At 37.7% G+C, this 71,261-nt stretch overlaps 2 protein-coding genes and 1 pseudogene across 2 annotated transcripts; 1 reads left to right on the top strand and 2 right to left on the bottom strand.

Annotated features, from left to right (window-relative positions):
* Positions 1-10,678: 10,678 nt before the first annotated feature.
* LOC116889920 (olfactory receptor 6C68-like) lies at positions 10,679-11,630 on the top strand. The gene is given in 2 exon segments (XM_032890737.1): positions 10,679-11,002; positions 11,004-11,630. Coding segments are annotated over 2 exon segments (951 nt in total).
* A 12,588-nt stretch (positions 11,631-24,218) lies between these two features.
* On the bottom strand, positions 24,219-25,160 carry LOC116889919 (olfactory receptor 6C6-like). Its single transcript, XM_032890736.1, has one exon. The coding sequence runs from the start codon at positions 25,155-25,157 to the stop codon at positions 24,219-24,221; it is 939 nt and encodes a 312-aa protein (XP_032746627.1). The 5' UTR covers positions 25,158-25,160.
* Positions 25,161-56,855: 31,695 nt separating this feature from the next.
* Positions 56,856-57,795, bottom strand: LOC116889918 (annotated as a pseudogene).
* Between the last annotated feature and the right edge of the window lie 13,466 nt (positions 57,796-71,261).

Genomic DNA, 71,261 nt, shown 5'->3' with positions numbered 1-71,261 from the left:
GGCTCTGATGGTGCCATGTAGTCTTGGTTTCTGTTGTTCCTGCGCTTGCCTCTCATCAGATTATCTCTAGTGTTACTGTTTGCTGCTTCTAGACAGTGGCTAAACTGTCCTATAAGCTCAAAAATGAGCAGACCTGTTTTCCTCTTCTTTCAGCCAGTTATGGAGACAGATTGTTCTGCTTTGGTGATGTAGTTTTCCTCTCTACAGGTCTTCAGCTGTTCCTGTGGACCTGTGTCTTGAGTTCACCAGGCAGGTCACTTGCAGAAAAGTGTTGGTCTTACCTGTGGTCCCGTGGCTCAAGCCGCTCGCATGGGTGCTGCCCACAGGCTCTCCATGAGCGGCAAAAACTAGGAAGATCTGCACCACCCTTCCGGGAGCCTCCTGCACCAGGGTTCCAGATGGAGTTTGGTGTTTTCCTCTGTGGTCCTGAGGCTCAAGTTTGCTCCCGAGGTGCTGCCCACGGGCTCTCAGGTGGCAGCAACCAGGAAGATTCAAGCCGCCCCTTCGGAGCCTCCAGGCACCAGGGTTCCAGATGGAGTTTGTTTTCCTCTGGAATCAGTAATGTGTGCAGAGCAGTCTCTTCTGGTTTCCCAGGCGTGTCTGCCTCTCTGAAGGTTTAGCTCTCCCTCCCACGGGATTTGGGTGCAGAGAACTGTTTATCCGGTCTGTTTCCTTCAGGTTCCGGCGGTGTCTCAGGTAGGGGTCCTGGCGCTCCTGGGCCCTCCCCCACAGGAATCCAGAGGCCTTATACAGTTTCCTCTTGGGCCAGGGATGTGGGCAGGGGTGGGCAGTGTTGGTGGTCTCTTCCGCTCTGCAGCCTCAGGAGTGCCCACCTGACTAGGCGGTGAGGTCTCTCTCCCACGGGGTCTGGGAGCAGAGAGCTGCTGTGGGCCTTTTCTATACCTTTTATCCTTAGGTTTGATCTTCTCATTGTGTCCTGAATTTCCTGGATGTTTTGGGCTAGGAGTTCTTTGTTGTTTTTTTTTTTTGTTTTGTTTTTGTTTTTCTTTTGTTTGTTTGCTTTTTTGTTTTTGTTTGTTTGTTTGTTTTTGCATTTAACATTATCTTTAATGCTTGTGTCTATGTTTTCGATGGTATGTTCTCTCCGTGGGATCTCTCTTCTTTCTCTTGCATTCTGTTGGCGATCTTAGCATCTATGACTCCTGATCTCTTCCCTAGATTTTCTATCTCGAGGGTTGTCTGCCTTCGTGAGTTTTTTTTTTTTTTATTGATTCTATTTCCATTTTAAATCCTTAATGGTTTTGTTTAATTCCTTCATCTATTTCATTGTGTTTTTCTGTACTTTTTAAGGGATTATTCTGTTCCCTCTTTCAGGACTTCTAATTGTTTACTTGAGTTATCCTGCATTTCTTTAAGGGAGTTATCTATGTCCTTCTTAAAGTCCTCCATGGTCATCATAAAATGTGATTTTAAAACTAAATCTTGCATTTTCAGTGTGTTTGGATACCCAGCATTTGCTTTGGTGGGAGAACTGGGTACTGATGATACCAAGTAATCTTTGTTTCTGTTGCTTATGTTCCTGAACTTGCCTCTTCTCATCATGTTGCATCTTGTGTTATCGTGTCTTGCTGTCTTAGATAGTGTCTAGACCCTCCTGTAGGCATGTGTGACAGCACTCCTATAGACCTGTTTACTTTCAGGTGGATCTGGGAACAGAGAGCTCTGCTCGTATGTGTGTAGGTGCTCCAGGCAACTGATTTTCAGCTTACTGTGCAGGCAGAAATCCAAAGGGTCCTGCCCCTGATTGCTTTTAAATCCCTGTGCCAAGGAGAAATTTCCTCTTGGGTCAGGAATATGGGCAGAAATTAGTTGCTTCTTCTGAGTTCAGGAGGGTCCACATTTCTGAGGGTCCAGTTCTCTCCCATGTGGGATTGGGTGCAGGGAGTTGTGAGACTGGTTCAGTTCAGATCCTTGAACATTCAGAAACCAGCATGTCTTTCTGCCGACTGCTCTTATATTCCTGTATGCAGAGGCACTATGTAGTTTTCTCTTGGGCCAGGGGTGTGAGTAGATGTGGGCAGAAGTGGCGGTCTGTCCTGAGGTCTTGGCATTATCCACACTTCTGGGAGTTCAGCTCACTCCTCCACAGGATTTGGGTGCAGGGAGCTGAGGGATTTGATCCGTTCAGTTTTGGGCATATCCAGAAACAGCAAGCCCTGTCCCAGAGGACTTCTGACTTTGTGTGTCCTAAGTCCAACAGGCAGGTCACTTGTATCAGAAATGTTGATGTTACTTCTGCTCTCCAGAGTGTAGGTTCTCCTGGCACCTGGCTTTCATCTCTCAGAGCAGGCAGAAACCTAAAGTGTCCTGCGCTGACTGCTCCTAGATCCTTCTGCCCAGAGGGCACAGCTGGCTACTTCCTCTTAGCCCAGGAATGTGGGCAGAAAGTAGTTGTCTCCTCTGAGTTCTCAGGAGTATCCACCCTTCTGAGGGTCCAGTTCTCTCCCCCATGGAATTTGCGTTGAAGATTTTTTTCTATCCTCTGCTATCTTCCTCAATTTCTTTCTTCAGTGACTCGAAGTTCTTGTCTTTCAATTCCTTGGTTAGAGTTACATCAGGTTATTTTAAATTATTTGTGTCTATTGTAAAAAGTGTTGTTTCCTGAAGTTCTTTCTTAGTCTATTTATCCTTTGTATAAAGGAGTGCTATAGATTTTAGTTGAGTTCATTTTGTATTCAGTTGCTTTCCTGATGGTGTTTTTCAGTCGTAGGAGTTTCCTAGTAGAATTTTTAAGGTCAATTATGTATGCAACCATATCATCTACATTAGCAGTATTTGACTTCCTCCTTCCCACTTTGAATCCCTTTGATCTCCTAAAGTTGTCTTATTGTTCTAGCTAGAACTTCAAGAGCTATATTGAATAGGTAGGGAAAGAGTGAGCAGCCTTGACCCTAATTTTAATGGAACTACTTTATCTTTCCATTTAAGTTGATGTTGGCTATTGACTTGCTGTAAATTGGCTTTATTATGTTTAGCTCTGCAGCTGGTATCCCTGATCACCCCAAGACTTTTGGCCTGAAGCAGTGTTGAATTTTGCCAAATATTTTTTTTCAGCTTCTCATGAGATGACCATGAGAAGGGGAATCTTTGGGAAGTCAATTGTATTTGATGGTGTTTTACCTTGTAAACATGTGAAGGAGTGTTTTCCTGAAATAGACCTAGGTAAAAGATTAAGGCAGACTTGTGAAGTAATGTTTCACTGAAGCAGTCATAGGAGAGAGGATATTCTGCTAAAGCAAATACATAAAAGAACATGTGATGAAGGATCTTTGCTAACAACACATATGTATTGCTCTGACTTACATTAAATAGTTGAGCTCCATTTATTTGGATTCTGTACACTCGGGCTAATTGGATGCACATGATAAGGCAAGACTCCTGCTGAGGCAAGGCACTTGGTGGACACATGATGTTTGAGGGTATAAATAGGACTCATTGAGTGATAGATACAGAGCTTGGCTTGTTGATACAGCTAGCTGTGTAACACTTGTGGGTCTTGCATCTTTGCTGATCTTTGCTTCCCTTAAAGAGGCACAACTGAGTACTTCTCCTGGTATCCCTGATAAGTCATGTCACCACTGTTGCTATCTGAACACGACCCAACTAGACTACTGAGGTATCTACAAAGTGTTTGTGAGTAGATTGAGCTGCCATTGCCTGCTAACCCATAAACTGAACTGCCGATTTCAAGATAACACACACTGGAGTTGCTACAAGGAACCGTTTACATGGGTCCACTTCCCCTATCTGTTCTTCACCACTACCTCTGGTGTGTGGTGGGCTACAAAAGAGTATTGAATGTTTAAGAACCATTACTAAAAATAAGGCTTGGAAGAATTAAGGTTACAATCATTTTTTTTCTTTTAGTTTGTTTATATGGTGTATTTCATTGATGAATTTTTGTATGTTGAACCCTCCCTGTATCCATGTGATGAGACTAACTTGATCATTGTGGATGATGTTTTTGATGTGTTCTTGGATTTAATTGGTGTGTATTTTATTATTTTTTGCCTCAGTATTCATGAGGGATATTTTTTCTGAATTTTTCTTCCTTTGTTGAGTGTTTGTGTGATTTAGGTATCAAGGTGACATTGGCCTATAAAGTAAGTTTGGAAATGTTCCTTCTGTTTCTATTTTGTAGAGTAATTTGAGGACTATTGGTATTAGTTCTTCTTTGAAAGTCTGGTAGAATGCTGCACTAAAACCATCTGACTCTGAGTATTTTTTTTTTTTTTTGGTTAGGAAACGTTTAAAATCATTTACATTCCCTGAAAGGTTATATGACAGTTTCATTTACCTAATTTTGATTTAATTTGGGTAAGTGGTATCTGTCTAGAAAATCATCCATTTTATTTAGATTTTACAGTTCTGTAGAGTATCTTCTATTCCTGGGATTCTTTCTTCCACTCTCTCTTCCATGCCTTGTATTCAGTTGCTGATGCTTGTGTCTGTAGTTCCTGTCTTTTACCTAGGTTTTCCATACCCATTATTTCCTTAGTTTGTGTTTTCTTTATTGCTTTTATTTTCATTTTCAGGCCTTGAACTGTTTTACTCCTTTCCTTTGCTTCTTTCATTGGATTTTTCCTCAATATTTTTAAAGGACTTTTACATTTTCTTTTTAAAGGTCTATCATTTTTATAAAGTTGGGTTTACAGTCATCTTCTTGTGTTTCAGCTGTGTTAGACTATCCATGGCTTGTTGTAATAGAATAGCTGGGCTCCAATGATACCATACTGCACTAGCTCTTGTTGATCTTGTTCTTATGCTGTCCTTTAGCCATCTCTGAGCTTTGACAATGAAGTTCAGGGAACAGCATGCTGCTTACCTCTGATGGTCGTGCCCTAGCTGTACCCAGAAGGCACAGATTTCGTTGGTGAGGATTCTTACCTGAATGCTTCGATAGCTCCACAGGCCTCCTCTGTGAGGCCGGCAGAGCAATGGGCCAGAGGATGGAGGTCAGGGAATAGTACACATTTTCTTTGTTTCTATCTTCCTAAAATTAAAAAATAATGCCTACTCTAGTGTGTACTGTAGTGTGTACTACATTTTCTCCATGCATTCCTCTGTTGAAGGATATCTGGGTTGTTTCCAGTTTCTGGCTATTATAAACAAGGCTGCTATAAACATAGTGGAGCATGTGTCCTTGTTAAAGGTGGGAACATCTTCTGGGTATATGCCCAGGAGTCTAATATCTGTTTACTCAGGTAGTACTATGTCCAATTTTCTGAGGAACCAACAGACTGATTTCCAGAGTGGTTTTACCAGTGTGCAATCCCATCAACAACGAAAGAGTGTTCTTCTTTCTCCACATCCTCGCCATCATCTGCTATCACCTGAGTTTTGGTCTTAGCCTTTTACACTGGTATGAGGTGGAATCTCAGGGTTGTTTTGATTTGCATTTTCTTGATGGCTAAGGATGTTGAATATTTCTTTAGGTATTGTATGGCCATTTTTGGATGATAATTCTTTGTTTAGCTGTATACCCCATTTTTAACAGAATTATTGGTTTCTCTGGAGTCTAACTTCTTGCATGCATGCTAGACAGGAGACTGAAATAGCTGTCTCCTGAAAGGCTCTGCCAGAGCCTGACAAATACGGATGCAGATGCAGGCAGTCAACTATTGGACTGAGAATGGGGTCCCCAATTGAGGATATAGAGAAAGGACTGAAAGAACTAAAGGTGCTTGCATGCACAAAGAAACAACAGCAATATCAAGTAATCAGACACCCCGGAGCTCCCAGGGACTAAACCACCAACCAAAGGTTACACATGGAGAGACTCTTGGCTCCAGCTGCATATGTAGCAGATGATGGTCTTTTTGGCATCAATGGGAGGAGAGGACCTTGGTCCTGGAAAGACTTGATGTCGCAGTGTAGGAGAATGCCAGGCCGAGGACGTGGGAAGGAGTTGATGGGTGCGTATGTGGGGGAGCACCCTCACAGAGGCAGGAGAAGGGGAATGGAATAGGGAGTTTATGGAGGGGAAATGAGTAAAGGGTATAATATTTGAAATGTAAATAAAGAAAATATTCAATATAAAAAGAAACAATGAAAGAAGAGAAAAGAATGCCTAGCCATGACTTTTGTCTGCTTTGTTGACTGCAATAAGATAACTACTTTGAAATATTCCTGAAGTACATGAAAAGTTCTTAGTAAATATTTGTTGAATAAATAAGGGCTTGTATTTTAAAGAATGGGAGAAATTGATGATGGATGGATTATACAAAAGAAGGCAGAACTTCATCCATTAGAATACAGTGCACACATATCTATTCCAAACTCTCCACAGATATCTAAGAATCCCTCTTGCTGCTCTTGTTTTGTTCATCCTCATCTTTTTCTCAGTTTCAGTGATGACTCTTTTGAAGATTTGTTCACACATGAGCATCGGAGATCTACTTATTTTTCCTTCCCAGGACCCAACAGAGATGTCATTTAGACTAAAAAGAACCACATGTACTTTACACCACTGTCTTCTCACTTAGAGCATTTTTAAATAAAGCTTTCTAGTACAATAAAAATGGTGTCTTTCCTCAGGCCAACATACTAAGGTTATCCCCAGTTCTTCATATTCACACTAATTCCTTTTTTTCACGTAGAGGCCTCGCAAATTTTTAACGTATATAATAGGATATGGTAAAACAACTACACAAACATGACCTTTTCCTATCTGAAGAACATTTTTGTGAATCATATGTACAGCAGTGATCACATGTACCAAGATGGTCACCAGTGAGCCCATGTGCCAAGATAGTCACATGAAACCTTGAGGCAATGTGTTTTGCAGAGAAGCAATGCTAACAAGTATCAAAACTGACAGCCATCATTACAAATGTGAAAATAAAACATAAATTCTGTCATACAGAATGGCATCCTACAGATTATTAGTGTTTCCTCACTTAATTGTTGAGTGTTATCTCTAGTTTTGGTGGTGGGTTTTTTTCTTTCCTTTTATTATAAAATTTTCATAATGTCCACAAGTTATTTTGTAAGGATACAGTGATCTTAAACCAGTTTTCTAACTGTGGACAATACAGGAATCCTTTATATAGTATTTTTTGAGTTCTTCTGTTCAGAACCAACAGTGTGCCTAATGTTATCTCATCCCCTGGGCTTTCCCCTATTATTGCCTGTGAGGAGTTGATTGCCAAAAAATTATATTGATTCCTTAGTGACTTTTAAACATGAGACTCCAAGGATTCTTTTGTTTCTTGTCTCTATTCTATAATAGTTGGAATATATAAAAATAGTAACAGTCTTTAGTGTTAAATACATCCAGAAACTCAACTCTTCTTAATTACTGACTGTCCATGACAAAACTAACAATCTATGCTGTGCGTTACTGTACTATAGCTTGTAAGAAAGCAGAAATACATCTGTGTTTTAAATGTCAGATGCTCTATCATGGATAATTTGTGTGCCAGGGACTCAGATACTTCAGGGCCTTTTCAGAATCAGTGTGTATTCCTGAGAAAACTTGGAGTTTACATCTCTGATGCAGTATCACTCTTCAGTTGGACCTTTCTGTTAGCAACTACAGAGAAACTGCCAAATAGATACCATGTAATAATTTCCAGCACAAAAAGGGTAAGTGTGAACACATTTTACTCCACTTGAGTTCACATGTATAATTGTATGTATTACATAGACACTTGTGCAGTGGTGATTGGGAACTATAGTGACATGTTTTTTGCTTTAATAGTCAACAGTTGTTTAATAAACAATCAACATTGAATACATGTGCTAGCATTACATAGAAATATTCTACCATTATTTATGAATTTTTGGTGGAATGATGATGCTAGAAATTATGAGCATGCCTGATTTAGAAAAAATCAATAATAAAATTTCTCACAAACATATATCCATATATTGAAAGATTTTTTAATTAAATATATTATCTGTGTGGTGGTGGTGCATGCCTTTAATCTTAAGTATCAGGAAGCAGGGTCAATCAGTTTTCTAAATTTGAGGCCAATCTCAACTGCAAAGCAAGTTCCAGGACGCCCAAGGCTACACAAAGTAACCCTGCCTCAAAATACAAAAAAAAAAATACATAAAATATCAGTAAAATGACTTTTTCTGAGATTTTATTATTCATTTTTGTTCATTGAAAATTAAACACTCAAAATATCACTTAATCAAGATATATATTATGGTATTATTAACTTTTCTACTTTTGTTCAAGTGTGAATTTAAAAAAAGCCATATATGTATGATAAAAAATTAAAGGTAATATCAATACCTAAGTAAAGTTGAGTTAAATACCAAAGAAGCTAGTGGGTAATGAGTTGAGACTGTGAAAGAGGAAGATATAGCCTGATGTAAGGGACTGTAATTTCCATAACTTAGGATGCAGTGGCAATAGGATAGTAAACTTGACTTAACACAGACTGGAGAGGGAACACCTATACCACATTATATGAGATATAAATAAATGGATGGACAGATTCATAGAGAATAGATAGATAGATAGATAGATAGATAGATAGATAGATAGATAGATAGATACATAGATACATAGATACACAGATACATAGATACATAGATACATAGATACATAGATACATAGGTAGACAGAGAGATAGATATTGGGGAAGCCAGCTCTCAGAGTGTGAGCTGCAGTCACCTAATACAATGAACTTAAGTAGGTTTAAGCTGCCACATCTTTCCCCTTGATTATTGGAGTGTCCAACTCCAATGGTGGTGCACAGTATAAGTGGGGCAAGTAGCAACAGAAGACTGTGCTCACACAGACAAAAATACAGAAATAGTAAGGCACCATTCAAAAGTCTACAAGTCCATGAATCAAGACTTTCTGAAGTTAATAAATTCAGCAAGAGAGTTGATGGGAAGAATAACACCTAATGTTCCAAAGACTGCAATGCATTGAAGTTTCTGTGAAAGTTCATATAAAATTTTGAAGGTTTCGAAAGAAAAGATCCTTTAAGTGTTAGACATGACACACATTGCATGCTGGGATGAAATGTTCTACTACAGCCCATAAATAAGAATAGGTAATATGTTTCAACTGAATATGTAACTATATTGAAAAAAAAAACCTCTCTGATAAAAATGCTTCAACCATAGGAAAATGGTTTAATCTTAAAATATTTTATTTTTAGACAAGTAAAAAATAAGTTCTGAAAATATAATTTGTAGACTAAAACGCTGTTCAATATAGATGGGGAAACTACCTTAGTTTGGCTAATGATTTTAACAAATTGAACATTCTTAGTTTCTGATCTCAAATATTCATGGAACAAAATATTGAACAAACATAGAGGAATAAACATGGAAAATAAGTTGTATTTGGTGTTTTTAATCTCTCTCAGGTATTACATGCAAAGTAAAAAAATAATTGCACAAAATATTCATTTAAGTTATTTTGTCCATAATTAATATTCCTTTACACCAGCAGTACCAGCATATCATCTAACTGTTCTTCCGTTTTATTTCTCAACCATTTTGGTTTAAAAATAAGACTAACTCTATATTTGTTTTGATAGCCAGTAAAATAGACGTTTTTGAAAATTCAGTAGTCAGTCAAGTATAATCCAATAGTGAGAGGACAATGACTGAGACATACAACTCTGAAGACTGACTTCCTACTGATTTAGGAGAAAGTGGGCATATACTTTACCTCTTGGTGCCTCAGGCTTCTCATTTTCAAGTACATATGGGGCCAGCAAAAGATCTCTATGTGTTTGCTGTACTTTGTCTCTAATTTTTTTCTGTTTGTTGTTTGTTTTCTACTTCTCTGCTTTGTTTTTATGCTATCTTATTGTATCTTTATTATTAATGTTTATTGTTATTAATTATTTTGGATACTTGTTTGTATTATAATAAAAGAATGGGTGTAAATTTGGATGGGTGAGAAAACTGGAAGCATATAGGAGGAGTAAGGGAGAGAAAACTGTGATCAGAATATATTGTATTAAAATTTTACTTTAATTAAATAAATTAAAGTTGTCTCAGTGTCTCAGTGGGATAAAGGTCTTTCCACCATACCTGTAATACTGAGTTTAATAGTTGTTGCTCAGATGTTGCAGGTAGAGAATTAAGAACTACAAGTTGTCCTCTGACCTCCATATATATGTACATGCATACAGAAAAATAAATGCATAAACATATAAATTTTAAAATAAATTCTGTGGAGATAATAGACCACCATACTTTTCAGGTTAATGTTAGAATTGTGGTAGTACATATGTTCTACAGCTAGAATACTGCTAGTACATGTCAAAAGATTTATATCTTTTCAATGGTTTGTGAGTTAAGTCACAGGAAGATATGCAATGGCACATTTCAAGTGAATAAGATTAGAAATTAACAATGTAAAACTAAATAACTGAAGTAAAGAAGAAAGGAGGGATGCAGTTTGTAGTAAAAATATTTTGCAGCTTTGTTTTAATCTTCTCCATAATATGTTTTATAAACATGCTATCACCTACATACCTAACTGAAACCATAAATGCATCTGGACATATAAACACATACTGTATCATTCTGAAATTCTTGATATTAACAAAATGACTAATAAACACATAATTGAATGGTTATGAAAGAGCTCATCAATAATAATTTGTCGTTGTGTTCTACAGTCCAAAGCACCCTGACATTAACATTTAGGTTTGGAAAATTTCTGATGTTGACAATGAGAAACCACACTTCAATTACAACATTCATCCTCCTGGGACTCACCGACGATCCTCAGCTGCAGATTTTGCTTTTCATCTTTCTATTTATCACCTACCTATTGAGTGTAACTGGTAATTTAACTATCATTACCCTCACTACAGTGGATCACTACCTTAAAACTCCCATGTATTTCTTCCTCCAAAATTTCTCTTTCCTAGAAATCTCATTTACAAGTGCCTGTGTCCCAAGATTTTTATACAGTATTTCCACTGGAGACAGAACAATTACATACAATGCATGTGCAACTCAACTGTTTTTTACAGATCTCTTTGGAGTAACTGAATTTTTTTCTTCTGGCTATCATGTCATATGATCGCTACGTGGCCATCTGTAAACCTTTGCATTATATGACCATCATGAATAACAAGGTGTGCAAAACAATGGTTATTCTTTGTTGGATGGCAGCATTCATGATTATCCTTCCTCCACTTAGTTTGGGTTTTCACCTGGAATTCTGCGACTCTAATATCATTGATCATTTTGGATGTGATGCAAACCCTATTCTGAAAATATCATGCTCAGACACGTGGTTAATTGAGCAGATGGTAATAGGTTCTGCAGTATTGACCTTCATCATTACTCTTCTATGTGTCGTCTTTTCATACATATACATCATAAGGACAGTTCTAAAATTCCCTTCTGTTCAACAAAAGAGAAAGGCCTTTTCAACTTGTTCTTCGCACATGATTGTGGTTTCCATCACCTATGGCAGCTGCATCTTCATCTATATCAAACCATCTGCCAAAGAAGAGGTAACCATTAATAAAGGGGTGTCCCTGCTTATTTCTTCCATATCACCCATGCTGAACCCTTTCATATATACTCTAAGGAACAAGCAAGTTAAACAAGCTTCTCATGACTTACTTAAGAAACTTGCATTTCTCTTAAGTAAAGTGTACCTAAGGTGACTAATCAAAACTTCTTCTCTCTTAAATTTTCATTCATAAATAGCAAGCTTTATACTGTCTTAGACTACAGGTAATAATGTTGACCTCTTATCATTTTTGTTGGTTGGGGTGTTTTTGTTTTTGTTGTTGCTGGTGCTGCTATTTTTAGATGGTTTTTGTTTGTTTATTGTTTGTTTGTCTAATTGTCTAGTTGTTTTGAGATAGCATCTCACTATGTAGTCTTGGTTGGCTTTGACCTCAAAGAGATTTCCCTGCCTCTGCCTCCATAGTGGTGAGATTAAAGACATATATCACTGTACCTTGCCCAAGGAGACAATTAACTTTCCATTAATTCAATTATTAAGAAAGTAAATACTGAGAAATGTGATATATAAAAATGTGTCACTTTTCATTCTTAACCAGCAATTATTAAAATAAATCACATTTTCTTTGTTTCCAGATGATTTTCCTTTCCCATCTATGATAAGAAGTGAAGGCATTTCTTTACAACTATCACTTCTCCAATACCCGAATTCCCAGATTCAGGCCCTAGTAGTTGGGAGTTGGACCATGATCCTGTATTCATAATATAGCTAAGACTAACAAGGATAGATAGGGAATGAAAAAGTCTCAGATCTAGTGAAACCTCATTTTTCATGTGTTCTTAAGTGCCTGACAGAGTCCCTTAGACACTGTCATCTGGGGCTTCTGCCTTCTTGACAAGGGTCTGCAGAAGCCATGGTAAAATACTACCTAATGACACAGGTGTAAGAGTGGAAAAATCATGTAAATCCTTTCCAAATTTATTTCATTACCTTTGGCTACCCACTTGAACAGGTAGTATCACAATGGCACGGCTCAAAATGGGAACTGGTAGGAGGTTGGGGAAGTCAGAAGTCTAATGGATCTCTGAGATAGTTCAATGAATAGCCTTTGTGGAGAACTAGAGGGCCTGGATAATGAAAAAGAATTGGTTAGAGATTTTGGCCAATTGCTTACCTGTGAACCTGAAAAACAATGAAGGAGGTATTTCAAACATAAAATTATACAGATGAATCCCTCCATGTATGTGGTATGATAGGCTCAAGGTAAGTAGGAGGCCTATGCACCCTTTCTTGGACACTAATGAGAGTTTTGCCCTGAATAATATAATGTCCTTTTCTTTATTTGCACGTGACCAGAACTCCGGAGTCCCCGTGTACAATGAATTTCCCACCTATACATGTATCATTACCTTTAATTAACCAGTATTGACTAGGAATATTCAGCCTAGCAGGTTGATGGCAGTGGGTTTTTCAATCCAGACTCTAGGGTGCCTCAGGAATTGAACCTGCTACTGTTTCACTCATGCAATAAAAATCCAAGGGTCTGGTGTTCCTTTGAGGAGAGCCTCAACTGCATGGTGTTATATGACTCTAATCGTGGTAGCATCCACAGCTCTTAGACAAGTGGGCCAGCCTGATGCTGCAGGGTTCATTAACTTGTACAGTGATTGCATATCACTATAGTGAGTGGTTACACACATTTTGCAGTACATTTCTTTCATGATGTTATGGATGAAAATGTTTGGAGACATATAGAAATTCTATGATTGGATACAAATAGTCTGTCTTTAAAGCTTCAAAAATGTTTTGTACATTCTCCTTCCAGATTAGAGACTTAGAGCCCTCATATGTGCGGGGCTATTTTGTTGGGAGGGTTATAAAGACTATTTAGTTAGTTATGGAACTGGGTAAATAGTTTAACTGAACTTAACTTTGTACATGGTATCTGTCTATAATTTCACATTTTTTCCTAGATTTCCCAGTTCTGTTAAGTATAAGCTTTTCTAGTGAGACATGATTTTTTGAATTTCCTCATTTTCTGCTGGTATTTTTCACTTTTCATTACTGATTTTGTTACTTTGGATACAATCGCTGTGGCATTTAGTTTGTCTAAAGTTTTCTCTATCTTATTGAGTTTTTCAAAGAACCAGTTCTTGGTTTTCTTGATTCTTTTTATCTTTCTCTGTGTTTCTATATTTTTAAACCTTTAATATTGTGTAATATTTTCTTTTAAAATACAGTCTTCTGACTGTGGTAGACAGACCACACCTGCAGAGCGTCATCAGACAGGAGATAAATATGTCCATGTACAACATACAGCAAAATGAGGTAGAAATGGTGTACAACTGAGAGAGGATCCCAACCCAATGTTAGCAGAGGGAGTGGAGGGCCAGTGTGCCCTCCTCTGTGCTCTATCCCTGGATTCTTTGATATGCCTCTCAACATTGCTAGGGCTCCACCTGCCATGCCATCCTGCCCCATGTTCATGAGGTAGGTGCTGCCCCTGGGTGCTGTCTTCTTGTGCAAAGCTTCCAAACCTGGAAACAGAAAGAGCCCAGCAAAGCAAGTATGGGGACCCTAGGTATTGTTCCATGAACTCCTATCCAGCACCCTTGTGGTGCTACTGCCTGAAAGAACAGCTGTGTTCTCAACCCCACTTCCCTGTCCTGGTATCCCCACCCCCATCCCCAGACCTGAGAGAACTCCCCTACTCTATGCCCCATGGAGGTCATCTGCAGCACCACTCTGGGCCACTTGCTTTGAGGCATCAAGTTCTGTACTCGGTTGACTGGCTCCAGAGAGAAGCTTGGAGAGAAAAAAAAAACATGAAAGGGACACAGCAGCTCCCCTGTTCACCCTCCTCTGCTCACATCTGCCCTCAGCACCCGCCCCTGCCATGTTTCTCCTGGCATCCTCAGCATCCAGAAACTGAAGGGATCTAGGAACTGAAGGGGCAAGCAGGGAGGCTAAGGTGGGACAAAGATGCGGTGGGAGGGTGTCCCTTCTTGCACCAAAGATTGTGAAATGGCGTGAGGGGCCAAGGAGGTGAAGCCTTGTCAAGAGAAGGAGCAGGAGGGATGTGGTTTGCAGAGAAGGGCTTTGGACCAGCATCACAGGAAAACACCCAATTCCCTCCATGCCTCGCCCTCCAGGTCTAGCTAGACCCAGCACTCCACGGGCACATGTAGACATCCCCACACAGAGACTCAGAACCCTTTCCAGAGCACTGGTCTGCCTTGTCACAGGTGGCCTGGCTCCTAGTAGTCAATATTGTGCCCAGCCAGACTTGTGGTCCGACCATATTCATGCCTGTGGTTGTAGAGTGGTGCAGAGGGCCCATAGCTGGTCTGCGGTGCTGGCTGAAAGAGCGCGGCCATGGGCGGCAGAGCGAGTGCTGTGCACATTAGTCGGACTCCAGGTCCCCCCCTTGGTAGTCCGCCCCATACTCGGTGGCTGCCAACAGCCCCCCTCTCCACACACACACACACATTGCTCCTGTAAAGAGGCTTGGCTAAGTTCCTTGCAACCACCCGGGAGCCCCCGAGGAAGGCATAGCCACCTGCGCTGGCCAGCTTGGCTCCCAGCAGGCGGTCCTGGAGTGAGGCTAGAGGATAATGTGTCTCAGGCCTGCTCCAGGGCTCAGGGTCCCCTTTGGCACCATCACCATAGCTGCCCAGGCCCGCGGGTTCTTAGAGCGAGTCCAGGACCCCAGTGTATTTCTCCCTGTATAGCTTGAGGAGGTTGGAAGCTGTGAGGGCAGAAATGTCGTCCTATACCCAAGCATAGTGGCAGTGCTGGGGACATCCTGGAGGCACCTCCAACTTGTGGGCCAGCGAAAGGATGGTGGAGGAGACATCCAGGAGCTGCTCTGGCCACTGGTTCAGGAACTGGGCCTGTTCTGGTGTCCAGTACATCTTCAACAGTGCTCATGCCTGTGTTTGAGTAAGAGAAGTCATCTAGTAAGAGAACTAAATGCTCTTAAGTGGCCTCCACAATTACAGACTCCAGGTGATCAGACAGGGACCTCAGAGGGGCCTCAGCAGAGCTGACCTGTGTGTACCTCTTCCCTGCTAGAGATGGAATAAAGTAATGAATGAATGTGTTTCCTGCTGCTCTGCTGAGCTGGGGTCACTGCTTTCTAACAGTCCTTCTTTTTGTGGGTCTGTGCAAAAGGTTCTCCAAACTTTGGAGCTTGGTGCTCAGCATCCTGGCCTGGTCCTAGGTGAGTGTGTGCAGCCAGGGGGACGTACAGCCCAGGAACCAGGGCTAGAACGCAGGTCAGGGGCCAAAGGCCAGGGCTGGGGGTCAGCAGCACTCACCATCCTGGGGCCACTACTGCTGCAGCAGCTGCGGAGGCCACCATGGCCTGGAGCTGGGCTGTATTTATATTTCAATGAATTAAGCACCGTGTTTGACTATTTCCTCCCTTCTTCTCTTCTTGGGTGTGTTTGCTACTTTTTATCCAAGAGTTTTTAGATATGCTGTTCATTTGCCACTGTAGAATCACTCCAGTTACTTTATGAACACTCAGTGAGAGTGCCTCTTTCTCTGTATATCACACATGCATATGTGCAGTAACAAATGCATAGTGCTTTTCCTGGTCTATGATGATGATAGACTTTGCTTTTCACAACCTGACCATCTGAGTTACAGTGATAAATTATGTTCTCTGGGAAGAAAAACCTGCATATAAGGTTGGAGTCCAAAACATTTCTGTTACAATAACTCATGGAGCCCATATATATGTGGTTCTATGTTAATGATGATGCTCCCATCTAAAGAAAAAATTGACTCAATTATTTCACCAGTTGAGAGAATGTCCATAAGGTATAGAAAGATGCCTGGAACATGGTTGTTCTCGAATACAATCATGGATGAGTACTACCCTTAGGTCACAATGAGGCCAAAGAGGAACAGGACTGATGTCAGTGGGTTTCTCAAACTCCAGGGTGGTTCAGAAGAAACACCTGCTATGTTTCACACGTGCAATATACGGCCAGAGCTCCCCTGTCCCTGTGAAGAAAGACACACCTCTATGGGGGGATGTGCATCTAAGATCCTAACCCAGACTCAATTTGTCTGCTTCTTTCACTAATAGTGGCAGCCAACATAGCTCTAAGACACATGGTCCAGTTTGGAGTTATAGGTTCCAGTAGTTTGGACATGTACAATCCAGGGCAATTCCATGGCCCTGTGTAAAATTGTCTGGAGGTACATTTATTCCCAGATCTCTGAGGGATCTCTACACTGACTTCCATAGTATCTGTATAGACTTTCACTCTTACCAAAATGAAGGATTCCCCTTACTCTATATCATCACTGGCATAGCTATCATTTGTTCTATTGATCTTGGGTATTCTGATGGACGTAAGGTGAAATCTCTAAGTAGTTATGGTTTGCATTCCCCTAATGGGTAGAAATTTTGAACATTTTTGTGTTTCTCAGCCATTTGAGTTTCGATTTTTGAAAATTCTCTATATCTGTATACCATTTATTTAGTTTTGAATTAATTTATTTATTTATTTATTTATTTATTTATTTATTTATTAAATTTTGATTCTTCTCTAGTGCAATACATCCCAGACCAGTTTCCCATCTTCCACTCCTCCAGGCTCCTCTCCACCTCCCATTTACCCCAGATTCACTCCTTCTCCATTTCCTTTAAGAAAAGATCAGGCCCCTAAAACACAACAACAAAACATGACAAACAAGATATAATAAGACAAGGAAAAATGTCCTCATATTGAGGATAAACAAAGCAATCTAATAGGTGTAAAAGAGTCCCAAGAGCAGGCAAAAAAGCCAGAGACACACTGGCTCCCACATTTAGGAGTCCCTTAAAATAACAAGCTAACAGCTAAAACATATATGCAGAGGAACTGCTGCAGACCTATGACTAGATCGTTGAGAGACATATGGTAGTACCAAACACCACTGACAAAGAAATTAAAGACATGATTACTAATGATATTCTGCTATCCTTGTCTAGTTTTCATCAGAGAGGCTTCCTCTGGCAGCATATAGGAATAGGTTCAGAGACTCACAGCCAGACATTATACAGAGAGTCAAAACTGGAGGACTAGATTGGTTCCTCTCCCTCATAGCTAAGGGAACCCTGAGGAAAAAAAGGAGGAATGTTTGTAGAAATATGAGGTAATGGAGGACATGGTAAACTGAATCAACTGAGCAGGGCTTACTGAGACACTATTTTTTAAATTGAACTAATTGGTTTTCTTTTTTGACAGCAAGTTTTTGGGGGGCAGGGGTATTTGAATATTAACCTTCTATTGGATGTGTAGTTGGCAAAATATTTTTCCTTTTGATAGGTTACTGATTTGTCTCAACAGTGCTTTGCTTAGCCAAAATCAGAGCCATATATAGGAATGAATACGGAGACCCACACCCAGACATTATGCAGAGTGAGAGATCTCAGAACACTCATCCCCAAAAGGGATTGTCTCAATCAAATCCCTTTCATCAGGGCTCAATCAACCCTCTGGAAGAGGCAGAAGGAGTTTAAGAGCAAGTGGGGATGTAGAACATTAATGAAAACAATGTCTTCTAAACACAGCAGGAACAAGTCACATATGAACACATAGGGAGTGAGGGGGCATGCACAGGACTTTCATGGCTCTACACTAGAAGGGGTCCTAGAGCCTAAGGGAGAAGGGTATACAAGTCCCCACCCTAACCATGAAGCTGTCTGCAGCTGTTAATCAATTGCAAATGAAAATTTAGTTTTCTCTAAGACAGTCTCACTGGGAAAGTCACTACTCTTAAGGGTGTGTGTGTGTGATTTTTTTATTACACAGTTCCTTTTTCTATATATTAGGGATCTCTGTTTTGTGTTTTATGAGATTCCAGAATGTGTGGATGAGTGCATCTCTACATTTATATATTTCTGTGTCTTTTATAAAATGTAGTTAACAAATATGTTATACTTTCCTAATGATTCATTCCATTTCAAGTATAGACTGTGTCCTGTAGCCATTAAAACAGGGCTTCAGAGAGGTTTGGATTATTATACATGCATTTTATGAATTTCAGTATTCATAATGGCTTGAATTTCAAATGCTCCAATATAATAGAAGCAAACCCTGGAAAAAATGAAAATAAAGTCAATATTTTTAACACTTTCTTAACTTAGACATGTTCAATGATAGAAGTATGAATTGTAACTTCTGATCCTATAGCTTGAGGTCTTTTCACAGAAGCTGCATTTAGCTGAATGCCAACACAGCAGCATCACTTATGACCTTCCTCTTAAATGAGGAGGAGGAGCTGGGAAGCTGTTTTCTAGCATCTATTTCCCCTAGAGCTTCTCTTGCAGATTTTTCAGAGGGTGGGTTTTGTGTATAATTTAGTGTTGGGAGGGAGAGAGACGTATTCTTTTTATCCAGGGTGACGAGCTAATGTGACGTCCACGGTGGGTTTTCAGGGTTTGAGAACCATCTACATTTGCACTACAATTATTAACCCCACTCAAACATTACTGAAAATCATTGCCATTCCTCCCTAATATTACTTGCAAGCAGGGCTCTACTCCAAATCTTAAACATTGTCAGCAGTTTTCAGACTTCATCGCTATCAGCTCTCTAAAAGAATGGTGAACATTGTCTGCTGCTGTAATAAACAAATGATACGCTTTCTGATTATTTTCATCTAAAATGCTGAGAGAACAAGAGCCTTTCCATGAAGGAGCACACTTCTTGCTTATTCAACAGCAAAAGATAGGTTCTGAAAATATAATTACACATACTATTATATAGATTGAGTAGTCATTTTATGTATTTATACACATGTAGATGTGAACACATGCACACAGTGCCCTCCTCCAACATCAATTAAAGGAAAAGAGGCCATCAAATTTAAAAGCAAGGGGCCGGGGTACATGGGAAGGTTTGGAAAAGGAAAGGAATGGGGAAATAAGATAATTATAATATAAAATATAAAATATGTGAAACAAGTCAGCAATTTGATTGGAATGTGTCCTCCCACACCTTTATTTTCTTCTAAGGATTATTTCATAAACAACTTTCACTGAGAATGAGAATTAAGGAGTGGGATCTTGTGAAGCAGACTTGCCCAACTCCCATGCAAAGCTAAAGGTGCTGTCCTTTCAATATACCTCCTTTTAACACTTATCTAAGTATTGATTTATTGTTTTGAGTACCTTAAACAAAAACTTCAGCTTATTGGGGAGAGAAATTTTAACCTCTCAACACCACAGTTTTGGCAAGGGATCATATCCAAAGACCTATGTTAGTATGAGACTCATGGAATTCACACACACTACAGACCTTTGAGTCCTGTGACTGAAATACAGAAACACCCTTAGTACACTTTTTCTGGTAAAATTAGTTATAGAAGAAAGCAGCCATGTTTAAAAGCAGTATCTAATTTAGGGGTAAGCAAAGTGAGAAATCAGAGAAAGATTTTATAGAATGAGTTAGATATAGGATATACACAAATCCCTCAAGAACAGCACAAGAAAGAGAAGCTATCTAAGAGCAGCACATGTAGTTCAGCTGAGTTCTGTTCAGTCAGTGGGAGTCAGTGAAGTGAGTACAATGCAGTGGAGTTCAGTTTGTTTGTGTGATCACACAGTTCAGTGCAGGTCAGCAGAGGCAGTTCAATCTGGAGAATAAGAAGTAGCCAGAAATTTAAAAAAAATTACCAGAGTTAGTTTAAGGAGTAATTCTTAAACAGAATAATTCAGTGAGAGGCTGAGAAAACCGCGATGAATCTTCAGCTTAGAGAAGAGTTTGAACCAGAAGAGCTAAGTTGAACTAGTAAGAGTTCAGAAAAAAAAAAAAAACTAGAAAGAGTAAGCTTATTCAGCAGTAAGCTTCTGAGATGACAATTACATCAGGATAATAGAAGTTATATTTACATATTATCAAAAAGAAATAAAAGCTGGTAGAGAGATATGTTATTCCTAAGCTAACATTAATTCAAACCCTAACCCTAACCATAAACCTAAACCTAGACATAAACCTGAGCCAGACTCTTACCTTACCCTTAAAGTTAACCTTACACTTGCACTTTTCTCTTCTGTGAACCCCACCTACACTCTAACCCAGAATATGACCACAACCCCTATGTAAAACCCAATACCAAACACAAACCCGGCTGCCAAACATAACACAAACTTACCTCTACAGCTATCCCAAACACTATCCTTTGCCCAGATAGGCTTCTTTATCAAATCAGTACAGGGAACAGATTAGACCTTGGGAGACCTCAAAATTATTTGCAGTCTGGAAATCCATATATAAAGGAAATATGTAATTTTTAAAATTAGAAATTTTATTTTTAATTAAAATCTTGCCAAATGTAGTGATTTGATTGTGTTCTTTTTCCTTTCCAGCTCCTCTCAGCTCCTTCTCAACTCCCTAAACACCCAACTTTATGTTCTGTCACTCAAAAAAGGGGGAGAGGGAGAGAATTCCAATAAGACAAAATAACATAACAAAAGATCATTCAAGTCATACAAAAAGCATGAGATCCCAATTGTGTGGGCAGGAGAGGTAGATTTCTCTAAGTCGGTTCAAAAAAATCACTGATGGATAGTGGATTTAATTGCAAATAGATTGGAAGGTGTTAAAGGAGTCAGAAGTAGTAAGAGAACTAAAGGGAGCTAAGAAGGAAAGGGTTTTAGAGAACTTGAGTCTTGAAAGTAAGGGACACCACCTATAGGAAAGAATGGAACTGGGGAAGGAGTTGAAAAGGTGTGGGGAGAATTTTAGAAAAATCAAGTAGTTATGTGAGTATATGAGAATGTCGTAGTAAAGGATATGACTTTGTGTGGGGATTTTAAAAAATGGATAAAAATTGTGTGTCCCAAAGGTTGTGTTGTTCATATTTATATTTATATCCAGGGGAAATAAAAGAAAAATAGGCTTCTCGTCAAAGGGCTCTTTAATCTTTATTTCCTTCATTCATTTACAAATTCATCCTAAGCACACTTCCTTCTAGAAGACCAATTTTATCTTTAAATTGACTCAAATTTCCTAGTTATTTTCCATGACAGTATTCATCACATTATAGATTAATTTTATGCTCTGTGATTGTCTCTATTTTTAGCAATGCAAAATATTAAGCTGGAAATAAAATACCTAGCAATTAATAATGACATGTAATTAGTTCAGAACTTCTAGCATTTACTTTACAATACATTTAGTAAATAAATCTATCATGAGAAGAGAGATTTCAGGGCAAAGATAAAAGTATATAATATGGACTGAAGGAGCATTTTGCTTCTAGTGATTCATAAGATCGATTCAGAAAGATCAACATAGAGCAATTTGAAGACTCCCTATGATTTAAGTAGTAAAGGAGAGAAATAACATGGGCCTTCATGAATATACATACATATATATATATACATATGTATATATATACATATGTATATATGTATGTATATATATATATATACATATGCATTGATTTTCATTGTTTAGTCATGTCCCAACAGCATTTTTTTTTTTTTTTTTTTTTTTTTTTTTTATTTTTTTTTATTAATTTGAATATTTCTTATATACATTTCGAGTGTTATTCCCTTTCCCGGTTTCCGGGCAAACCCTCATCCCCTTCCCTCCCCCCCTTCCTTATGGGTGTTCCCCTCCCCCCCCCCCCCCCCTTTCCCCCCCCCCCCCAACAATCACGTTCCCTGGGGGTTCATTCTTAGCAGGACCCAGGGCTTCCCCTTCCACTGGTGCTCTTACTAGGATATTCATTGCTACCTATGAGGTCAGAGTCCAGGGTCAGTCCATGTATAGTCTTTAGGTAGTGGCTTAGTCCCTGGGAGCTCTGGTGGCTTGGCATTGTTGTACATACAGGGTCTCGAGCCCCTTCAAGCTCTTCCAGTTCTTTCTCTGATTCCTTCAACGGGGGTCCTATTCTCAGTTCAGAGGTTTGCTGCTGACATTCGCCTCTGTATTTGCTGTATTCTGGCTGTGTCTCTCAGGAGCGATCTACACTTCTGCACTTCTTGCTTCATCCATCTTGTCTAATTGGGTGGCTGTATATATATGGGCCACATGTGGGCAGGCTCTGAATGGATGTTCCTTCAGTCTCTGTTTTAATCTTTGCCTCTCTCTTCCCTGCCAAGGGTATTCTTGTTCCCCTTTTAAAGAAGGAGTGAAGCATTCACATTTTGATCATCCGTCTTGAGTTTCATTTGTTCTAGGCATCTAGGGTAATTCAGGCATTTGGGCTAATAGCCACTTATCAATGAGTGCATACCATGTATGTCTTTCTGTGATTGGGTTAGCTCACTCAGGATGATATTTTCCAGTTCCAACCATTTGCCTACAAATTTCATAAACTCGTTGTTTTTGATAGCTGAGTAATATTCCATTGTGTAGATGTACCACATTTTCTGTATCCATTCCTCTGTTGAAGGGCATCTGGGTTCTTTCCAGCTTCTGGCTATTATAAATAAGGCTCACATGATGAACATAGTGGAGCACGTGTTTTTTTATATGTTGGGGCATCTTTTTATATGCCCAAGAGAAGTATAGCTGGATCCTCAGGCAGTTTAATATCCAATTTTCTGAGGAACCTCCAGACTGATTTCCAGAATGGTTGTACCAGTCTGCAATCCCACCAACAATGGAGGAGTGTTCCTCTTTCTCCACATCCTCGCCAGCATTTGCTGTCACCTGAGTTTTTGATCTTAGCCATTCTCACTGGTGTGAGGTGAAATCTCAGGGTTGTTTTGATTTGCATTTCCTGATGACTAAAGATGTTGAACATTTCTTTAGGTGTTTCTCAGCCATTCGGCATTCCTCAGCTGTGAATTCTTTGTTTAGCTCTGAACCCCATTTTTAATAGGGTTATTTGTCTCCCTGCGGTCTAACTTTTTGAGATCTTTGTATATTTTGGATATAAGGCCTCTATCTGTTGTAGGATTGGTAAAGATCTTTTCCCAATCTGTTGGTTGCCATTTTGTCCTAACCACAGTGCCCTTTGCCTTACAGAAGCTTAACAGCATGCTTTTTATGCTTGCTTTTTTCCCCCTTTTTAATCTTTTATTTTATCTTATTGGTTATTTTATTTATCTACATTTCAAATGCTATCCCCTGTCTAAGTTAAATCCTCTGTTCCCTCCCAAATCCCTGCTGCTTCTATCAGGGTACTCCCCGAGCCACCCACCCTCTCCCATTTCAGCACTCTAACATTCCCCTACACTGGGTCATCGAGTCTACACAGGACCAAAAAGCTCCCCTCCCAATGGAGCAGATAAGGTAATCCTCTGCTACATATGCACCTGAAGCCATGGGTACCTCCATGTGTACTCTTTGGTTGGTGGTTTAGCCCCTGGAAGCTTTTGGGGTCTGCTTGGTTGGTAATGTTGTTTTTCTTATGGGGTTGCAATCCACTTCAGGTCCTTCAGTTATTTCCCAAACTCTTCAATTGGGGTCCCCTGCTCAGTCCATTGGTTGGCTGCGAGCATCTGCATCTGTGTTTGTCAGTTTTTGGCACAGCATCTTAATGGAGAGCAATACCAGGCTTCTGTCAGCAAGCACTTCTTGGAATCAACAATAGCATCTGGGTTTGATGTCTTCATTTGGGATAGATCTCTACTTGGGGCAGTGTCTGGGTGGCCTTTCCCTCAGTCTTTGCTCCATACTTTGTCCCTGCATTTCCTTATGATAGGAGCAATTCTGTTTTAATATGTTTGAGATGGTTAGATAGCTCCATCCCTCAATTGGTGGCTGTGCCTAACCTCTGCTTATGATCTCTACAGGTGAGGTTCTCTCTGCCCTTTGTTGGGATCTTAACTCACTCTTTGAGAACAACATAATCTGTGAATCACCTGATTGAAAGCATCCTTCACCTGCTGGTTCCTTAGGGTGTAAATAAAAGGGTTTAGCAAAGGGGCAACAGAGGTATTGAGCACAGCTACTCCTTTATTTAAAGTCACCCTCTCTTTGGCTGATGTTTTTATATACATGAAAATACAACTCCCATAAGTAATAGAGACAACAACCATGTGTGAGGAGCAGGTGGAAAAAGCCTTTCTCCATTGCTGATCTGAAGGAAACTTTAGGATAGTTTTGAGGATGAGTGTGTAGGAGAGAATCACTAAGATCAAGGTGATGATGAGTGTCAGTATAGCTACAACAAAAGCGATCCATTCTATGATACGTGTGTCTGTGCAAGACAACTGCAGAACAGAAGTGTCACACAGAAAGTGATCTACAGTTTTGGAAGCACAGAATTCCAGTTTGAGTCCCAATATTAAAGGGGGAAAGATGGATAAAAACCCAGTCACCCAGGAGCTGAGGACAAGTAGGTAGCAGACTTTGCTGTTCATGATGATGGGGTAGTGCAGTGGTCTGCAGATGGCTACATAGCGATCATAGGACATGGCAACCAGGAGGTAGATCTCTGTGATAAGTAGTAGAAAAAAGAAGAATAATTGAGCTACACAAGCATTGTAGATAATTGTTTTGTCTCCAGTGAAAATGCTCATCAGGAATCGTGGAATACAGGCAGTTGTGAATGCAATTTCCAAGAAGGAGAAATTCCGGAGAAAGAAGTACATTGGAGTCTTGAGGCGAAGATCCAGCAGGGTGAGGAAGATAATTACTAAGTTGCCCATCAGGCTCAAGATGTAATTGAAAAACATAAACAGGAAGATCAGAATTTGAAGCTGAGAGTCATCTGTCAGTCCAAGTAAAATGAACACAATTTCTACTGACTGGTTTTTCATGGGTTTTTTTCTTGTTCTATGAAGTCTACAAAAGAAAACAAAAACAGTGTCAACAATGTCATCATCAACAACAAAAAGAACAAACTGAAAAACTAATTTTATAAGTTGTTGTTTTTCATCCTAGAAAATTCTACTTTTTATAAGTTTGAACAGTGTACAAATATTTTAAAATATTGTTTTAGACTTTATCCCACGTGCAATTCCTCTGCCTATCCATCATGTTTCTTTGCCTGTACAGATTTACAGGAGGTATTTCAGTCATTTGAAATATAACTCCTTGGTACCATTGATGTTCACCTGTGGATCATTTCCATATTTTATCCCAATGGATTTTCCAGGTGTGTGATATTTCAGAATTTCAAAATTTTGATATTTCAAAATTTCAAAATGAAATGCCATAAGAGATTTTTATATTCTCAGTAAACCATAAAACTAATGATTTAAAGACTAACAAGAAAATTCTAACAAGAAAATTTTCAAAAACTAAAATAAACTTAATATTATGGAATGCAATCTAATACAGTCAAACAAAAGCTTTAAACTGAGTTTTCAGTTAAGCCTGCTGCTATAAAAACGCTTCCTTTAGTATGTTTTCCCATGACTGTCCACTATCTCATGATGGGTTATAAGAGGGAAAAATAGATCTTTATGAAAAAAACATAATAACCTATAAATTAAAAAATAGTGTTTCAAGTACATATGCAAGGTTATTCATATTTTATAGTTATGTGACACAAATGTCTTATATTCCTAGAGTAGTTCATTCAATATTAATCCCTTATTTATTCTACCATGTTTATAATCTTAAGTGACAAAAGTAAAATGTGTATGTAAATAATTAGCATATTCTCAAAACTTCTAAAATATGTTCTGTATACCATAAAGAGATTAAGGTGGCATATACTTTCCCAATTAAACTTTTAAATTGTTAAGGAGAATTAAAATGACACATGAACAACAGTACATACCTGTCTTTAATAAACACATCTACTTGTCGGCAACTAGAATTGGTGTATTGACTTGATTTCATTCAGTACAGTTTAAACTAACTCATTCTTAGTGGTTTTGTTTCATGGTTAATTATACTTTTTTCAGTTATTTCCATAAAACAAATATAAGTAAGGATCATTGTTTTTCTCATGAGAATTTCAAATTATTCATTTTTGGTGAATAACCAGATACCACTTCCTTTCCAAAATAATTTTACTTGGAAGTGTTTAATGAAAATTTAGAGAGAAACATAGCTCCTTTTTACATTTATGTGGTTTTAAAATAAATAGGGCATACTGGTATGAAATATACAGGATATTTTTATACAAATAGAGAAATATGTACCTATCTTTACACATGTGAACAAAATCATGAATAAAAAAATGATAGTTAGGAAAGCCTAAAAAGTTTACTTTTGTAATTAATGTGAACTAAAACAAGGGAAGTAATTTCAATATTGAGGAAGATAATTTCTTAAGATAAGGGTAAACAGAGCATGGTTATGTCACTAATGCATATCCTGCTTATTTACTAGTGTACAAAGGCCTTAGCATGTCCCAAGAGAACATGAGCAGAAGGAAAAATACATAGAAAGCCCATAGCAAATTTTAAGCACAACACATGCTAGTAATGAAATGAACACACATTTTTAACATCATTAGAATGCTGAAACATACCAAATTTTTTCTCTACTGAGAAAAAATATATATCACCATTTTACCAACTCTATATTCCTAATAGTAAATGAATATAATCAAACATAAAAAAACTATTCTGGTTTGAATTTTCTGCAGTGGACAATCTTAGGGAGTTATTTTCAGAAGTCATAGTTTTAACGTTACTCTATTTTATATAAGATTTTATGCAAGTCTACTCAAATTTAATTCAGTTTATATAACATTTCTACTATGAAAATTAGTGACATCTCTACGGGAAGTTTCCTAGTAGGTTGTTTTTAAATAATCAAAATGAAATGACTTAAAAATAAAGGCCCTGGGTTCGGGCCCCAACCCCGCAAAAAAAAAAAAAAAAAAAAATTAACTAAAAATGTTTTTTAAAATCATGTGTTTTTGTATTGAAGATTATCTACAGAATAATTTGCAGCTCGTGAAGCATAAAGTATTCATTAGAACACAGTACAAATACTAAAAACACATAAAAAAGAAAGAATAATTGAAAATAAATGTCCTCTTTGTTATCTACATGATTTTATAGAAGAAGGCATCTGAGGATTTGGATGTCTGAAAACTGAGGCCTTCAGACGGAGCGCTGTAGGCAGATGAAACAGTCTTAGATAAAGGAACTTTATGTGGCAAATCAGCTTTGGATTGAAAAAATATTCAGCATCCTTATATTTACTCATATGTAATATAACAATATGATTAATAATATAATACTTAGTATGGACTTTCATCATTTGAAAATAGTGCTTTGTTCTGCTTCAGCAATTACATATAATACACATCCTCACAATATGTACTGAAAGGGGTATCACACAAGGCATACTATGAGATGATGTAATCACAGTCTAGTAAATATAATTGCATTTAGTTTTATTAGATACTATGAATGTTATATAAAATTAAAATATTTTTACTTTTGCATCATTACTACATCTCACTGGTAAACAGTTTACAGTTACCTCTCAACAAATCGTACAAACTAGCCTTTCATTGGCTTAACAGTATTCCTCAACTGCATGTATAGATTCACATTAAATGTACACTTCTGTCTTTCCGCCAGAATTCTGGTAAATAATGAGTATGGATGGACCATCTCTATTCACCTCATTCTAACATAACTTACATGGTTATCTTTTGTATTATCTTAGAGATAACATTTTTGACTAATTTATTGCTTGGAAGAAAAGTTCATGAAATTACCATTTCTATCACTTAGTACATACGACTCACTTGTGTGAAGTATTGTAAACCTAAGTGTGACACACAGCACAATATGAAAATTTTCTACCTCTTACGTGGTGAAGGATCTATGCCTTTGCATCCTATTTTAAAGCACTTAAGGACAACAAATTCTCAGGGTAACCGCAAACCATTACCATCATTTATTTCCTCAGGGATTGCCACATTTAGATACAGAATTATTTTCTATAGAAATAAAAATATGTGCACAAACTTTTTCCTTTTTTAATCTATGATTCTAGAAAGTTCCAGAATGCTTTTTTAATTATATTATGTGTTCATCCTTTGAAATTACAGTTATATAGTTCTGGTTTAAAAGCCAAAAAAAAAAAAAGAATATTTCAAGTGACTCTAAAATTGATAATTTAAGGTAGGAAAAGATAACCCATGGTAAGCCTAATAATTTTAATATAAGTGTGTTTTTTATAAACACCCTGCTTCATCTTCCTTATTTGTTTAGCAATATGTTCTGTCAAACATGCCACCACATAAGTGCACAGAACGATTTCAATCTTGGCCACAGCTGGTAGTCCTTCTTTGTAGGGATATACTAATCCTCTCTTAGAAATCAGAATACAGACTTTTCCCAATTTCAAAAATCAGAAGCATAGCATCATCTCTAAAGTAGTCTACATGTATTTTCTAAAGTGTACTTGAAACATATAATCCTATGAGCAGTATGCATAGGATTGTAAAAATGAAAAATAATGGACACGAGATTAAGAGATATTTGGTTTGAGGAATGTTCAGAAATAACTAGATAGTGAATATACTCAACATACATTTTAAACTTTTATTCATATGGAATACATTAAGTATATTTTGAAATCCCCTAGGTTTTAACAACAGTCTATAGCATTAGGATGAATTCCTCAAATTAAATTTTCTGAATCGAAAGTAAAACATAAGCTAATGTAAACTAAATTCCTCTGTGACATTCAAGCAATTTTCAATAGTTCCTGTTTCTCAATGACAGACTGGGCATTTTCTTGTTTTGTTTATTTATTTGAAATATATTCATAGGGGTTCAAGGGATGGCTCAATAGCTAATAATAGTTAGGATCAGGTACAAGTAGGTTTCTCCCTTGCAGAGGATCTGAATTGTCATCTCAGAACACGCTTCACAGGGCTCACAACTCCCTGTAACTATAGATCTTCAGGAATGACACTTTCTCCTGGCCTCCATAAGTACTACATTTACATGTATAATGACACACAGACAAACAGACACATATGAAATTGAAGTGCATGCTTAGGGTACACTTCCCTTTTCAGAATGATTGTGTGACTCTACCAATCTCTCCTACAATCTTTATTTCCTTTGCATGTGACATTTCTTTGGAATCTGATTTATTGTTTTGTATGCTGAACTACATTTCTATCTATTTCCCTGAAATTAATATGACTTTGTTCATAGAGGGCTTAAAGTTATGTTTATCCACAACAACAGTTTCTCAAAACATATCCTTGTCCAGAGTCATTTAGGTTGACTCTATGGCATAGATATTGTGATAAGTGCTGAAAAAAAAAAAAAAAGCGCGTCTATTCACTCATCCTGTATAGTGACTGGGACCTGTGGGCAAGTACTTTGGAATGGTTTATATGGTAAATATTATAATTATATCTATATTTTGTGATGCATATACCTATAATGAGTGCAGTAAGTACTAAGTTACATTCTTACCAGCAATATACCAGAGACTTTTCACCTTGCATCCTTACCAGCATTCATTATTTTTAAACAAGATTTTGTTTCACATTGATATAACAGTTTTATGTCAGACCAAGGGAAAACAAAAAAGAACAAAATTATCAAAAGAAACATCTGAAACAGCAAGATGAAAAAGTACGAAAGCATTGCAAGATACTGGCGTAGTTAAAGATCTTCTGAATACATTATGTAGGAAATAAGGCAAAATGGTCACAGATGGAATCTTAAAAAATTAAAAGCATGTATATAATAGCAGAAACTGTTATATGAATGAAGGGGAAGTCCACAGAATGTTAAGATCTTTGTCAGCTACACATCTAACAGAAGACTAATATGCAGAATATAAAACAGTCCCTCTAAACTGTAAACACAAATTTAAAAAATTCAATAAAAATGATCCATGGGACTAAAAGAAGGCCCTGAAATTAAGAATATAAATTTATTAACATTTTAAAAGTGTTAACTATTCTTTTAATTTTTAAAAACATTTATTGGTTATTTTATTCATTTGCATTTCAAGTGTTATCCCCCATCTCAGTTTTCCTTCAGCAAACCCCCTATTTCCTCCCCTTTTCCCTTCCTTTTATGAGGGTTCTCACCCAACCAAACACCCACTCCTCCCTCACCACTCTAACATTCCCTTACCCTGGGGCATTAATCCTTCTATGCTCAAACGGCTATCCTAGAGATGCTTATCATCAATATTCATTATTGTTCAATGCATAATGGAAAGGGATTGACATCATCCTAGATGTTTGTCAACTGTATAATGGGTGATGGGATTGTGAAATATACACACAGTGTAATTTTTCCAGGAATAAAAAAGGAGAAAAAAAACCCCAGAATTATGAAATTTGAAGACAAGGATAAAGAGGCAATGAAGAGCTTACCTAACTAATGTAATACAGCCTCAGAAAATCAAATGTCACTTCTTTCTTTTCATATGTGGATTTTACCTTCAAAATTTTAGACTTGTCTATTCAAGTTGAAGTTATTGTCTATACATTTTAGAGAGTTAGAAAACAAACCATAGAAGAGGGAAAAGAGGGCAGGATATGAAAGGTTGGAGGACATCATGAATTTTGCAGGCAAATGGATGGAACTTGAAAAGAAAAGCATCCTGCGTTAGGTAACCCAGAACCAAAAAGACAGGCATGGTAACTGCTCAGTGGTAAGTGGATATTAGCTAGAAATAACAGAATACCCATAATACAACTCACAGTTGATATAAAGCTTGACAAGAAGGAAGGTCCAAGTAAGGATGCTTCAATCCCACTTAAAAGGGGGCACAAAATAATCACAGGAGGCAAATGAAGGGGGGAACCTGAGCTTAAGAGGAAGACAAGTGGAAAGGGGGGCAGGACCAGGTACAGGGAGAGACAGGAGAGAAGCCCTGAGTCCAGGTGAATGACTTGAAAATACTCAGCATTGAGAAACGGGGGCAGAGTAAATGTTTATAAAGTCCCATAAACCTTGAATGTGAGAAATTCCCAGGACACAATGGGAGAGGACATTAGCTGAAATGCCAACAGTAGGGAGATGGAGCCTGCCTACATAAACATGGCCCCCAGTTGAGGCATGGGGCCACCCACCCATTTTCAAAATTGCTCCTGTCTAAAGGAAATGAAGGGACAAAAATGGAGCAGAGACTGAAAGAAGGGCAATGTGGTAACTGGCACAATTTGTGGTGGGGGACTAAACTCTGACACTATTACTGATGCAATGTTGGGCTTGCAGACAGGAGCCTAGAATGGCTTTCCTCTGAGAATCTCTACCAGCAGCTGACTAGGACAGATGCAGATACTCACAGCCAACCATTGGGATTCCTATGAAAGAGTTAGGGGAAGGATGGAGAAACTGAAGGGGATTGCGATCCCATAAGAAGAACTACAGTAACACTTAAGTACTATTCCTCCAGAGCTCCCAGAAGCAAAGACAAGCAAAGACAAGGTGATATGGGGTAAAGAATTTGGGGATGGGGCACTGGGAAGAGGGGCAACAATTGGACTTTAAATAAATAAAATAATTTGGGGGGAGAGAAGAATAGAGGAGAGGATGTTGATCTAAATTGAAGACATTTGAAAAAAATCACATAGAAACCAACTACAAGGTTCCTGGAAGAGGCTATATCCTGAGGCATACCAGAGGATCTGCTGTACTCAGAGCATTTGGTAAGACACACCTCCTCCCGAAATCGCTGAAGTCCCACAGCTGTTGCTGGGAGCCCAGTGGTCTCAGGGTCCTGCCATCCCCCAAATTTTCCTGCCTGCCAAATATCATTCCCCTTCTGCCTGGTCCTTTCTGTTGAGACAGACTGCTAGCTAGTCTGCTCTCAGGAAGGTGCTATATCCTGAGGCATACCAGAGGATCCACTGCACTCAGAGCATTTGATACCACATCCTGAGGCATCCCAGGAGATCCACTGCACCAAGGGTACCACAGTTTGAAGGCACCCTAGAAGTTCCTCTGTACACAGGGTAACTGGACAATGGACACCATAGTCCAAAGACCTCCTGTGGTTTCTGTGGCATGCAGGGCAACTGTAGTTCCACTGCACATGAGAAAAGAGAAACCATAGTCCATAGTGCCCTCCCATCCCCGAGAGAACAACTTCACACAGAACAACACTTTGACTGTTCCTCTGAAGACGTAACAGTCTGAAGGACTCCTAGGAGACCTAAGGCAGCCAGGGTACCAAATCAGCAGCTTTTATGTACCTCTGAAGACCCTCCAGTTGGAAAGCCACAGAGGAGGTCTGTTACAGACAGGGCCATAGGCCTACCTGGAAACCTGAAGCAACCCAAAAAAAAAAAAAAAAAAGCAGACTCAGACAGAGTCACCCAGACAAGCAAACACAAGGGATACACAGACGGTGAGAGGCAAGTATCAGAACATAAGCAAAAAAGCCAATGTTCGTGAGCATCATGAGAACCCAATTCTCCCACCACAGCACAGAAAGCTCTGAATACCCAAATAAACCAGAAAATCAAGAAGTTGCCTTAAAATCCTATTTCATGAAGATAATAGATTCTTTTAAGAAATACAAGAAGACAGAGGTAAATAGGTAGGAGACTTTAAAGAGGAAACAAATAAATCCCTTAAAGAAATACAGGAAAACACAAACAGGTGACAGAATTGCATAACAATAAGACCTAAAAGTGAAAGTAGAAATAATAAAGAAAACACAAATGGATGCAAACCTGGAAATGGAAAATAAAGGAAAGAGGTCAGGAATTACAGATGTAAGTATCACCTACAGAATACAAGAGACAGAAAAGAGAATCTCAGGTGTAGAAGATGCCATTAAAGAGATTGACACAATGGTCAAAGAAAATTCAAAACATAAAAAATACTCCTAACCCAAAACATCCTGGAAATTCAGGACACAATGAGAAGAATAAATCTAAGCATATTTGAAATAAGAGGAGAATGAACATTCCCAGCTCAAAGAACCTGAAAATGTCTTCAACAAAATCATTAAAAAATTATAATAATTAACCAAGATGCCCTTCAACAGAGGAATGGATACAGAAAATGTGGTACATCTAACACAATGGAATACTACTCCACTATCAGAAACAATGATTTATGAAATTCATAGGCAAATGGATGGAACTGGAAAATATCATCCTGAGTGAGGTAATCCAATCAGAAAAACACACATGGTATGCTCTCATTGATAAGTGGATATTGGCCCAAATGCTCGAATTACCCTAGATGCCCAGAACACATGAAACTCAAGAAGGATGACCAAAATGTGAGTGCTTCATGCCTTTAAAAGGGGAACAAGAATACCCTTGGCAGGGAATAGGGAGACAAAATTTAGAAAAGAGGCTGAAGGAACACCCATTCAGAGCCTGCCTCACATGGGCCCATAAATATACAGCCACCAAACTAGATAAGATGGATGAAGCAAAGAAGTGCAGGCTGACAGGAACTGGATGTAGGTCTCTCCCAAGAGACACAGCCAGAATGTTACAAATATATAGGCAAATGCCAGCAGCAAACCACTGAATTGTGAGAACAGGACCCCTGTTGAAGGAAATCAGAGAAAGGACTTAAAGAGCTTGAAGAGGCTTAAGAGTCCATGTGAACAACAATGCCAACCAACCAGAGCTTCCAGGGACTAAGCCACTACCCAAAGACTATACATGGACTGACCCTGGGCTCCAACTTCATAGGTAGCAATAAATAGCCTAGTAAGGGCACCAGTGGAAGGGGAAGCCCTTGGTCCTGCTAAGACTGAACCCCCAGTGAACGGGAGTGTTGGGGGGAGGGCGGTGAATGGGGGGAGGATGGGGAGGGGAACACCCATATAGAAGGGGAAGGGGAGGAGTTAGGGGGATGTTGGCCTGGAAACCGGGAAAGGGAATAACAATTGAAATGTAAATAAGAAATACCCAACTCAATAAAGACGGAGAAAAAAAAAAGAAAATACTAACAACAACAAAAAACTACATATACTTGAAATGTAAATAAGAAATACCCAACTCAGTAAAGATGGAGAAAGAAAAGAAAATACTAACAAAATAAACTACACATACTTGAAATGTAAATAAGAAATACCCAATTTTATAAAGATTGAAAAAAATTATAATAAGTAAAAAAAAATCTTCCCCCAACCTAAAGAAAGAGATAAAGGTACATGATGCCTACAGACATGGAAGAAATGCGACCAGAAAAGAAAATCCTCTTGTCACATAAAAATCAAAACACTAAACAAAGAGATCAGAGAAAGAATATTTGCAAGGAATAGTTGCAAGGAAAAGTGGCAAGTAACATACAAAGGTAGGACACAAGACTTCTTAACAGAGACTATGAAAGCCAGACATACCTGGTCAGAGGACATGCAGACTCTAAGAAAACACAAATGCCAGCCCAGGCTACCATACCTGCAAATCACTCAATCAACATAGATGAAGAAACCAAAATATTCCTGGACAAAACCAAACTCAAAGAGTATTTATCTACAAATCCATAGAAGGAAAGCTCCAACATAAGGAAGATATATACACCAAAGTAAATACAAGTATATACAAGATATTAAGCATCTCACAACAAAGCCAAAGGAGAGAAACACAACCACATAATGCCACCTTAAAAAGCAAATATAACAGGAACCAACACACATATGTCTTTAATATCTCACAATATTAATGGACTCAACTCACCCATAAAAACACATAAGCTGACAGACTGGATATGCAAACAAAATCCAACATTTTGCTGTGTACAACAAACACACCTCAATAACAAAGATAGTCACTACCTCAGAGTGAAAGAATGGAAAATGGTGTTCCAAGGTAATGGTCCTGAGAAACATGCTGGAGTTTCCATCCTAATATCCAATAAAATAGACTTTCAACCAAAAGTTAACAAGTGTGATGGAGAAGGACACTTCATCTTCATCAAAGGAAAAAATCCATCAAGAGAAAGTCTCAATTCTGAACGTCTTTGCCCCAGGTGTAGGGGCACTGATACTGAAAAATAAAACTTTACTAAAGCTCAAAATACACATTGAACCCCACATAATAATAATGGTCTCGAGATTTCAACATCACACTTTCACCAATGGACAGGTCATTGAAACAGAAAATAACAGAGACAGAGTGAACCTAATAGAGATTATGAACCAAATGGATTTAATAGATATCTACAAAACATTTCACCCTAAAACAAAAGAATACACCTTCTTTTTAACACCTGATGGTACTGTCTCCAAAATCAACCATATGATTGGTCACAAAACAACCCTCAGCCTACACAAGAAGATTGAGATAATCCCATGGACCCTATCAGACCTCTGTGGCCTTAGGCTGGTTGGTCTTCAATAAAAGCAAGAGCAACAGAAAGTGCACATACACATGGAAACTGAAAAACTCTATATTTAATGATAATTTGGTTAGGGAAGAAACAAAATAAGAAATCTAAGATTTCCTGGAATTTAATAAAAATTTTGACACATCATACACAATGAATCAGTGCTAAGAGAAAAATTAATAGCTCTAAGTGCACTAGTAAAGAAACTGGAGAGGTCTTACACTAGCAACTTAACAACACACCTGAGTGCTCTGGAACAAAAAGAAGCAAACTCACTTAAGAGGAGTGCACAGCAGAAAATAGTCATGTTCAGGGTTAAAATCAACCAAATAGAAAAAAAGACAACAGTAGAATCAACAAAACCAAAAGTTAGTTCTTTGAGAGAATTAATAAGATATGTAAACCCCTAGCCAAACTAACTATAGGGCTCACAGGTAATATCCAAATTAACAAAATTAGAAATAAAAAGGAAGGCTTAACAAAAGAAATGGAGAAAATTAAAGGGTCACCAGATCCTACTACAAAAGTCTATACTCAACAAAACTGGAAATCTACATGAAATGGATGGTTTTCTAGACAGGTAAGGCATAACAAAATCAAATCAAGACCAGGTAAACTTTCTAATTATTTTGTCTCGTTACATTTTAATATATCAGTTAAAAATAAAATTAATACAAATTAAGCATTCTGAGTTATATGCCCCATATTCTTGTGATATTCTTTACTTGATATTTAGGCAGAAGGCAGATTGCCCTCCGTTGGTAAGCCAATTAATCAATTAGAGTTAATCAAAGATTTGACTGCATCAAATGAATATTTGATACTTGACAGTGAAGTTGACTCTACCTGGGTGCACAATACCTTTTGTTTTTTACTTTATTTTACTTGATTATTTTATGTATTTACATTTCCAAAGTTATCCCCTTTTCCCTCTTTTCCATACCCTTCCCCTACCCCTGCTTCTGTGAGGATGCTCACACTTGCAACCACCCACTCCAAATTCAATGCCCTGGCATTACTGTGCACAGGGGAAATGAACCCTCAAAGGACCAAGGGCTTTTCCTCCTATTCATGATAGACAATGACAACCTCAATTACATATGTGGCTGGAGTATTGGGTCCCTCCATATGTACTAATTTGTTGGTAGTTTAGTCTCTGGGAGCTCTGGTGCGGTCTGGTTGGTAGAAATTGTTCTTCCTACAGGATTGCAAACCCCTTCACCTTCCTCAGTCTTTTCTCTAACTACCCCATTGGGGTTCCCTGTTCAGTACAATAGTAACTGCAACCAGCCTTATCTGTATCAGTAAGATTCTGACAGGGCCTCACAGGAGTCACCCATATTTGGCTCCTGTCAGCAAGCATTTATTGGCATCTGCAATAGTGACTGGGTTTGATGTATGCATATGGGATGGAACTACAGGTAGGGCAGACTCTGGATAACTTTTTCTTTTCCCTGCTCCCATCTTTGTCTCTGTATTTTCTCCTGTGAGTATATTGTTCTCCATTCCAAGAAGGAATGAAGCATCCACATTTTGGTCTTCCTTCTTCTTGAGCTTCATATGATCTGTGTATTTTTTCGTAGGTATCCCAAGCTTCTGGACTCATCAATGAGTGTATACCACATGTGCTATTTTGTGAATGGGTTACCTGACTCTGGATAATATTTTTTAGTTCCATTCATTTGCCTAAGAATTTCAGGTAGTTATGGTTTTTAATAACTAAGTAGTACTCCATTGTGTAAATATACCACATTTTCTATATCCATTCCTCTATTGAAGGACATCTGGGTTCTTTCCAGCTTCTGGCTAGTATAAATGAGGCTGCTATGAACATAATAGAGCATGTGTCCTTGTGACATGTTGGAGCACCTTTCAGGTGTATGCCTAGTAGTGGTATAACTGGGTCCTCAGGGTGTACTATATCCAATTCTCTGAGAAAACTCCAGACTGATTTCCAGGGTGGTTGTTTCAGTTTGCCTAATATTAGATATTAGGCATCTATCAGATGTAGGATTAATAAAGACCTTTTTTCTAATCTGTTGGTTGCTGCTTTGTACTATTGACTGTATCTTTTGCCTTACAGAATATTTACAGTTTTATGAGATCCCATTTGACACTTGATTTTAGAGCTTAAGTCATTGGTGTTCTGTTCAGGAAAATATCCACTGTGCCCATACATTCTAGTCTCTCCTCCACTTTCTCTTCTATTAGTTTCAGTGTGTCTGGTTTTATGTGGAGATCTATGATCTACTTCTACTTGAGCTGCATACAAGGAGATAAGAATGGGTCAATTTGCATTCTTCTACATGCTGACCTCCAGGTGAACCAGTTCCATTTGTTGTAAATTCTATCTTTTTTCCATTGGATACTTTTTTAGCTCCTTTGTCAGAGATCAAGTGGCATAGGTGTGTAGGTTCATTTCTGTGTCTTCAATTCTATTCCATTGATCTACTTGCCTGTCTCTTTACCAATATCATGCAGTTTTTATCACTATTCCTTTGTAATGCAGCTTGAGGTCAGGCATGGTGATTCCCCTAGAAGTTCTTTTACTGTTGAGAATAAGTACTATCCTGGATTTTTTATTCCTAATGTATATACAAATTTCTCTATCTAATTCTATAAAAAATTGATTTGGAATTTTGATGGGGATTGCATTGAATTTGTAGATTGCTTTTCGCAAGATGGCTATTATTACTATATTAATCCTTCCAATCGTTATGTATGTGAGACCTATCCATCTTCTGAGATATTCTCTAGTTTCTTTCTTCAGAGTCTTGAAATTTTTGTGATACAGATCTTTCACTTGATTGGGCAGATTCACAATAAGGTATTTCATATTATCTGTGGCTATTATGAAGTGTGTCCTTTCCCTAAATTCTTTCTCACTTTGCTTATCCTTTGAGTAAAGGAAGGCTACTGATGTGTTTGAGATAATTTTATATCCAGTCATTTGTTGAAGTAGTTTATCAGATGTAGGAGTTGTCTGGTGGAATTTTTTGGGTCACTTAATTATACTATCATATCATTTGCGATTAATGATATTTTGATTTCTTCCTTTCCAAATTGTATTTCTTTAACCTCTTTTCTGTGTCTAGTTGCTCTGGCTAGGACTTCAGGTACTATATGAATAAGTAGGGAGAGAGTGGGCAGATTCCTCTATTTCCTGATTTTAGTGGGATTGCTTCAAGTTTTTCTCCATTTAGTTTGATGTTGGCTATTGGTTTGCTGTCTATTCTTTTTCTATGTTTCGGTATGGGACTTCAACACCTGATCTATCCTAGAATTTCAACATGAAGTAATGCTGAATTTTGTCAAATGCTTTCTCAGTAGATATTGAAATGATCATTTTCCCCCTTGTGTTTGTTTATATAATGGATGCCATTGATGGATTTCTGTATATTGATCCATCTTTGCATCATTTAAATGAAGCCTACTTGAACATGGGGAATGATGATTTTAATATGTTCTTGGATTCATTTTATGAGAATTTTATTGAGTAATTTTGTATTGATACTCATGAGGGAAATTGGCCTGAACTTTTCTTTATTTGTAGGGTTTTTGCTTTATGTATAAGCATAAATGTGGATTCAAGAAATATATTGGGTAGTGTTCCCTCTGCTTCTATTTTGTGGAATAGTTTGAAAACTATTGGTATTAGGTCTTCTTTGAATGTCTGATAGAATTCTGCATTAAACTCATCTGGCCCTAGGCTTTTGTTTTTGTTGGAGAGACTTAGTGACTTCTTATGTTTCTCTAGGTGTTATGAAACTGTATAGATTGCTTAATTTGATCCTTATTTAACTTTGATACCTAGTATCTGTCTAGAAAATAGTCCATTTCCTACAGATTTTCCTGTGAGTATAGGCTTTTGTAGTAGGATCTGATAACTTTTGAATTTCCTCTGTTTCTGTTGTTATGTCTTCCTTTTCATTTCTGATTTTGTTAATTCGGATACTGTTTCTCTGCCCTCTGGTTAGTCTGGATAAGTGTTTAGTTATCTTGTTGACCTTCTCAAAGAACCAGCTCCTGGTTTTGTTGATTCTTTGTATAGTTTTATTTTTATTTGTTTGTTTCTTTTAATTGGTTGATTTCGGCTCTGAGTTTGATTATTTCCTGCTGCTGTCTACTCCTCTTAAATGAATATACTGTTGTTTGTTTGTTTTTTTTTTTTTCTAGAGCTTTCAGGTGTGCTGGCAAGTGGTGAGTGTTCTATGCTCTCTCCAGTCTCGTTTTGGAGGCACTCAGAGCTATGAGTTTAGCTCTTAGCACTGCTTTCATTGTGTCCCATAAGTTTGGGTATGCTGGGCCTTCATTTTCACTAAATTCTAAAAAGTCTTTAATTCCTTTATTTCTTCCTTGACCAAGTTGTCAGTGGGTAGAGCATTGTTCAGTATCCATGTGTTTATGGGCATTCTGTCTTTTTTATTGTTATTGAAGACCAGCCATAATCTATGGTATCTGATAGGATACATGGGATTATTTCAATCCCCATGTATCTATTAAGGCCTATTTTGTGACCGATTATATGATCAACTTTTGAAAAGGTACCATGAGTTTCATTTGTTCCCATACATATACAGCCACCCAATTAGACAAGATGGATGAAGCAAAGAAGTGCAGACCGACAGGAGCCGGATGTAGATTGATCCTGAGAGACACAGCCAGAATACAACAAATACAGAGGCGAATGCCAGCAGCAAACCACTGAATTGAGAACGGGACCCCCGTTGAAGGAATCAGAGAAAGAACTGGAAGAGCTTGAAGGGGCTTGAGACCCCATATGTACAACAATGCCAAGCAACCAGAGCTTCCAGGGACTAAGCCACTACCTAAAGGCTATACATGGACTGACCCTGGACCTGACCTCATAGGTAGCAATGAATATCCTAGTAAGAGCACCAGTGGAAGGGGAAGCCCTGGGTCCTGCTAAGACTGAACCCCAGATGAACTAGACTGTCGGGGAGGCGGCAATGGGGGAGGGCGGCAATGGGGGAGGTGGGGGGGAACACCCATAAGGAAGGGGGGGGGAAGGGGATGTTTGCCCGAACTGGAAAAGGAATAACACTCAAAATGTATATAAGAAATACTCAAGTTAATAAAAAAAAAAAAAAAGAAAAGGAAAATTACCATGAGGTGCTGAGAATAAGGTATATTCTTTTGTTTTAGGATGAAATGTTCTATAAATATTTGATCAATATATGTGGTTCATACCTTCTATTTGTTTCACTTTGTCTCTGTTTAGTTTCTGTTTCCATGATCTTTCCAATACTGAGTGTGCTGTGTTGAAGTCTACTACTATTATTCTGTGTGGTAAAATGTATATTGTGAGCTTTAGTAAAGTTTCTTTTATGAATGTGGGTGCCATTGCATGTGGAACATAGATGTTCAGAAATGAGGGCTCACCGTGATAGATGTTTCCTTTGATGAGTCTGAAGTGTCTTTCCTTATCTTTTGTTGTTAACTTTTTGTTAAAAGTCTATTTTGTTTTGTATTAGAATAGCTACTCCAGCGTGTTTCTTGGAACCATTTTTTTTGGAAAAAAATTCCCAGTCTTTTACTCTTGGGTAGTGTCTGTCTTTGTCACTATGGCATATTTCCTGTATGTAGCAAAATGCTGGGTCCTGTTTATGTATCCAGTCTGTTAGTATATTTCTTTATATTGGGGAATTGAGTCAATTGATGTTAAGAGATATTAAGGAATAGTTATTGTTCCTTGTTATTTTTGTTGTTAGATGTGGAATCATGTTTTTGTGACTATATTCTTTTGAATTTGTTGCAAAAGATTACTTTTTTGCCTTTTCTATGATGCACTTTCCTCCTTGTGTTGGAGTTTTCTCTCTATTTTCCTTTTTAGTGATGGATTTGTAGCAAGATATTGTGTAAATTTGGTTTTGTCATGGAATATCTTCATTTCTCCATCTATATAAATTGAGAGTTTTGCTGGATATAATAGCCTGAGATGGCACTTGTGTTCTCTTAGGGACTGTATCACATCTGCCCAGGATCTTTTAGTTTTCAGAGTCTCTGGTGAGAAGTGTGGTGTAATTCTAATAGGTCTGCTTTTATATGTTACTTGAACTTACTCCCTTACTGCTTTTAATATTCTTTCAGGCAGATCTAGGTACAGAGTACTGTGGGAAAGTTTCAGTGCCAGGTGCAGGTAGAAATCCGAAGAGTCCTGTCCCAGACTGCTCTCCTGGGTTTGTATGTCCTGAGGCCTCCAGGTGGGTTGCTCAGAGCAGATGAGTTGGTCTTACCTATCCTCTCAGGTGTGTGTCAGTGCTCTGACTTTCTGTTCTGATACTGGCAGAAACCAGATGTGTCCTGCTTCTGACTGCTAATTGGTTTCTATGTCCAGAGGGCACTAAATGGGTTTCTCTTGGGCCAGGAATATGAGCAGAAGTGGTGGCCCCCTGAGCTTTCAGGATTGTATGCACTTCTAAGAGTCCAGCTCTCTTCCCCACAGATTTGAGTACAGAGAGCTATGGGACCTGTTCAGTCCTGAGCATAGTTACAACCAGGAAATTTACTAGCCCTTTAAGTTGGTAATCTTTCTTCTCTTCTATACCTATTCTTCTTAGGTTTGGTCTTCACATTATGTCCTAGATTTCAATGGTGTTTTGGGTTAGAAGCTTTTTGCTTTTTGCATTTTCTTTGACTATTGTGTCAATGTTTTCTAAGGTATCTCCATCCCGCTCCCCGAGATTCTTTCTTCAATCTCTTGTATTATGTTGGTGATTATTATGTCTATGACTCTTGATCACTTTCCTAGGATTTTATCTCCATGGTTGTCTCCCTTTTTGAGTTCTTTATTGTTTCTATTTCCCCTTTTAGATCCTGCATGGTTTTATTCAATTGTTTCACCAGTTTGTTTGTGTTTTTCTGTAATTCTTTAAGGGATTTTAGTGTTCCCTCTATAAAGGCTTCTACTCGTTTACCTGTGTTCTTCTGTGTTTCTTTAAGGGAGTTATTTATGTCCTTCTTTTTTTTTTTTGCAATAGTTTAATTATTATTCTTTTTTTTTAAAAAGAATTTTTAGTATTTATTAAAATGACAATTTTCTTCTCCAATTTTCTGATGAGCATTATATTGAGATGGTCACATCAAAGCATCTTTTTTTTTATTAACTTGAGTATTTCTTATATACATTTTGAGTGTTATTCCTTTCCGGATTCGGCAAACATCCTTCCTCCCCTTCCTTATGGTGTTCCTCCCACCCCTCCCCCATTGCCCCTCCCCGACAGTCTAGTTCACTGGGGTTCAGTCTTAGCAGGACCCAGGGCTTCCCCCCCTTCCACTGGTGCTCTTACTAGGATATTCATTTGCTACCTATGAGGTCAGACTCCAGGGTCAGTCCATGTATAGTCTTTAGGTAGTGGCTTAGTCCCTGGAAGCTCTGGTTGCTTGGCATTGTTGTACATATTCAAGCCCCTTCAAGCTCTTCCAGTTCTTTCTCTGATTCCTTCAACGGGGGTCCCGTTCTCAGTTCAGTGGTTTGCTGCTGGCATTCGCCTCTGTATTTGCTGTATTCTGGCTGTGTCTCTCAGGATCGATCTACATCTGGCTCCTGTAGGTCTGCACTTCTTTGCTTCATCCATCTTGTCTAATTGGGTGGCTGTATGTATGGGCCATGTGGGGCAGGCTCTGAATGGGTGTTCTTCAGTCTCTGTTTTAATCTTTGCCTCTCTCTTCCCTGCCAAGGGTATTCTTGTTCTTTTAAAGAAGGGTGAAGCATTCACATTTTGATCATCCGTCTTGAGTTTCATTTGTTCTAGGCATCTAGGGTAATTCAAGCATTTGGGCTAATAGCCACTTATCAGTGAGTGCATACTATGTATGTCTTTCTGTGATTGGGTTAGCTCACTCAGGATGATATTTTCCAGTTCCAACCATTTGCCTACAAATTTCATAAAGTCGTTGTTTTTGATAGCTGAGTAATATTCCATTGTGTAGATGTACCACATTTTCTGTATCCATTCCGCTGTTGAAGGGCATCTGGGTTCTTTCCAGCTTCTGGCTATTATAAATAAGGCTGCGATGAACATAGTGGAGCACGTGTCTTTTTTATATGTTGGGGCATCTTTTGGGTATATGCCCAAGAGAGGTATAGCTGGATCCTCAGGCAGATCAATGTCCAATTTTCTGAGGAACCTCCAGACTGATTTCCAGAATGGTTGTACCAGTCTGCAATCCCACCAACAATGGAGGAGTGTTCCTCTTTCTCCACATCCTCGCCAGCATTTGCTGTCACCTGAGTTTTTGATCTTAGCCATTCTCACTGGTGTGAGGTGAAATCTCAGGGTTGTTTTGATTTGCATTTCCCTGATGACTAAAGATGTTGAACATTTCTTTAGGTGTTTCTCAGCCATTCGGCATTCCTCAGCTGTGAATTCTTTGTTTTAGCTCTGAACCCATTTTTTTTAATAGGGTTATTTGTCTCCCCTGGTCTAACTTTTTGAGTTCTTTTTATATTTTGGATATAAGGCCTCTATCTGTTGTAGGATTGGTAAAGATCTTTTTCCCAATCTGTTGGATTTTGCCGTTTGTCGTAACCACAGTGTCCTTTGCCTTACAGAAGCTTTGTAGTTTTATGAGATCCCATTTGTCGATTCTTGATCTTAGAGCATAAGCCATAGGTGTTTTGTTCAGGAAATTTTTTCCAGTGCCCATATGTTCCAGATGCTTCCCTAGTTTTTCTTCTATTAGTTTGATTGTGTCTGGTTTGATGTGGAGGTCCTTGATTCACTTGGACTTAAGCTTTGTACAGGGTGATAAGCATGGATTGATTTGCATTCTACTGCATGTTGACCTCCAGTTGAACCAGCACCATTTGCTGAAAATGCTATCTTTTTTCCATTTGATGGTTTTGGCCCCTTTGTCAAAAATCAAGTGACCAAAAGTGTGTGGGTTCATTTCTGGGTCTTCAGTTCTATTCCATTGTTCTATCTGTCTGTCTCTGTACCAATACCATGCAGTTTTTATCACTATTGCTCTGTAATACTGCTTGGGTTCAGGGATAGTGATTCCCCCGGAAGTCCTTTTACTGTTGAGGATAGTTTTAGCTATCCTGGGTTTTTTGTTATTCCAGATGAATTTGGAAATTGTTCTGTCTAACTCTTGGAAGAATTGGATTGGTATTTTGATGGGGATTGCATTGAATCTGTAGATTGCTTTTGGTAAAATGGCCATTTTTACTATATTAATCCTGCCAATCCATGAGCATGGGAGATCTTTCCATCTTTTGAGGTCTTCTTCAATTTCTTTCTTCAGAGTCTTGAAGTTCTTATTGTACAGATCTTTTACTTGCTAGGTTAAAGTCACAGCGAGGTACTTTATATTATTTGGGTCTATTATGAAGGGGTGTCGTTTCCCCCTAATTTCTTTCTCGACTTGTTTCTCTTTTGTGTAGAGGGAAGGCTACTGATTTATTTGAGTTAATTTATACCAGCCAATTTTGAAGTTGTTTATCAGCTTTAGTAGTTCTCTGGTGGAACTTTTGGGATCACTTAAATATACTATCATATCATCTGCAAATAGTGATATTTGACTTCTTCTTTTCCGATCTGTATCCCCTTGACCTCCTTTTGTTGTCTGATTGCTCTGGCTAGAATTGCAAGAATTATATTGAATAAGTAGGGAGAGAGTGGACAGCCTTGTCTAGTCCCTGATTTTAGTGGGATTGCTTCAAGTTTCTCTCCATTTAGTTTAATGTTAGCCACTGGTTTGCTGTATATGGCTTTTACTATGTTTAGGTATGGGCCTTGGATTCCTATTCTTTCCAGGACTTTTATCATGAAGGGGTGTTGAATTTTGTCAAATGCTTTCTCAGCATCTAATGAAATGATCATGTGGTTTTGTTCTTTCAGTTTGTTTATATAATGGATCACGTTGATGGTTTTCCGTATATTAAACCATCCCTGCATGCCTGGGATGAAGCCTACTTGATCATGGTGGATGATTGTTTTGATGTGCTCTTGGATTCGGTTTGCCAGAATTTTGTTGAGTATTTTTGCGTCAATGTTCATAAGGGAAAATGGTCTGAAGTTCTCCTTCTTTGTTAGGTCTTTGTGTTGTTTAGGTATAAGAGTAATTGTGGCTTCATAGAAGGAGTTCGGTAGTGCTCCATCTGTTTCAATTTTGTGGAATAGTTTGGATAATATTGGTATGAGGTCTTCTATGAAGGTCTGATATCATTCTGCACTAAACCCGTCTGGACCTGGGCTCTTTTTGGTTGGGAGACCTTTAATGACTGCTTCTATTTCCTTAGAAGTTATGGGGTTGTTTAACTGGTTTATCTGTTCCTGATTTAACTTCGTACCTGGTATCTGTCTAGGAAATTGTCCATTTCCTGCAGATTTTCAAGTTTAGTTGAATATAGGCTTTTATAGTAAGATCTGATGATTTTTTGAATTTCCTCTGAATCTGTAGTTATGTCTCCCTTTTCATTTCTGATTTTGTTAATTTGGACACACTCTCTGTGTCCTCTCGTTAATCTGGCTAAGGGTTTATCTATCTTGTTGATTTTCTCAAAGAACAAACTTTTGGTTCTGTTGATTCTTTCTATGGTTCTTTTTGTTTCTACTTGGTTGATTTCAGCTCTGAGTTTTATTATTTCCTGCCTTCTACTCCTCCTGGGTGTATTTGCTTCTTTTTGTTCTAGAGCTTTTAGGTGTGCAGTCAAGCTGCTGACATATGCTCTTTCCTGTTTCTTTCTGCAGGCACTCAGCGCTATGAGTTTTCCTCTTAGCACAGCTTTCATTGTGTCCCATAAGTTTGGGTATGTTGTACCTTAATTTTCATTAAATTCTAAAAAGTTTTTAATTTCTTTCTTTATTTCTTCCTTGACCAGGTTATCATTGAGTAGAGCATTGTTCAATTTCCACGTATATGTGGGTATTCTTCCTTGATTGTTATTGAAGACCAGTTTTCGGCTGTGGTGGTCCGATAGCACGCATGGGATTATTTCTGTCTTTCTGTACCTGTTGAGGCCCGTTTTTTGACCAATTATATGGTCAATTTTGGAGAAAGTACCATGAGGAGCTGAGAAGAAGGTATATCCTTTTGCTTTAGGATAGAATGTTCTATAAATATCCGTTAAGTCCATTTGTCTCATGACTTCTCTTAGTCTGTCTACGTCTCTGCTTAATTTCTGTTTCCATGATCTGTCCATTGATCAGAGTGGGGTGTTGAAGTCTCCTACTATTATTGTGTGAGGTGCAATGTGTGTTTTGAGCTTTAGTAAGGTTTCTTTTACGTATGTAGGTGCCCTTGCATTTGGGGCATAGATATTTAGGATTGAGAGTTCATCTTGGTGGATTTTTCCTTTGATGAATATAAAGTGTCCTTCCTTATCTTTTTGATGACTTTTAGTTGAAAATTGACTTTTATTTGATGGAATGGCTACTCCTGCTTGCTTCTTCCAACCATTTGCTTGGAAAGTTGTTTTCCAGCCTTTCACTCTGAGGTAGTGTCTGTCTTTGTCTCTGAGGTGTGTTTCCTGTAGGCAGCAGAATGCAGGGTCCTCGTTGTGTATCCAGTTTGTTAATCTATGTCTTTTTATTGGGGAGTTGAGGCCATTGATGTTGAGAGATATTAAGGAATAGTGATTATTGCTTCCTGTTATATTCATATTTGGATGTGTTATGTTTGTGTGCTTTTCTTCTCTTTGTTTTGTTGCCAAGACGATTAGTTTCTTGCCTCTTCTTGGGTATAGCTTGCCTCCTTATGTTGGGCTTTACCATTTATTATCCTTTGTAGTGCTGGATTTGTAGAAAGATATTGTGTAAATTTGGTTTTGTCATGGAATATCTTGGTTTCTCCATCCTTGTTAATTGAGAGTTTTGCAGGATACAGTAGTCTGGGCTGGCATTTGTGTTCTCTTAGGGTCTGTATGACATCAGTCCAGGATCTTCTGGCCTTCATAGTTTCTGGCGAAAAGTCTGGTGTGATTCTGATAGGTCTCCCTTTATATGTTACTTGACCTTTTTCCCTTACTGCTTTTAATATTCTTTTTTTTTTTTTGTGAGTTTGGTGTTTTGACTATTATGTGACGGGAGGTGTTTCTTTTCTGGTCCAATCTATTTGGAGTTCTGTAGGCTTCTTTTATGCCTATGGGTATCTCTTTTTTTAGGTTAGGGAAGTTTTCTTCTATGATTTTGTTGAAGATATGTACTGGTCCTTTGAGCTGGGAGTCTTCACTCTCTTCTATACCTATTATCCTTAGGTTTGATCTTCTCATTGAGTCCTGGATTTTCTGTATGATTTGGACCAGTAGCTTCTTCTGCTTTACATTACCTTTGACAGTTGAGTCAATGATTTCTATGGAATCTTCTGCTCCTGAGATTCTCTCTTCCATCTCTTGTATTCTGTTGGTGAAGCTTGTATCTACAGCTCCTTGTCTCTTCTTTTGGTTTTCTATATCCAGGGTTGTTTCCATGTGTTCTTTCTTGATTGCTTCTATTTCCATTTTTAATTCCTTCAACTGTTTGACTGTGTTTTCCTGGAATTCTTTCAGGGATTTTTGTGTCTCCTCTCTATGGGCTTCTACTTGTTTATTTATGTTTTCCTGGAATTCTTTCAGGCATTTTTGCGATTCCTCTCTGTAGGCTTCTACTTCTTCTCTAAGGGAGTTCGTCATGTCTTTCTTGAAGTCCTCCAGCATCATGGTCAAATATGATTTTGAATCTAGATCTTGCTTTTCTGGTGTGTTTGGATATTCCATGTTTGTTTTGATGGGAGAATTGGGCTCCGATGCTGCCATGTAGTCTTGGTTTCTGTTGCTTGGGTTCCTGCGCTTGCCTCTCGCCATCAGATTATCTCTAGTGTTACTTTGTTCTGCTATTTCTGACAGTGGCTAAACTGTCCTATAGGCCTGTGTGTCAGGAGTGCTGTAGACCTGTTTTCCTCTCTTTCAGTCAGTTATGGGGACAGAGTGTTCTGCTTTCGGGCGTGTAGTTTTTCCTTTCTACAGGTCTTCAGCTGTTCCTGTGGACCTGTGCCTTGAGTTCACCAGGCAGGTCACTTGCAGCAGAAAAGTTGGTCTTACCTGTGGTCCCGAGGCTCAAGTTCGCCCGCGGGGTGCTGCCCACGGGCTCTCTCTGTGGCAGCAACCAGGAAGATCTGCGCCTGCCCCCGGAGCCTCCGTGCATAAAGCGTTCAGATGGGTTTTGGTGTTTTCCTCTGGAATCAGTAATGTGTGCAGAGAGCAGTCTCTTCTGGTTTGCAGGCGTGTCTGCCTCTCTGAAGGTTTAGCTCTCCCTCCCACGGGATTTGGGTGCAGAGAACTGTTTATCCGGTCTGTTTCCTTCAGGTTCCGGTGATTGTCTCAGGCAGGGGTCCTGCGCTCCTGGGCCCTCCCACAGGAATCCAGAGGCCTTGTACAGTTTCCTCTTGGGCCAGAGATGTGGGCAGGGGTGGGCAGTGTTGGTGGTCTCTTCCGCTCTGCAGCCTCAGGAGTGCCCACCTGACCAGGCGGTAAGGTCTCTCTCCCATGGGGTCTGGGAGCAGAGAGCTGATGTGGGCCGGGTCCGCGGGTGTGGGACTTCCGGTAAACACAGGACGTGCCAGGTCCTAGAGGAATTCTGCCTCTGTTTTTCCCGATTCCACCAGGCAAGTCACTTGCAGCAGATAAGTTAGTCTTACCTGTGGTCCCGAGGCTCAAGATCGCTCGCGGGGTGCTGCCCACTGGCTCTCCGCGGCGGCAGCGACCAGGAAGATCTGCGCCGCCCCTTCCGGGAGCCTCCGTGCACCAGGGTTCCAGATGGATTCTGGTGCTTTCCTCTGGAATCAGTAATGTGTGCAGAGAGCAGTCTCTTCTGGTTTCGCAGGCGTGTCTGCCTCTCTGAAGGTTTAGCTCTCCCTCCCACGGGATTTGGGTGCAGAGAACTGTTTATCCGGTCTGTTTCCTTCAGGTTCGGCGGTGTCTCAGGCAGGGGTCCTGCGCTCCTGGGCCCTCCCCACGGGAGCCCAGAGGCCTTATACAGTTTCCTCTTGGGCCAGGGATGTGGGCAGGGGTGGGCAGTGTTGGTGGTCTCTTCCGCTCTGCAGCCTCAGGAGTGCCCACCTGACCAGGCGGTAAGGTGTCTCTCCCACGGGGTCTGGGAGCAGAGAGCTGCTGCCTATTTATGTCCTGCTTAAAGTCCTCTGCTATCATCATGAAATGTTATTTTAAATCCAAATCTTGCTTTTCTCGTGTGTTGGAATATCCAGTATTTGCTACTATGTGAAAGCTGGGTTCTGATGATGTCAAGTAGCCTTGGTTTCTGCTGCTTAGGTTCTTGCACTTGCCTCTTGCTATCTGTTTATCCCTGATGTTATTTGGTCTTGTTGTCTCTGACTGGAGTTTGTCCCTCCTGTAGGCCTGTGAGCGTGTGAGCCTGTGAGCCTGTGAGCCTGTGAGCCTGTGAGCCTGTGAGAATGTGAACCTGTGAGCCTGTGAGCCTGTGAGCCTGTGAACCAGTGAGCCTGTGAGCCTGTGAGCCTGTGAGCCTGTGAGCCTGTGAGCCTGTGAGCCTGTGAGCCTGTGAGCCTGTGAGCCTGTGAGCCTGTGAGCCTGTGAGCCTGTGAGCCTGTGAGCCTGTGAGCATGTGAGCATGTGAGATGTGAGCCTGTGATTTTAGGAGTTAGAATCCTCCTATCAAACCACCTTTCTCAGGGCATGTTTTGGGTCAGAGAATTGTGGGTCTTCCCCAGCTATGGGCACTGATAGAGAGCAAAATGGTCCTGTCTTAGGCTTCCCTGTGGCTCCTGCACCTTTTGGGCTCCTGGTGAGCCTTGCCTTGGACTGTTATTGAAAAGAAAGTTGGCTCCCACTGTGGGCTATGTGCTTAGAAGGGAGAGTGCTACTGGCAGACCAGCTCTCTGCAGGCAGGTTTTGTGGGCACAAGTGGCAGATAATTTTCCTAAACAGACCCATGTCCCACAAAGGAATAGAAGTCTTAAAAACCACACACTCACAAAAGCCCAGAGCCAGTTGGATTTAGTTCAGAATTCTACTAGACCTTCAAAGAAGACCTGATTATTATTATTCAAATTATTTCATAAAATAGAAACAGAAGCAACATTATCTAATTCATCTTTTGAAACTGCAATTACTCTGATACCTAAACCACACAAGGACCCAACCAAAAACGAGAACTTCAGGCCAATCTTGCTTATGAATATCAATGCGGAAATGATCAATAAAATTTTTACAAACTGTATCCAAGAACACATCATAACCATCATTCTTCATGACCAAGTAGGCTACATCCCAGTGATGCCAGATTGACTCAATATGTGAAAATCCATTAACACAATCTACTATATAAACAAACGCAAAGAGAAAGACCACATGATTATTTCCTTAGATGCACAAAAGGGCATTTGACTGAATACAATATGCCTTCATGCTCAGTTTTGGAAAGATCAGTAATTCAAGGCCTGTATCTAATCATAGTAAAAGCAATTTCCTGCAAACCAACATTCAATATAAAAGTAAGTGGAAAGACACTTGAAGCAATCCCTGTAAAATCAGGGACAAGAAAAGGATGCCTAATCTCCCTATACCTATTTAATATAGTACTCAAAGTACTAGCTAGAACAATAAGACAATAAAAAGAAATAAATTGTATATAAATTGGCAAAGGAGAAATAAGTGTATAACTATTTCCAGAGGATATGATATTATACATAAGCAACCCCAAAAATTCAACGGGAGATTTTTTTTCAGTTGATAAAAAAACTTCAGCAAAGTGCCCAGATATTACAAATGACAAAGATGCTGAGAAAAAATTAGGGAAATATCTCCCTTTGTAATAGCCACAAATAATATAAAATTTCTTGGGGTAAGTCTAACTAATCAAGTGAAATATCTGTATGACAAAAACTTCAAATCCCTCACGAAAGAAATCAAAGAATATCTCAGAAAATGGAGAGAACTTTTATTTTTATGCCCATGGGTTGTCAGAATTAACATGGTAAAAATGTCCAACCTACCAAAGGCAATCTACAGATTCAATGCAATCTCCATCAAAATCTTCAAAGACATTGAAAGAGCAATTCTTAAATTCATCTGGAAAGGCAAAAATTCAAGAATAGTGAAAACAATTCTTAACAGTAAAAGAAGTGCTGGAGTGAATGACCATTCCTGGCTTCAAGTTCTACTACAGAGCAATAGTGATAAAAACTGCATGATATTGATACAGAGACAGACAGGTTGATCAATGGAATAAAATTTTAAACCCAGAAATAAAACCACCTTTGTAGTAAATAATATGAATTAAAATTGAGACATCATCCCACACTATCACCTGCACCATAGGGTCACATGGCATCTGCAGGATATTTTCATCTCAGTCAACAAACGCCTTCTTCTCTTGTCCCCCAACTTGCTAAGTTCCCAATTTCCATCCCATGTTGCTGCCAGCTACAGGGCACTGTGATAATCTTGTCATCCATCTAGTTCCCAAAGTAGGTGACAGCCATTCCCGTTCCATACAGAGGCTGCCTGTCTCATGGCTCTCTTGTTTTGATTTCTGCTCAAAATCCTAGCATCTGTCCCTTGTGGTTATAGTCACAACTACCAGTAATCTGTTAAAAATCAAACACTTTTCTCTAGTGTTTATTTGTATTATACATGTCTCATGTTCTTAGTAGCCTTGTAGGTACTTTGTTAAAAAAATACTATTAAAATGCAATTGTTTACATAATCATGTAAATAAAATTATTTACACAATCTTTCTTATTGATTATATTGTTCTATTTGAAAAACTGCATATTTTTGTAGATTAATATCTTCTACTATTTTCTTAGATTTGATCATCATCTAAAAATATTCTGTTGGAGAAATTAGAGTTTTCTAAGTATAGAATATAATCATGTGTAACTAGAGGTAATTTTGATCCTTTTTCTATTTGCACCCATTTGTTTTCTTTCTCTTTACTTAGTGCTATAAGAATTCAGTGCCAATGTTGAACAAGAATGAAGGTGGTGAATAGAAGTGTCTTGTTCCTGATATCAGAAGAATATTCTCAGCATTCATCCATTTAGTGTAATATTCACTTTGGGTCTGTCATATTCCTTTTTGTGACCCTATATTATTTAATATTTTTCACAATTTTTATCATACAGCGTGTAAAATATTGTCAAAAGGTTTTTTCTTTATCTATTGAGACAACCAAGTGATTTTTGTCTTTGATTAAGTTCATGTGATATTTTGTATATAAACCCCCCTTTCCTCTGTAAAAAAATATAAAATATATTTGATATTTTAAATGATGTATTAATTGCATTTTTTCAGAATTAAGGTGTTTTTACTTGACCTTTGTCAGAAGAAATGATCCATGGTTCATTGTGCCCTTATCTATTAGCGTATTCGTGACTCTGTAGATCAGTTCAGGTCCTGTAAAAATAGGAATCAGTTTGAAATGAAGGAACATGAAATGAGAAGATAATTATATATTTCTGAAGTCCTTGAGATTAAATAGGGATTTTAAGACCAGGCTGGATTACACAGAACAACACTTTCTAAAAAGGAGCCCATCAAGATATTCTAGAGGATATTTATTTGAACATGTAAAAAAAATATCCTCTGGTTTACTACCTGGAAGCTCTGGGTAGTCTAGTTAATTGATATTGTTTTTCCTGTAGAGGCAAATGGAAGTGGTATGGAATGAGGGGGTGAGGAAGGGAAACTGGGAAGAGGGACATTTGAAATGTAGAGTAACCAAGGAAAAAAATAAAATTGTTCTCTGCTTTGGCCTTCTCTGGTTCTCTACCTTGGATTTATAATGTTATAATGTTAATAATATAATGTTATAATGTTAATAACTCTTCTCTTTATTCCTCCTTCACTGATCAAAGACTTTCCTTTCCTCACTACATTTCTGATATGAATAAAACCACTGATGCACTTTTGGGAATTCCTTTAGATGGGGCTACTGGAGAAATATTCTTAACTTTGACATCTCCCATTGAAATAGAAGAGACTAGGTTTTTCATTGACCCCAATTCCATAATGGCAGTTAGTGTCAGTCTTTGAAGTGAGGTAGTTCTGGTGACAAGAACATGAGCTAAACATTGGCTCAGGAATTTAGGATAAAGATTGCAAAGAAATTTAACCAGTTACTTTCTGGCTAAACCCATAAATATACTTTTGACTCTTGTCAGAATCAAGAGATGCCGGATGTGTTGAGATTTCTCATCCCTGATCTATTTTCTAAAGAGCTTTAGGGTTATATTTTGATATAGGAAGACGTTAGACTAGTACTTAAAGTCTATTAAGAGAAAATTACTTGCCCAAAGAACAGAACTTCTAGCCATGGGTGGACCTAATACCTAATAGTCTAGCTGAACAAGTTGCCTAGCAATGGATCACCCTTCAAGAAGTCAGATTCAATTTAAGTCTTGCTAAAAAGATAAATGGAACGATTATTTGTCTAATGAGATTTTTTTTCAGAATTTCAACGCCTAGCTCAGCCCTACAAGCAAATAGGAGATGAAGTTTGGCCAGGACAGCCCACCTTTCTAGAAACTGACTCAAAAGTCCACAAGCTTTCATTCAGTATGACTCTGTCTTTCTCAATGTGTCCATCTGTGTCTCTGTATCTCTCTCTGCCTCTATCTCTCTCTCTGTCTTTCTGACTCTGTCTCTCTCAGTGAATGTGTCTCTCTGTGTCTATCCCTGTCTCTCTCTCTCTCTCTCCCTGACTCTATCTCTCTCCTATTGTCTCTCTCTCGCCTATCTCTTTCTGATTCTGGCCACAATATAAAATATTTCTTCTGATACTCTGGACTTCCTTGCTTTTTCTCCAAAATTCTCTCCCCAAATCTGAGGCTACCTTGTATTATGTATTTAGATCTCCAGACTGGTAATTAAAATATCATACTTTTTTCTTCTTTTATTGTTTTATGTGTTTGTTTGGTTTTTACTTCCCCCCTTTTTTTCATTCATTCCCTTTTTGGTAGATCTAGGATGATGTCACAGGTGAGGAAGGTACAGGATAGAAGGAGCCTGTCATTGGAGGAGAAGGAAGGATGGGCGGGAGAGAAGTCTGAAGGAAGAGGAGGAGACTAAGGGAGAGAGGAGGAGAAGGGAGACAGAGAGAAGGGAGAAGTCATGGCAGGTGATGTTAAGATTCTGCTCTGTGTATTTACAGGTTGTTATTAATGTTCTCAAGGGATGGATGGTACTGGGCTTTGTTCGTTTAAGTGGGCAATTAAATCTTACCAATTGGATCTAAGATTATTGTGTTGTGTGTTCTTTTATGTGAGGGTTTGAGTGTAGGAAAGTGTGCGGCTGGGCTGTGTTTCCGCCATGATATCTAGCAGATATCTTGGAGCACCGAGGTGTAGACTTAGCGGGTAAAAGACATCAATACTTTTTATTATTATATTTTAACAACAGGTAGATGTTAAAGTTTATGGTTTATCTACCTCAGAAGTAAAAGCTTTTAAATTCTAATAAAATTGTTCTTGGTATTAAAATGCTATTTAGGGATCTAACAAGCAAACAATATTGAAAAAGCTTCAGTAAATCAATCTTTGAAAAAATGTAAATTATATCCACCTGCAAGAATATTTTATGTAAATAAAATTTATGTACTTTAATGTATGCATATACATTTAGATTCTTCCTACTAGTAAAAGGCTGTCCAAGAACTGTATCTAATGCTTTGCAAACACAAATTATACTTAGACTCCTGTGTAATAGAGACTTTTAGTTAAAGAGCACAGAGCATTGTGACAGGGCACGACAGTGCAGAGATTCCTCCATTTGTATTCTTGCTGAAGCCATTTAGGTTAAACTAGAGTTTGATCTCCTGTGATGGAGAATCCTGTAGAAAATTACCCAAATCTATTCTAGTAACCTAAGGTCAAGATGCCCCAGCTAACTTATCTTAGTTTCTGTTTAACAGCTTGCTTTTGCAAACCTCCTGCAGCTAACTGATTATCTTAGCTTCTTGTTCAGAACACATATGATCTAACCATATAGATTCTGTCGAATTTCTTGGTAATGTTTACTGATCCAGCTCCAGAGCAAGATGCCAGGGTGTGGGTTCTGCATTCAAAGACCCCATGCTCTGGATAATTAGTCCTACTTTTAGGACCCAAATACCTGAATGTACTGCCAGCAGACGGGATGAGAATTTTTAATTGGCTAAAAAACTGTATCTTAGTGTCATTTCTGGTGGGATTCCCATAACAGCATAAATTTCAGATTATTTCCTTTGCCTTTGAAAATCCAAAGTAAATTATTATGTGTTATGAAAAGTATATCAAACTGGAGTAAAAGAGCAATAAAGGAATTATATAAACATCTAGTACTCAAGTTTAGAGAATATGTTTTGATCTTAAGAAAATAAAATCTGTCCAGGTATCTTCACATGTAAATTCTGGGATATTAAACATATGCTCTGGTTTTTACCATGTATCTACAATAGTCAGTCTAAAAATAATGTACAAACATACATGTTATGATGAATAGTGTTGAGGATTGACTGGCGTTTGACAGAAGGAAAAGATACATAAATGAGACAGAACCAATATGGCATGTTGATGCTTTCATGTTTTCTTTATTTCAGAAAGTCAAATTCTTCAAAATGATAAGTGTGGAGTATGTCACAAGGATAAGTACTAATGGTACTATATATAATATTCTACTTTGCAAAAATCTACTTTTAAATATTTTATTGAGACAAAAATAATAAAAAGAAAATTTGAAAATGTTGTAGATGACCTATAAGGGTGAAAGAGCGAATATATATGGAAAACTATTATCAGTCAATACTAAAGAAGAACAGATAAAAAGCAGAAAGAATAAAGGTAAGGAGGATGGAAGAAGAGTTTGTTTCCAGAAATTCAATATATTTGAATAAAGTATTGGAGAAGAAAGTGTTTCTTTAGGTTTATAGACTAAAATCAATTATTAAAAAAACAGTTCATAAATATTTTTAAACATATATCTGCTAGAATGTCATATATATATATATATACATACATAAATATGATGATTCCATGAGGAATTCATAGCATAATATTTTGATATGCATACATTTCAGAGCACTAAATTTAAAAAGGTAGTAATCCAGCAACACATAGGAAAAAACAGGAATACACATACCATCACTAGAAATATTGAGGAAGATTCAGAGTCAAGTATGATCACCTTTAGCAACTACCACAATACAAGTTTTAAACATAGATATATTAAAAAAATAACTGCTATGGCCTATAATTTTCAATAATCTTACTAGTACACCAGTCAAGCCAAACTTACTACTTTGAAGTACCTGAGGTACATTTTTTAATGATGTCCTTTAGGGCTTCTTTGACTTGCTTATTTCTTAGGGAATATATAAAAGGGTTTAGTACAGGTGCAAGTGCAAGAGTGAGTATCGCAATCCCCTTGTTTAAAGATATTCTATCCTCTGCAGAAGGTTTGATGTACATAAAAATACAGCTGCCATAAGAGATGAAGACAACAATCGTGTGTGAGGAACAGGTGGAGAAGGTCTTCTTCTTCTGCTGGGCAGAAGGGAATTTCAGAATTGTACTTAAGATTCTCCCATAAGAGACCATTACTAGGGCTAAGTTAGTTAGGAGAGTAATGATGGCAAAAATGAAATTGACCAGTTGCATGGACCTTGTATCATTGCAGGAAAACTTCAAGATGAGGGAATAGTTGCAAAAAAGATGTTCAATAATAACTATCACAGAATTCCAAACTCAGGAATTATTCAAAATGGCTCCAGGGCAGACCAGGAACAAATCAATTAAACAGCAAATACCAAACAGCAATGTATAGACTCTGTTGTTCATGATGATTATATAATGAAGGTATTTACAAATGGCCACATAGCGGTCATAGAACATGACAGCTAGCAAGAAAAACTGTGCTATCCCAAAGATAAAGGCAGCAAATAACTGTGTGAAGCAAGCCTCAACTGAAATAGTTTTATTCATGGTCACTATGCTGACCAGAAACCTAGGGATGCAGGTAGATGTCAGTGAGATTTCTGAGAAGGAAAACTTGAAGGAAGAAATACATGGATGTTTTGAGGTGGGAATCCAGCAGTGTGAGAAGGATAATGGTAAGATTTCCAATGATGTTCGGCACATACGCTATAAATAGGAAAAGGAAGATGACAATTCACCACTGTGGGTCATCTGTCAATCCCATAAGAATGAAGGTTGTCACCAATGTGTGATTTCTCATATGTAAATGTCTTCTGGTTATTTCCAGCCTGGCCAAAAAAAATAATGATTGATAGGTTCTTTTTGTAAAGACTTAAAGGTGATGTAAAGAGTCCTGCGATGCACTGGAAATGCAGTTCCCTTCTAAGTTTCCACATTTACTTACTGGTCAGAAATACCACCATAATAGCCCTAATCTAAACCTCTGTCCTGGATACTCATTTCCAATTGCTTTCAGTTTCTTTCATACTTGGAAAAATGTTTTATTATTTTCCATGATATATATTTTCATGTTTCTCATTTTTTAATCTACATTTTTGAGAATAGAACTTTTACTTCTATGGATTTCCAAGAAATTTTCAGGCTAGTTTGAGTAGTACATACTTTTTTAAAGGACATCATTTCCAAAAGTAAGCATTTTTCTTCATTATTTATTATTGTTATTGTTATTATTATTATATTTTCATATATTTTTTATGTTTTCCCCTTCTCCAACTCCTTGAGATCCTTCCCACTTACCAACCCACCCCATTTTATGAGCTCTTCTGTCTCTCTCTCTCTCTCTCTCTCTCTCTCTCTCTCTCTCTCTCTCTTTCCCTCTCTCTCCCCCTCTCTCACTTTCTCTTTTCTCAAAAAAAAAAAACCCACAAAACACAGAAGCAAAACATAAAAACCAACAAGAAAAGAAAAGAAGACAAGAGAAGACACAATTGCAACAAACAGCCATCAGAAAATTCATACATTTTGTTGTATGTTTGCTAGTACTCTTGGGCATAGGGGATGCCCTGCAATGTGGCTGATATGTCAAGTAAGATTCCATTGTAGAAAACTAGTTTTCCCTTCACTAGTGGATACCAATTGCAAATACTGTCTTGGTTAGGATGAGATCCCACGTTCACTTCCTCTCAAAGAGATGTTTTCTGCTCTCCTGAACCAAAGCAAATATTATTCTTGCTGCCACAGACTCTTTGAGTTTGTGCATATGTTCTGTTCTGTATAGAAAACACTGTTTCCTTGGAAACATCCATCCCTTTTGGATCTTACAATCTTTCCACATCATCTTCTGCATAACTCCTTGAGCCTTGAGTGTAGGGGCCTAGATTTTTTTTGGAATAGGGTTACAGTCTGTATCCTAGGCTGGCTAGGAACTCACTATGTAATCCAGGGTTGCCCTTTTTTAAGACATAATATTTTTAATTCTATCTAATTAGATTAACATAAGATTTATATGTTATCCCTTAGAAATGTACCAAGTAAAATATAATTTTTATAAAAAGTTAAAAATCTAATTATAATTATAATTTAAGAAACAGAAAGTAAGAAAAATGTTTAGTTATTTTGTGCACTTGTCAGTGAAATTGAAGACCATTATTTTCAGGATTTCTCAAGTCCACATGAATGTTCTCTTAGATAAATTTAGCAAGTATTTGATGGTTATTACCTCACATTAATGTTCATGAGTAAGTTAGAGATAACTGACATAGTCCAAGGTGATCTTAAACTTACAGAGGTTCCTCTGCCTCCTGAGTTCTGGAATTTAAGGCATGCACCACTACATCCAGAATGATGCATATTGGAAGAGGTTAAATCAATGAAAAGGATATTTGAAATAAATCATTTAAAATGATTATAAGTTAGTGGTATTTGTTAATTTTGAACTTCTTTGTCATTATCAAATAGTACTAGTTTGGCAGGAAAACTGTTCAAATCAGCAAGTAAACATTTTACATTAAATTTAAAACATTTCTTCTTAATTATTTTCCATTTCAATTAAGTATGGTTTTGGTGTAAGAAATAATTTACATACTTCCAAGGATAACTATTATATTTTCTAATTCTTAAATAGAAAGCAATGTATATCAATACAGCTTGAATAAAAGACACGGAAAGTTACTATTTGCAAAACTTTTCTGATAAACAAGGATAGCCAGTTTTCAGATACGCACATGAAAAGTTTAGCCATGCATTACATGGATGCTATCAGATTTCTCTAATGATAAATTTAGTTGATAGATAGTTCAAGACAAATTTTTTCTTAATACAACCTCTTTGCACGCAGCATGAGAATACTAAAAGTACTCTTTTTGGATTCCACAGAGGTTTTGTTTGCAGATACATTGTGGAACTTTATTTGTATCTAAAAATGCAACATGAAAAATTCTTCCAAAAAGAATATTTTTTCTAATCTGTATTTTTTTGACTTGCCTCATCAAGTAAATAGAGTCCTTGTTCAGATTAAAATCTAGATAATTTAAAAATAATACTTTCCTGTCTTTAATCCCAATATATGATATAACATTTTTAAAGCTGTTGTTTTGTTTTCCATGCAAATGAAATAATTAGTATCTTCCCAAACAACAGTATGTTCCTGTTTTGTTATTACTGAAGAGTTAGAGTCACTATATCATTCCATTTATAATAAAGATGACTGACTGTCATGTTCTTTAGTACTGAATAATATTTTTACCCAGATCTTGTTTACAAGGCCTTGGGGATTTTTGTGGGAAGTTCACTAATTGACCATTTTCATAATTAATTCAAAAAACAAAGTAACTATGTTAATAAAGAGTCCTAATGTCTACAGGGAATCAGGTTATGCTGATGAGACATGGAATCCAAGACCTATAGTAAAATTTCAAGTTTCTTCAAAATAACTTAAGTTTTGAAAACTTCTGAACAACTATGGGCTCTCTAATTATCCATTTTAAAATATCTGAAAAGGGGATAATTATATTTAAATCTGCATATAACAATGTAACGATAACTTGACAAGAAATTTGACACTTTTGTGTGTCTACATTAATTTATTCTTTTAGTCTCCAAACAAATTAAGCACATTAATATCTATCGTAATGACAGGGCTAGAAAACATAGCCTACTTAAATTTTTAGTGACTTACAGAATGTGAATAAGTAATAAAATCTTTCAAGAAAAATAAATCTGAAATTTTATAGACATGTAATATAAACTACAGGAAAGATTTCCTCTGAAGCTATATGTAACAGCAAATTGTAGAAAATAAAAAAGATAAATGTTTATTCTTTATAAATAAATTTCTTAAAAATGAATTCAAATTAATGGAAGATTAAATTTGTTACCATTAATGTTAGAGAGCTTTACAAAGATAGTAATGTCATCAGCTGATTCGGCAACCTATATCCTAGTAAGACATTTTTTCTGAGGTTGAATTGCAATTTAGAAAATTTCTAAAATATAATTCTACCTGACAAGAAAAGAATACTTTGCTTTTCAGGGCACACAAACCCAAAGCATTCTGGGACAGAACCCTTTGGGTTTCTGCCTGCACCTGGGGTTAAACCTATTCCACATCTCTCTACTCAAATCCCATGGGAGAGAGAGCTGGACTCTTAGTTGTGCAGCAATTCCTGAGAGCTCAGGAGAGACCACCAGTGCTGCTGACATTCCTGGCAAAAGAATCTGCCTAGCACCCTCTGAGGACAAGAAGATAGGATCAGTCAGGGGCAGGATCCTCCCACTGCCTGTCAATCAGTTGGGAGAAAATCAATTGATCCTGAGCCATTATAAGAGAGACTTTGGCATCATCACTGCTATTATCACAGCCATTGCTGCCGAAGCCACTGTGGCTGCAGTGTCTAGGATTGCCCTCTCCACATCTGTTGTTAAGACAAGCACAGTGGATAAACTTAAAGGAGAAGAGGTAGCTGATAATTGGGAATTCTAAATTTAAATCAACAGACAGCACTTTTGTAGGAACAGCTTGATCTCATATGGCCTCCTCTTCTCCTATTTTGTGTGACTCCACCTAGAGTTAAAACCCTTACAGTGGCCCTCAGTGTTATGGTCCTTTGCACCATATTTGTTAGCCTTTTACTTCTTTTTCACATGTGTAGACAACATTCCCAGTCCCAGGCAGCAACTAAGCAAGTGTTGATCTCCTTGGCAGGAGACAATTCCACTGCCCTAATCTGGCTCAGCCTTTACAAGACTTTACAAGTAGTTAGCCTATGATGGTCAACCCTTTGGGATCAGCACCCACCTACGATAGAGGATCTGAGACTGGCAGAGATTCCCAATGATGGATAAAGGTATTGGTTTTCCCAGAGTGACCTAAGACAAATGCTACTTTAAAAAATAAAAAAAAGGGGGACTTATCAGATCCTCTGGGGTTCCCTCAATGTTGCCCTCCTGCTGAGCCTTGCTGACACATGTGGAAACTTTTGTTTTTAAGAAAAGAATATCTTGGCCTTTGCTGTTTGGCCAACGGGTAGTAACACCATTGAGTCAGTTCCTGTTTTTTATCCTGAGAACATAAACTTGTTTTTCCATTGTGCTTCTGGGGTTTTTCCATCCAGTGGACTTGGTGTCTATATACTGTAAACCTCAGTAAAGCTTTGGCATTCTCATAGCACGAATGACCTGTGTCTATGTCTTCTGTTAAATTCCCCAGGCCTACACCAGGTTCTTTGTATTGTGGCAGCATGGGTGCCGTCAGCCAGGCAGGAGCCCTGGTAGAGTGTAGGAACACCAACCCACCCACAAAAATTTCAACCCCAAATTTATCCTGTCTACAAGAAATGCAGGAATTGGGGATGGAGCAGAGACTGAGAGAATGGCCAACCAATAAATGGCCAAAACTGAGACCCGTCCCATGTGAAACACCAATGACTTACTCTGTAAATGATACTCTGTTATGTTTGTAGAAAAGAGTCCAGCATGGCTGTCCTCTGAGAGGCTCCATCTACTAGCTGACTCAGACAAACACTCACAGTCAAATGGAGCTCAAGCACTCTTAGGATGAGTAGGAGGAAAGATTACTGGCCCCTAAGGAAATAGAAATGCTACAGAAAGACCAACAGAATCAAATAAACTGGACTCTTGGGGCTCTCAGAGAATGGATGACCAACTAATGATCATACACGAGTTGAACCTAGGCCTCCGTGCACACATGCAGCAGACGTATAGCTTGGTCTTCATGTAGAAGCTGGGGCTATCCCAAAATCTGTTGTCTGTCTGTGGAATATGTTCTTCTATCTGAGCTGTCTTGTCTGCTTTCAGTATGAGAAGACACATCTAGACTTGCAGAGATTTGAAGTGCCAGGGTAGGGGAATACCCAGAGGGTGACCATCTGCTCAGAATAAAATTTTAGGAAGACTAAGGGAAAGGTTAAGGAATGGCGTCACAGAGAGAGGGGCAGTGAGCAGGATGTAAAGAGAATAAGTAAAAAAAAATTTAAAAAGAAGAAATCTAAAGTTTTAGACTTGGTGCAGGTTTAGAAGTACGAAAAATATAATGATTTTCTTAAATAAATGTGTATATCATGTAGTTGATAGTTCTATTTAAAAACATATATAAAATACTTATTTAAACAAAGCTGATATTTAAGTGAACTTGACAGCAAGGTTGAGTTTTCTAAATATTCAAAACTCCAACACAAGTAATAATTCCAAAAAAAAAAAAACAAAAAAAACCACCAAATCTTTATTTTAACTGTTTTAAACCAAAGAAGTAGGAAATACTTTGAATATATTGTTGGCTTTATACAACCCAGTTACATAAAAATCTCTATCTGACATCCCATAAGCCTTCTGCAACTGTGCAAACTATTTTAATTTGATGTTATTTTACTAGAAATCAGAAAAAATGAATATGCTACCATCAAATTTTATAGTTTATATTTTATTTCCTTTCAAAATTTTTGGATAGATATAATAAAATTTCTTGAGTTTAAGAATTTTAGGGTTGGGGATTTGGCTCAGTGGTAGAGCGCCTGCCTAGCAAGCGCAAGGCCCTGGGTTCAGTCTCCAGCTCCGAAAAAAAAAAAAAGAAAAGAATTTTACTAACATAATCGTAAATTGTATTGAAATTCTAAACAAGTCCTGGAACATTTAGAATTTGGGTATTATCTTAGTGTGTAGTCATACAAGCCTCATTAGTAGAGTTTTTAAATGTTTGTTTTGTATACACACATACTCCAGACCTATAAATAAGCACTACACATATTTAAAAGGATACTACACTAGGGTATGAAAAGTTTATACTTCTGTTTTTTTAAGTGCATTTAACCAGTGTCATTTTTATGTCATTCAAAGAACTGTGTACAAAACAGATCTGAGAATCATAAAATACTGAATAGAGTTTTCTAACAATAATTTCATCATGTTCCAGCTTTCAGAGTCTCATTGACATAATTTGTAGCATGCTTACATTAATATGGATATGCAGAATTACACTACATATATTATACAATTTTTATTTTATTTATAAAAGCAGAAATTCTGAGTTGGGGTGAAGCAGGGAAGCATAGGGAATGGCTTATAAACCAGACATTTGGCAAATACTTGGTTTGGACTAGTTACATATCTCTCTTCTCATAATGCTCTTGGCTGACTAAAACCCAGAGTACACCCTTTACACACAACACTCTGTGAACAGTGCACCTAGCAATCAACCTGTTCACAGTGGAGGAACCTAACTTGCATAAAGCCATATGTATACCTAGTTTACACAACTTTAATGGGTCAATTCCTTTAGCAACCCCTGGAAATGCTTATTTTTACTTTACATATACTAGAAAATCTCCTGAAGTCTCAAAAGATGAGATAATTTGTCCCGAATAAGCTTTGGTTGCTTGAGTAATAAAGTAAACTATTCTCTCAAAGTCCATTAAGGGAGAATTACATGTTTATCATAATATTCCTACTTATAATTTGGTGTACATGTTATTAAAATCAATTGAATTACGGAAAGGTTCTTTCACAATAGGCAAAGAGCTTATGCAATAAAAGACCACTCCACTATGCCACAAAGCAACATACATTTTTTTTCTTGAACTTCATAAAAGACAGCCTCAAACAATAATGAGGGTTCTTTGGCATTCATATGACTTGCAGTCAATTTGACAATACTTTCTTTTGAAATCTGTACTATCACTCTGCTTGAGAAATGTTTCCCTGATTCTTCACCATCTATGTGTGCCTTTATTCAATTTCTTCAATAAGAGGCCAAAAACCTAAAAACAATAAGCCATAATCCCAAGTACCACAACACACTGATTCAATGAATATAAGAAATTAAACCTAATATTGAATTTTGTAAACAGTATTTCATCTATATGAACAGTTGTATAGGTATGCATAATTAGGTAGGATATACATAGAAAATCAGACACTCAAATAGTTAGTTTTATGTAACTGAAATGTGTAATAACAGCCACACATAGTGAACCACTGCCAAGAGGTACTTAGTGAAATTTATATTGAGCATTGTGTTGATTTGTACTGCTTTTCAACTTACTGTGATCTAGAATCCTCTTGGACACAAATCTCTGAGCATTTTCATGAGAGATTGTCCACATTGAGTTAACTTAAGTGAGATGATACCTTTTAAACATGGGTGGCACCATTTAATGAGCTAGAGTCACAAACTTTATAAAGAGGAGAAACTAGTGAACACTGCATTCATTGCTCCTTGTTTTCTGATCAATAATGTAAGGTGACAACTGGCCTCTGATTCTCCACTTTCTGCTTTCCTTGTCACTATGAACTAAATCTTATAAGTCAAATAAATCCTTATGCACTTGAGTTGCTTTTAAAAAGATTTTAATTTCTTATTTTACTTATTTAATTTACATACAGCTCACTGACTCCTTCCTGGTGACTCCTCTCCTCTGCCTGCTCTTCTCTTCTGGGAAGGTGGAGACCCCTCTTGGTATCCCCCCATCCTGGCATTTCAAGTCTCTGCAAGGCTGAGTATTTCCTCTCCCATTGAAGCCAGACAAGGCAGCCCAGCAGGTAGAGCAATTCCCACAGACAGGAAACAGCTTTTGGAATAGTCCCTGCTCTAGTTCAGAATCCACAAGAAGGTCAAGCTGTACATCTACTACATATGTCTGGGGAATCTTAGGTCCAGTTCTTGTATGTTCTTTGGTTGGTGCTTCAGACTCTGAGATCCCCAAGGATCCAGGTTAGTTGACCTTGTCGATCTTCCTGTACAGTTCACATCTTCTTCAGGACCTACAAACCTTCCTCTTATTCTTCTGTAAGAATCCCCAAACTCCATCCACTGTGTGTGTGTGAGTGTGTGTGTGTGTGTGTGTGTGTGTGTGTGTGTGTGTGTGAGAGAGAGAGAGAGAGAGAGAGAGAGAGAGTTTCTTTTTCGTCCTATAGAATGAGATATTCAAAATGTACATAAGGAAAAACAACTTGAAACCATCATCTTAAGTAAGTAAGGTTTACTTTATTTTCAATTCTCTGTCTGTGTGAGGATGTATACATATACTCACGGTGCTCAAAGACTTCCAATACCTGGAAATGGAGTCATAGGCAGTTGTGAGCCATCTGGCATAAGTGTTGGGGACAGACTTCTGGTTTCTGTTACAAATTCATAATAAAAAGATTGTAAGAGGCTGACACATCTAGTCTGGAAAAGATCACCTCTTGAAATGAAACACACCAGCAAACTTGCCAGCACTAATTCAATGCCTCTATATTTTGACGTACAATTTCAGAATCAAATAAATAAAATGGGAGATCAGGAAGATATATCTCAGGAAGCCACTAATGCAAGGCTTATAAAACTTCATTTAATGTGGGATTAAGCATAAAAGAGTATAGCTGCTGGTGCTAAGCAAACAGTGTGTACTTTTCAAGTTCTCAAATCACCACTGAAAACAAAACACACTATTTAGTGGACTTGTAAATACCAAAAATAAATATAGATTAACTGAGAACTCCAGAGATTAGCAAATAAAATTCAATTTGTGTAAAATCAAAAATCACAGGTAAAGAATATACATATATATATATGGCTATTTCCACAGTTTAGTTGATAAACTGTTTCCCTGGTAAGCATGAGGACATGAGTTCAATAACCAGAACCTATGGAAAAATGTTTTGCATGGTGATTTGTGTTTATAATATGATTATCAGAGATAGTCCCAGGCAAATCCCTGGGACTCACTGAGCAGCAATCATATCTTTGTCAAATCAGTGAGCTCCAGGTTCATAGAAAGATAATGAGGACAATGAAGGTGCTGTAATTAAAACATGATATGGCAGCAATGACTCAGCATGTAAAGTTTTTTTTTTCATTTTTCAAGTTCAATTCCCAGAATCCTCATGGTGGAAGAGATAGATGACTCCTGAAGTATATACTCTAATATTGATATCCTGAGGGTGTACACATAGATCCACACTCACATACATACTCACTAAGAAACAATGTAAAAAATATATACTAAAACTTTGTGCTTATGAAATAGGAAGATAACAATGACAATAGTGTATAAAGTTATAAATCGTTTTTAGGGTAGAGCAAACCATCAATTTAATTGTATAGAAATTTTTGAGAAGTTTATCCAAGCAACTTGGCTGTTTTGGTGAGAGACCACAACTAAAGACATTCTATGTCTATGTGATAGAACTGAAATGCAGAAATGTCTGAATAATAGTATAATCTATCTGCAATATGGACATGCCTTTAATACACATCTTTAATCTCAAACAGTGAATGTGAGGTTAGTTTATAGAAGAAATCAACCATGTTTAAATTGACATCTAATTGAGAGGCAGACAGTGTGAAGAATCAGTGAAAGATGTGACAGAGTAAGTCAGAAATGGGATAACCCAACTCTCATGAGAACAGACAATAAAAATATGACTGAAGAGAGCAGTCCCCACATATCCACAAACACACATTCTCTCACTCACACACAAAGACAGATGAGAGAGAGATAGAGAGATAGACAGATAAAAGAGAGAGAGAGAGAGAGAGAGAGAGAGAGAGAGAGAGAGATTGAGAGATTGATATTACTGGAACAGTTTTACAGAGACGGGTTGCAAGAACACCGTACAACTAGATTCTCAGGCCTCTCTTACTTATGGTTCATGTATCTGGTAAAAATAATTGTCAACCTGCTGACATTATACAAAGCTGAACATATCATCACATTAATTTCCAGTTCCACAACTGTATAAAATCTTCTAGGAAAGCAGTGACAGAACTGTTAATTTTTTGTGTGTAATATTTCTCTATTCTGAAACTTCATAGGGATGGTACCATGAGGTGTGTATTATTTTAAACCTTGCTATTTCAATTAATTAACAAATAGTTATAATTCATGCATGATTCTACATAATATTTTACTTTGTTAGTAAATAGATCAACTTAGTTATTAATATTTTGAATATTAAAATAGCACTGTTGATTTATTATACATAAAATAGAAAGCGATTATAGTTGTAAGCCATCAATATATATTAGCAAGTGGAAGAATAGTTTACCTTCCTACTCAGAACCATCACTATTATGTTAACTGTCTTATGTTCTTATGTTACTGTCACACAAGTATATAAAATAAAAATCTCTTCATGGAAATGTATACCTATAATTCATTAAAAATCACATTTAAACCAAAATGAAATTAAAGATTCTATGTTTGTATTATTCCTTGATTTAAGCTTTGATTTTTGTCACTTAGTCATCTGTATGACCTAATGCATAATACTTTATATTACTTTATTACATTTTGTCTTCAATGGAAATAGCTAAATAATTTCTACTATTCTCGTTGAGGATTTAATTATATAATTCATCTAAAATATATCATGTTTCTATAGGTATCATTATGTAGGACTCATCTTTCAAGAATTTCATGTTTAGGTTCTCTGCTTCTATCTCTGTCTCTGTCTCTGTCTCTGTCTCTGTCTCTGTCTGTGTCTGTCTGTCTCTCTCTCTGTGTCACCCTGTCTCTGTCTCTGTCTCTCTCTGTCTCTCTCTGTCTCTCTGTCTCTCTCTCTCTCTGTGTGTGTGTGTGTGTGTGTGTGTGTTGTATGAGTACATTGGTAGACAACCATCAGTATGAATGCCAGAGTTCAACTCTGTGCATCTTTCTCTATCACTCACCAACCTCATTTTTGGTGGTAATATTAATATATGGATATACCACATATGCCTATCAATTCATTTATTAAACAAAATATGTATTCATTATGTAGTATGACATTGATGAATCAAAGGTCTTCTAATTGTTATAAAGACATTTATGTATAGATTTAAACATTTGGTAAATAATGAGGAATGGAATGTTTATGTTGCATGCAGAGAACATTTACCTCTGTAAGAAATTACTAAATTGTGGCAAGAAGTGACTACATTACACTCATTTTTTAAACTGTTATGGTTTGAATATAAAATATTTCCCATATACTCATGTGGTAAGTCTAGTGTACCCAGATTGTGCCCCATTGGTGAAGGTTGTCTAATCATTAGAAGATAATTATCTGATGCAGGTAATAGGTCACTTTATGGATGTGATTAGGTATGTCTTATGGTATGTAGATGTCTGTTTGTGTGTGGTGTGTGCTATATGTGTGTGCATGTATAATATCTGTGTGAATGGTGTAGTATGTGTGTGTTATATGTGAATATGAATGTACAGGTATGTATGCCTCTGTGAGTGCATATAAGCCAGAAGAGAATGTTGAGTGTTCTGCTCTATCACTATATGACTTGTTCCCCCTAAATGCCATCTTGAACTGCATGTAATGGTAGCAAACGCCAGTGATTCTTCTGCCTTGATTTCACAACGTGTTTGTTCCTCTCTCCCATATTTCTGCTATTATTCTCTTTGACAAAGTGCCCATGGAATAACCCCTTTAAGACTACGAGTTAAAATATTTGTCATGTCAGTATCAGCCTTATGCTTAGATAGGACATAGTTCATGCAGGAGAATCTATCACTCGTCAGCTGTTAAATTATAATGACTCTATTTTAGGGTTCTTTTATAACCATAATAGCCTTTTATTCCCATAATCCATGTAGTAAGCCACCTCTGAGAATTTTTTGCTTGAAGTAGATCATGATTATCACAAAGACTGAAACTGCACAAACTATAGTGAATAAGAGACAAATGTTCATCCATTTCATTTTCAAAAAAATTTCATTTCTTTACTGTGTCAATTTGAATTTCTGAGCCATGCCATTGTTATGCCATGCTAGTTATGAATTACCTAATTTTATTTTTGTAGTTAGATATTTTTATTACCTTTGAAGAGTTATTTCATGGTATATGTAGCTCTTAGATGATAGTTGATGTTCACTTAAACTATTTATTCAGATTTATATACTTTCAAACATGTATATTATTTAAATGAGACTGGATTTTGTATTGCATTTTAATTGACTGAATTTTAGGTAATTCTCTTAAAACAAAGAAGGATATCTTCATTCATTTAATATAATAAGCATTGTTTAAATCATTGTTATTAAGTAAACTTCAGACTATTAAAATTTAAGTCCTATTATCTGGAGTTCTACTTTGATTTCTCCTGAGAGCTTCATCTTTGGGAACTTAAATATTCTAGACTGAGTATTATTAAGATCAATATGATTCCATCAATTGGATATTTTTATTATTTATAATTACACAATAATAAAAAGAGCTTAACTACACAGTACCTTAGTAAACAACTTCATAGGCCTTTATGAAACCGCAAAGGAAAAGCAAAACATTTCTCCAGAGTGTCATGTCACCTTGGTCCTAGTACAGAGAGACTAATTTAATTTGATAATACTTGAATGTTAAACTTCAGTGGTTAGTAAATTTGGCTAATATATGCAGTGGTGAGAAAGGAATGGAAGAAAAATTTCTGACACTCTAAATTCTGAAAATTGTCTAAACCATAATTCTGCATGAAATTAGTATATTTATTTTACTGGATATTAAATTATATACATCTAATTATATAATCCATAAAAATAAACATTAATTTTTAAGATGCAGTTTTAAATTTTTGTCTTACTACAAAGCAAAATTTAGAGCTCTATTTGCAATAGGGTGGATGAGTGAACACATGAGCACATGGGGGGTTTCTATTTCAAAGGTCTGTGATTTGTTGGGGAAAATTAATTTATTTCAGATAATCCTAGAGTATTGGTCTTATTTCACATGAAAAATAAATTGATCTTAATTCATATTGTGTTTCTCTTGGACTGGTTCTAAGCTAGATATACTTTATCCTAAAACTTTTCCAAAGAAAGACTGGCACCACCCTGTTAGACAACATTTCTCACCAGAGCATCTGCAAGCTCTGAAAAGACATGATGCATATTAGAGCCTAAACATTCAAATGGCCATGAATTTTAAAAGGACCTTTATAATATAGGATTGTTAAACAAGAAAATGCCAAATTTATCTTGTTGTTACAGCCTGTCTCCAGCTCTGAGTAAAGAAGTGACAGAAGCCAAGACTTGCCATGTCTGAAAAATTTTTTGTTTTGTTTTGTTTCTGTTTCTGTTTTTCAAAAGAGAACAGGCACATTCAAACTGTTCTGTCTACAAAGTGCTTTGCTTGTTGTCATAGTCCCATTTCTGGGCAAGTAATTACCAGGTAACCATTAATTTGGTTTTCCTACCTGTGTTGTAAAATAGAGGAAAACTAGGACACTGCCTTTCAGAGTCTTTTTCTCTTTATGTTGCTAATTACAGTCAATGAAATGATTTATAC

This window comes from Rattus rattus, chromosome 1, assembly GCF_011064425.1.
Source record: "Rattus rattus isolate New Zealand chromosome 1, Rrattus_CSIRO_v1, whole genome shotgun sequence".
In the NCBI taxonomy this organism is placed as follows: Eukaryota; Metazoa; Chordata; class Mammalia; order Rodentia; family Muridae; genus Rattus; species Rattus rattus.
The sequence above is the reverse complement of the archived record's forward strand: the minus strand, read 5'-3'. Positions and strand labels throughout refer to the sequence as shown.

Excerpts from the sequence above, each read along its gene's own strand:
- LOC116889919 (XM_032890736.1), bottom strand. The coding sequence starts at position 25,157 with ATGAAAAACCAGTCAGTAGAAATTGTGTTCATTTTACTTGGACTGACA.